This window comes from Amblyomma mixtum, chromosome 8 (genome assembly GCF_055824585.1).
Source record: "Amblyomma mixtum isolate Tamu chromosome 8, ASM5582458v1, whole genome shotgun sequence".
Taxonomy (NCBI): Eukaryota; Metazoa; Arthropoda; class Arachnida; order Ixodida; family Ixodidae; genus Amblyomma; species Amblyomma mixtum.
Genome location: NC_143019.1, coordinates 71,409,123 through 71,480,649, shown reverse-complemented (window position 1 = coordinate 71,480,649; position 71,527 = coordinate 71,409,123). Strand labels below are relative to the sequence as shown.

At 49.7% G+C, this 71,527-nt stretch overlaps 3 protein-coding genes across 10 annotated transcripts in view; all 3 read right to left on the bottom strand.

The window, feature by feature from the left end:
- Positions 1-1,339: 1,339 nt before the first annotated feature.
- LOC149332922 (uncharacterized) lies at positions 1,340-2,528 on the bottom strand. The gene has a single exon (XM_089558473.1). The coding sequence runs from the start codon at positions 2,279-2,281 to the stop codon at positions 1,832-1,834; it is 450 nt and encodes a 149-aa protein (XP_089414599.1). The 5' UTR covers positions 2,282-2,528; the 3' UTR covers positions 1,340-1,831.
- Positions 2,529-17,518: 14,990 nt separating this feature from the next.
- On the bottom strand, positions 17,519-25,847 carry LOC149332921 (uncharacterized). The gene is made up of 4 exons (XM_089555924.1): positions 25,680-25,847; positions 23,944-24,290; positions 21,203-21,480; positions 17,519-17,787 (listed from the first exon to the last, which is right to left on the bottom strand). Exons 1-4 carry the CDS (start codon positions 25,845-25,847, stop codon positions 17,519-17,521), a joined length of 1,062 nt encoding a protein of 353 aa, XP_089412050.1.
- Positions 25,848-69,833: 43,986 nt separating this feature from the next.
- The window catches only part of LOC149332913 (uncharacterized), a 333,095-nt gene continuing 331,401 nt past the window's right edge, over positions 69,834-71,527 (bottom strand). For all 8 annotated transcript variants that reach the window (XM_089558485.1, XM_089558487.1, XM_089558489.1 and 5 more), the window contains 2 exons: positions 71,397-71,527; positions 69,834-70,827 (listed from right to left, as the gene is read on the bottom strand). The exon at positions 71,397-71,527 is cut by the window's right edge and continues 201 nt beyond it. In XM_089558485.1, coding sequence (XP_089414611.1) covers positions 70,641-70,827; positions 71,397-71,527 — 318 coding nt within the window. In that variant the 3' untranslated portion in view covers positions 69,834-70,640. The remainder of the gene's footprint in view (positions 70,828-71,396) is intronic.

Genomic DNA, 71,527 nt, shown 5'->3' with positions numbered 1-71,527 from the left:
CTAATCCTTGCGAAAGCGCGTGACTTATACGGCACACTTTTTGGCGTGCAGCTCGGATAGCGAAGGCCTCTCCCACAAAGGAAGGAAAGAACCCGGTGCCTTTCCTGAGCTTTCCTTCCGTCTCGTCTGCAACCAACGGATGGGCGCCGCCATCTTGCCGTCCTCCACTTCAGATAGTGCAAGCCAGCCAAGACTCATGCGGTCACTTTTGCGAGACAGATGCGGAAATGCACTGGCAAAACGAATGCGAAGGTGCTGCACTCCTTGACCTGATGCAGCAATTTGGACGGTGCCACTGTTTGAAACTGATACCCGTGCCGCACGCTCACAAGAAATGGCAGTAAATGCGTAAGGCCTTAAGTTTGTTAATGCCATTATTTTCGGAGTTGGTGCTACACGTCCACATTTAATGCCTAGTATCGAAAGTGACGATGACGATAACGCTTGCAAGGTAGTCAAAAGTTTCATCTGAATATAAACATTGCTGATGAGCACAATATATAGGGAACGTTGTTCAAATGTAATATAAAAGCGATTTTTCAGAAAATACGGCTGTTCCTGCTTTACAAGTCTTAAAAGTAGCCATAAACTCGCATGTCAGCACCCAAGTCGAGAGTACCTGTCAATAAGGCTGGTTAAAATGGCGCTCTTCGCATCGAAAATGCGGTATAGATGCCTCATCTGACTGAAAGTTAGGAATTAATCATTTCCTACTGGTTAGGAAGTTGTTACTAACAAAGCTGCATGCTTTTCTGCGTGTGGAATGGGAACGAGAGTACGCATTGCACGGGCGAATGAATTGTGGCGAACTCGGTAGGTCGCGAATGGCAGTAAGGCTAATGCCATTAAATTTATGCGTGTGACACCACACGAATGCCATTAAAACTTAAGGCAGTAAGCACTTAATGGCATTAAATCTGTCCGTGTGGCAATTTTCCCATGCGACAGGGGTGTATCTTACCCCCTTGTTAACCATTCAAGGGAGTTTACTTATTTAATGGAGTAATTACCCGCATAAGGGGCACATCCAAATGAGTGCAAAAGGAAAAACCTTTCTCTGTACATACACCTTTGAAGAATAACCCACTCCAGTCCGGGGTTTGGGGGGCAGTCGCTACAGTCGTTCTAGACCTTTGGTAGTATATACAGTAACTCTAAGTCGTTCTAACTTATTGCACCCCTTCCCGTTTATGTACCATAGCAGGACACAACTAAAAGAAAAAACAGCAGTTAGTAACACTGGGCCATGGACCGCGGCGTCCCGTATTACACCGCTGGCCAATCCCAACGGTGAAAGAAATCATCTTTCTAATGTTCGACTGCATAAAACAAGTAGTCATCAAAATTCTAAAGCTTGTATATTTTTTCCTTGTGATTAGCTTCTTGTTTTGGAAACATGAAAAACTTTACCAGCTCGTCGTAGACGTGTTCTGTATGAATATATACGAACGAATACAAATATATGAATGAATACAAAATACATAAATATAATGAAAAAATAGGATAACAAAAGCAACAGATGGTGATGTATTATATACGTGCCAATAATAGAGGATCACATCCACTCCGGATTATACAATGCTAGAAAATGATTGGTCACTAGACAGAGAAGGAGAAACAAACAAATGAAATACAGTACTTCAATACAACAAAAAGAACTGTCCTGGCCCTAAATCGCGTCCATCGGCTGCCCAGCGTCAGCGGCGCTCGCGCCGGTCACCTCCCTCACCGCCAAGGGCCGCCCCTCGACCAGCGCCGCAAACGCCGGGTCCACCTCCATCCGACCGCGCACCATCGCCGCCAGCTCCTAGTGCGACATCGTCAATGCCTGCTAGCAGGGCAGTGCAGGGTCGTCGGTGGTCTCCCTGGCCTCGGGATGCAGGCGCCCGGTGTAGTGCGACTCGTGGACGACGAGCCCACCGCACAACTCGCACGTGACCGCGTCCGGAGGAAGGGGCATGTTGTGAGCGCCGCCCGGTTCCCCCTCCCGGTCGGTGATCGTGAAGCCCCGAAACGGGAAGGGCACCTGGACCTGACCCCGCTCCACTCTTCGCTGGGCAGTCCATGGGCTGGCCGATACGTAACACAACGGCGGCGACTCGCCCTCCTGACAGGCCCAGGTGGCCACGCACCGCTTCTTCAGGCCGTCGTCTGCTTGCCTCCGTAGAGAAGCCGAGGCCGTCAACATCGCTCCGGGCGACCCAGGCATCCGTCTTCCCTGCCGGCCACTCCGGCGGCGACGACGATTGGGAAGGCGGCTGGGTCCGGTGGGCGACGACATCACGGCGATTTCACTCCTAGCACGCCTGGCGTGTCCGTCGAGCTCGTGCACAGAGGGACCACTGGCGAAGCGAGGCGGTCTCCGCGTCCGTCCCCTTCCCGCGCTCTGTCCGCGCTCGTCGCTTTCCCCAAATGGGGGAGGTCGTTCTCTCTCCACGTCGACCCCCTCTTCGCTCGGCCGAACTGGCGGAACAACTTTTCTACGGAACGTAGAAAAGTTACAGCGTACGGAACGTAGTGAGCGTTGCGTACGCAACGCTCACTACGTTCCGTACGCTGTAAAGGACACCCCCGTCACACTTATAGTTGGCCGTACCGCCGCAGAGCAGTGCGTAGATAGATAGATAGATAGATACTTGAGGCCGTACCCTTTGTAACGGGCGGGCACCACTAAAGAGAGCACCCAGACCAAAAAAAAACAAAAAAAAAACACAAAAAACGAGATGAAAGCGCACAAGAAAGGAGAGAAAAAAACAAAAAAAGCAAAGTTCAAAGCAAGGAGTTCGCTCATCGACCGCGTTCACATCCGACTTTGCGGTTTCGCGCGGTTAGACACAGTGCGCCACCAAAGAGTCAGTCGACGCTTGGTTCGCAGCACACCCTCGCTCTTGTGCCTGGAGTTGTCTCCCTCGTCGTCCACCGCAGGATCGTGAAAGCCGAGCGCCTGAGGGAATGTGGTGCCCTCTGTCGGCATCGGATGGAGTCTCTGGCACGACATCACCAGGTGTTCGATGGTCTCCTCCGCATCGCCACACGCTCGGCATAGTGCTGCCTGTGCTTCTGATGTTGCATCGAAGCGACGGCGGTACACCAGTGTCCGCAGCGCTCCGGCCCGGGCCTCAAACAGCAGTGTGCTACCAAGGCCGTTGTCAAAGATCTTTTCGGGTCCGATGCTGTTCTTGCACTCGCGGTACACAGCCAGTGCCGGTTTTTCAGCGAGCGCCTGCAGCCACTGCTTATTCTCCAGTTCTTGGACCCGTCTCCTTGCCTCCTGTTTCCACGCCGTTGCTGATTCGGCATTTATGGGTGTCTGGAAAAGGCCATACTTGCCTTCTATCCGGTGGAGGCGCTTCACCCATGTAGTGCGTAGGCATGTCGCAGCGAGATATTCAAAGACCCGCCTAGCCCATCGGTCGCGGCTCATGAACTGGAGTCGACCGCGGTACTCTAGCTTGCTGCATGCCTCCCTTGCCTCAAAACTAGACCATCCAAGGTCGCCTTGGATGGCTGCATTGGCCACCCGTCCATGACAACCGACTGCAGTGCGGCCGACCTCTGTCTGTCTGCGCTCTAGCCAATTCCTGGTGGCTGATGGGAGGCAGACCACCGCGTTGGCGAACGTGAGTCCTGGTACGTGCGCGAGCTTCCAGAGGTCGCGCACCATAGTGTACTGATGGCACCCCCACAGGCACCGACGTCTGAGGATGCATTGCGCTCGGAGTGCAGACTGACGGACCTTGGCCTCGTGCAGCCTGAACATGTCAGTCTCAGCGCACAAATTTATGCCCAGGTATTTGTACGATGTGTCGACTGTCAGGGGCTCTTCGTTCAGCATCAGCAACAGCTGATCAGTCGCCTCGCCCGCCAGCTGAACAACCATGCATTTTCGTTGGTTGAACTTGAGTCCAAGGCTTCGCAGCTCCACGGCACAAACGTCCAGCATTTTCTGTACATCCTGTGGTGTTTCTCCCATAATTACTATGTCATCAGCAAAGGCAAGACCCGGCAGTCGGCTGGAGTTGTCAATTCCTCTGGTGCTGTACTTAAGGCCGAATCCCAGGTTGGCCTGTAGAAGTGCCTTTTCCAGTCCGCACACATACAGCAGGTAGAGGAGGGGAGACAATGGGCATCCCTGCCGAAGCCCTTTGTGCACGCAGACCCGCTCCGATTGCACATTGCCAAATACGGCTGTGACTGCATTTTCCCGGTACAACCTCTTTATCGTATCGAGGAGTGGAGGTGCCACCCCCAGAGTACCAAGGCGGTGGAAGAGAGCTTCGTGCGGAACGTTGTCATATGCCTTTTCGACATCCAGAAAGCAGCAGATGAGACTCCTGCCCTCCTTCCTGGCGATGTCTATGCAGCTGGTGAGTACGAAGAGGTTGTCTTCTAGCCTCCTGCCCGGACGAAACCCATTCTGCAGCTCCGTTAAGACGTGGGCTGATTCAGCCCATCCACTGATCCAGGCTTTCAACACTTGCATAAAAACTCGGTACACCACGCTGGTGACCGTGAGGGCCCGGTAGTCGCCGATATGAGCAGCATTGCCGCCGTGCTTCAGCAGGAGCACCACCCTGCCATTGTGCCAGTCCTCGGGTATGTCTCCGCCGTTGATAATGGTGGTAAACAAATCGGCAAGCTGTTCCCTCGAGTTTGGACCGAGTAATTTTAGTAGGCGAGCTGGTATTCCATCGGGTCCCGTGGCCGTGCAAGCGCTGATGCGGCCCAGTGCCCGATTCATGCCTGGCAGTGCGACCTCCCAAGTGATGTCCGGTTGGTCCTGGGGTGGAGCTGAGGACAATGTCTTCTCAAGCTTGTGCTCAGGCGTGTGGGCTGGTGGCCCATAGAGGGCTGACAAGTAGTCAGTGACGTGCTGTTGCAGGTCGGTGATGGGCAGTCCTGTAGCACTATCCACCATTTCTATTGGCCCCTCCCTTTTCCTGTCCAGTGAGTTGACATACCGCCAGAACCTCTGAGCTGCCGACTTGCCCTCTGCCCGTAGTTCTTGCATTTGTTTGATATTTGCGGCCGCCAGCTTTGCCTGCACCAATGACTGCATCTGATGTTCGCGCTGCAGGTACCTGTCCCATGTCGCTGCTGCTGCCTCAAGGTCCTTATCTTTCACCGCCCTGCGGTGGGCGCGGTTCGCGTCCCTGCGCGCTTGCCATGCCTCTGCCACCTGCCTGTCCCACCATGGCTTCTTGTAGGTTTGCCCATGTCCCTTGTGGACCATGTGTGAGCGCATTATCGAACGCAGGGCTTCCATGTATTCGTCGTATGTAGCGGCTCCGATCCGCCTCTGGCTCTCTTCAAATTCCTTGGCGACGACCTCCATCTGTCTTACCGGAAGGTAGAGAGCTTTCGACCGTCGCGGTCGAGTCTTCCGACGTTGTTTACGGCTGAAGTCCAGACGCAGGCGATTATGGTCGCTGCCCATGCTAACCAGGCCCTCTTCATCAATATCGAGGTGCTGCAGAAGGCTCAGTAAACGAGGGGATAGCAGCGCATAGTCAATACATGTTGCACTGTTTCTGGCGCACCACGTATACTGGCCGTCGCATCTCGGGTCCAGATTGGCGATGTTGAGCTGGAGCTGTTCCGCCAGCTGGATGAGGAGGTCACCGTTCGCGTCAGTGTAACCGTCAAGCTCGGAGAGGTGGCCGTTGAAGTCCCCAAGAATGATCACCTCCCTGTCAATTGCAACCAGACGGGCGTCTCTGCACACGCACTCCACTAAACCATGGTTATTGTCGGGACGACTGCTGCGGACGGAAAAATATACCACGCATAGCGCTGTGGGGACCCCGAGAAGATCACCTACCACCCATAAGTGGTCACTGCACCCATCGTCATGCCCCACACGATCACTGCACTCTTGCGCCTGCCACTCCAACTCACGGCGCCACATCACTCCCACACCTCCACCTTTCCGGCTTTCACCCAATCTGTTCTTGCCCGCCCAACACCAGCTCGGGTCGATGGGAGGCTCCTCGAGGTCGCGGAGGTGGGTTTCGGCCCCCGCGTATACGGATATTTCCTCTGTGCGAAGCGCGTTGTACAGTTCCGCCCACTTTTGTTCTCGTCGAGCGCCGTGAAGGTTCAGAAAACCGACTCTGAAGCTTCTTTGCTTCTTGCACCGAGGTGCTGGGCGGCGACGCTGCTGCTCGCACCTTACTGCGCTTGCCGCGGCAACTGTTGCAGGATGTGGTGTCGGACGAGGTCGCCAACCATACGGAAAAGGTCTCCGGGCGCTCCCCCCGGGTGAGCCAATCGCGGGACGTGCAGCGTCGCCTGGAGAGGGGCTGGGCCACCGTGCGATGTCATCACGTTGCTCCGCATCGTGCCCAGGTGCCATGGGGCCGCCGCCGGCGGCAGCTGCGGCCCGGGGTGCAACTGCTCCCAGTACATCGGTTGGGCCCATGGTGAAGGCGCCTGTGTCAGGCCTGTCCTTATTTCGGAGCTCGCCCACGCTTCTGGCTCTGCTGGGGCTGGTTCCGCTGTCCCTACCGCGTCGGCTGGTTTCCTTCCGGCCAGTTCCGCTTGTCCACGGGGGGTCTCTTTTCCTGGGGACGGTGTTTTCGGATGCAGTCGGTTGGGTCGTCCGCTCCGAGGCTCCCGCCAGTGACAAACACTGAAAGCGCTGTAGCGCTCGGCTCAACATTTTTCAGTTTCTGACAATATGAATAGTATATTACTGTTTTTAATGGAGGAAAAAATGTATAATGTTTAATGAAGTGCAAAAGTAGGCACATGGCTGAAAAAAATTATTCGACAGGTGCGGTTGCTATGACGATAAACGTACACAACGTTAGTTAGGCTTAAAAGGTCAAAAATCGGCTCATTATCTGAAAAACAAGTGGCATTTGTCCCTAATATTTTGGCGTGTGGGTGAGAGTAGACAAAATAAAAGCTAACAGCACAGTTTAGAGCGAGCCATCGCATTGGAGAAAGCAGCGGCGAAGTGAAATCGGTCCGAAGCGGGCGAGATGGTCGCCGCCATGTTCTCTACGCAGCACGTAGCGTCCCGCGTTGCGTACGCTACGTTATGCTTTACAGCGGGCGGGCGTACGCAACGCGCGGCTAGATACGTTGCGTTCTGCGCATGCGCATTCGTTACCCGCGGTGTCGTTGCGTACGCAAGCTCACTGCGTACGTCCAACTATAGTGTACTAGTCCAACTAAAAGTGTCTAATGGCGGTGGCAGGCAGAGGGGCGCGCGCGAAAGCGCGTCTGTTGACAGTGTACTAGTTATGCAGAACTATCGATAGTACTATCGATACTATCGATAGTTGAGCCACTATCGAACTATCGACGGCAAGAAAGACTATCGATAATTATTACTATCGATAGTTATTACTTTCGATAGTTCAATTGATAGTAATATCGATAGCCGTATCGATACTACTTGTTATATATAGCACTATCGATTCCATAAAATCAACCACGCGTGCCCACTGCATCCCAAACTTGGTCTCCCGAGTGTGTGGTATGGAGGTGATGGTACGAGTAACTGACAGGACACGCCTGTTTTCGCGGCCTATGCGTCACCGAGCTCTGCAGACGTTCCCTACGTAAAGTTGTTAGATAAAATGTTAGTGTGCGAATGTCTTAGTTGCGAAGCATGTGTGCGAAAAGCATTTCTGCAGCGGTTACGTCAGCAAGACGACGTCTGCAGTGCATGCTAGTGCCGTGTAAGCGAGCAGAATTTGTGCTGTTTGTTCTTTCATCGGATGCAGTTCCAGGTATTTTTCTGAACTGTCCCAGTGCACATTAATGAACCACAGCTGGGTGGAATTTACTTACCGTGAGACCTCCACTACGGCATCCCTTATAGCTTGAGTCTCTTTGGGACGTTAAGCCCATGAGACTGTAAAACCAATCAGGTATCGCAAATGTTTTGGTTATATCGCTGGCCAGCAAATGCATAATATCAATGTTGTTACTATCAATAGTCTTACGATCGATGGTTTCAGTCTTGCTATCGATAGCGGTACTATAGATAGTAGACTATCGATAATACTATCGATAGTCTATCGATAGTAGCACTATCGATAGTTTTTTTTTACACTATCTATAGTTTCAAAAAAACTATCGATACTATCGATAGTCAATTTTTCGATAGTTTTGCATCAATACAGCGTACCCCTTCCCCTGTCCTTTCTGCTACCCCCTCACCACTTTCCTTTCACTTCTACACACTACCTGCTATCCTTTATTTTCGCTGCCCCAGCTCAGGTGCTCCCAGCCGCGATAGCAGATGCCGGGTAGCAAAAATTCTTTTATCTTCCTTATTGCCACGTATCATTTTAGTGTCCGTTCGTTCGCGCTCAAGGCCGTAGGAAAGGGGTGTTAACATTTTTGTTTGTGACGCGAGAAGCGACCGGGATAATCTCGATTGATCACCGCCATGAAGAGCTGCAGATGAACTGCAGGGGATCTTGACCTGTTATTTCGAAGTTTCCTTGCTGGCTTTAAATTGAGCGATGCCGCGAGCGGCGGGCATTCGTAGTTCGACGACTGACGAGCACGTTTGTTGCTTGCGCCGCCGACGAGTGATTCAGTTCTTTTGCGGGCGCAAGTCAGCCCAAATAAAGAGCTTCGTCTGCAAGGCTTGTTGCTGTTTTCCTGACTGCTGGATTGCTGTCACTACAACGTGACAATATTAAATGCACAAATAAAGCCACTACTACTACTACTACGTTTGTGCACCCCTTTCTGTACTGCACCGAAAAGTCGTATTGCTGTACGAGGACCAACCAGCTCGCCAGTCGGCCCGCGGGTTCTCGAAGCCTCGTGAGCCAGCTTAGCGCGCTGTGGTCGGTCTGCACAATGAACTTCGCGCCGTCCAAATAGATGTCGAACTTTCGCAACGCTCCGCGGGGAGCATAGGTTAATGGGTGCAGAACACCATCATATTCCTGGTAGAGGACAGCTCCCAGTCCCAGATCACTCGCGTCCGTCTGAACAACGAAGTCTCTGGTCAGGTCCGGCAACCTGAGCTGCGCCGTCTCGGCATTGGCACGGTACAAGCCGCGGAACACTTGTTCTTACTCAGGGCCCCAGTGCTACTCGACAGCCTTGCCTAACAGCTTTGTTAGCTTAGCCTGGAGTCTGGCACAGGACGGAATGAATGACCGATAAAAATTGGCCATTCCCAGGAAGCGACGAAGGTCGCGCACGTCCTTGGGCACGGAAAAATCCAGGATCGCCTTTAGCTTCTCCGAGTTCGGTTCAGTGGAACCTCCGCCCAGTCTGAACCCAAGTAACTGCACTCGAGTTTGCGCCAGCTGCGCTTTCGCCGGGTTGAGAGTCACACCCGCTGCATTGAGTCTCTGAAAAATGTCTCCAGCGTGCTTAATGTGCTCGTCAAGCGTGCGCGAGTATATTACAATATTGTCGAGATAGCACATCGCGTGCGACCATTTTGAGTCGCCAAGTACCTTGTCCATTAAAACGTGGCTGTCGCATTGCACAGACCGAAAGGCATCCTTTCGAATTGAAACAGGCCTCGATGGCAGGTAAAGGCAGTCTTGGCTTGGTCCTCGGGCTCCATTTTTACCTGAAGGTAACCCTTGGGGGCGTTAAGCGTAGTAAAATACTTTGCCGCCCCCAAGTTACCGACTATGGACTCAATGGTGGGCAGCGAATATGCATCTTTGCGGGTCAGCGCGTTCAGTCGACGGCAATAGACGTTATTAAGATCGACGTCAACAAGTCTCGCCGGGTGGCCGCCAGCACACCTGTTTCTACTGTGCATAGATGCGAGCAACTTCAGCGTGATTACCTTCGGGCCTGCCGCCTTGGACCGCACGCACGGAGAGGACCCAGGTGCCAGCTGACTTCAATTACGGAGTTTGCCCGGTTGGAGTGCAGGACCAAAACCAGACCCCCTTCACAAAGTGCCTGCACGTGTAGAACGCCGCCGCCGCCTCGGGGAGACGAACGTTATCTTCCCCATTTGCCGTGGCCATGCCGGGGAACAAAGGGCCTCGTTTCGTGTTGCTCTTTGGTGTGCCAAGCACCGCGACAAGCTGGCGGGCATCATCTCCGACCCAAGCACGAGGAACCACTTACGGCGTTTTCGTGACCTCGCGTCCGGCCTCGAGCGGCGGGTGGCATTTGATGATCAACAGATGTCGGTGACCCACAGAAACCTTCGGCTGGCCGGAGGCCATCACCTACCGCAGTCAACGTTACCTCGACGACAACCTTCTTTCCCTCAGACTCCACATGTGACGGGGGCGTGGCCCTAAGTGCAGTGGTGTGTTTGTGCGCACAAGTTTGTGTTGTTTGTGATCTGGGCCCCTCCCACCCCGGCGTGGGCGTCCTCAACCTAGGGAATTTAGGGAAGGCGAACAGTATAAATGTCGAGAACGAATGCGGCAGAGCAGCTCTCTTCAAGCCTCTCACTTGAGCTCTCTTGAGCCTCCCTTCAGTTTCTAACCATGTTGTAAAAAGATGTAAATAAACCCTCTTGTAATCTTCCTCCCTTCACCTTAACTCTTTCGCTCAACGGCACTCCTGTCCTGGTGGTGGTGGGAACGGGTTCGAAGCTTGACCACGGTTCCGTCAAGCGAGCAGCAGCAGCAGCAGCGAGCTAGCAACGACGCCGAACCGACCCATCATCGCCAACAACTGGTGGCAGCGTTAACAACTGGTGGCAGCGGTGGGATAGAAGCCCCAACTCCCCCCATAGTCAACAACGTACAGTGGTGAGCAGCCTTGTCTAGAGCGCTCGGGCGGTGCACTTCCTTGCAAACAAATCCAGATTTTGTGGCAGCCTCTAGGGTCCAGCTGCAACGCTTGCACGGAAGTAGCGCCAGATAGCCTCGTAAACAAAGCAGGCACGAAAACTTTGCCCTGTAATGAGGGGCTGCTCTCTAATTTCGGTTTTTGTTACCAAGTGCGCACGGCTCAAGCGCTCTAGACAAGGCTGCTCACGACCGTACAAGCGAAAACTGCCATCTTTCTTTGGGACAAGGACGACTGGAGATGCCCAGGGGCTATCTGAGCGTTTGACGACACCGGTCGCCAGCCCGCCTTTTGGACAGACTAACTGGCCTGGGGAACGTTGCTTTTCAAGGGGAGCGCGTCTCCGGTCTCGATCTTGTGGCGCACCGGGTCGGTACAACCTGGCTCGTCGGTGAACAGCTCTTCATACCGGAAGAGCAAGTCCGACATGCGAGCCTTCTGTTCCCGATCCAGCGCAACTGCACTACCCACTGTTACGTTTCGCCTTCGTCGTGGGGAAGAAAACGGCATGGCTGCAGCGGTACGCCGACTGGCCCCGAGACGCGCGTTGGGTGAGCGCCTGGATTGCCCACGGCAGCCGCGTCCGTCTGCCCGGAAGAAGATTTGAGCGAGCGTCTCCCCTACACCGCGTGCGAACGCACGTTCGAACGCATGAAATGCGCGGGAACGCCGCTCGTGGACATTCCGGCGTCTGCGCTACGTGGATGGCATCGTTCTCCCTCTCCCAGCGCGTGACGGCGGTGTGATCCCCCAGGAGTGTGTGTTTGTGATTTGTGCCACAGAGAACTTCCTTCCTCGGCAGGCCCGGCCCCCATCTGGGGAACGTAGGGAAAGGGAACACTCTAAAACCTCGGCAGCGGTACGGCCGAGAGGCTTTTCATCAGAAGGTCTCATCATGTGCTCTCCTCATGCAGCGTTCCAGCAGTGAGCGTCTCGTTACCGACCTCCCTCATTCCCTCTCCGGCCCGACCATGCTACCTCATCTTTAACACCACCAAAGGGTGGACGACCTCATCTTGCACAGGCGCGAGCCCCCGCAGAACTACGGACGCGATTGTCGGGGCCGGCGAGGGGTCGGCCAACACCACCTAGACTTTTGGTCGGCCCAGCTGCGCACAGCACGGCGAGGAGGAGGGGCCCGCCCCGAGGGGGCAAGAACACGAGCCGAAGGTTGGCTGGCGAAGGGTTTCAAGGGGGACACGGGGCCGATACGGTAGCCACCGTTCGCAGTGCCTACCACGATCCGGGACTTACGAAGAAAGTCGCGCCCAAGAATCACGGGAACAGTCAGTCCGGGAAGGTGAATAAAGCGAAAGCGCCCCACTTGCCCGCCCCACCTGACCACCAGCTTCCCCGCGCCAGCCGCACGGACGGCACCGCTGGAAAGGCTCGGCACTCTCTCATACGAACGGAACGCTGCTGTAAGAAGGAGGCAACTTCGTCCCCAAACAAGGGGGCACTGGGCCCCGTGTCTAGAAGCACCGCGACTTCACGACCCGTGATTGTGACATTGATCAACGGAGCTGGCGTGTCGGAGGGCAGGACAGCACGGCATACGGAGGGAAGGAACAGCAATTATCTCGGTCGAGGCGTGTCTCCGCGTCTTGGAAATGCCTCCTCCCGCCTGGTGCACCCTGCTGAGCGGCCATCCGGCCGTTTCGGGATTGTGTCCCTTTGTCCCCTGCATTGGCCAGGGGCTCGACTTTTGTTCGGCGGCCTTGCTTGCACGCCGGTGAAAAGTGGGTCTAGAGCGCGTTCGCTTGATTTCCACTCTTGGCGGGTGTCCGCGCCGACTGCGCGCACATCTTGGGCATAGGAATCATAGCGTGCATAGGAGGAAGCCCCTGTCCACGCGCAGCGCGGCTCCACTGCTTCGCTGGCAGGCGGTGGAGGGCGATAGGCGCGCAAGGCGAGGATGTCGCCTTGTATGCGCTTGGCATCCGGAGCCAGATAGCCCAGGTCGCGAAACTGACCGCCACGCAGGTAGGCCGCAAAAGTGGGATGCGCCTGCCTAACAACTCTTTCGACACGCTCGTCGTTTGAGGCAGTCGGCCCGGCGATCTGGAATAGCTCCTCCATTGTCCGCAAATACTCGAGCAATGACTCGTCAGGCGCCTGCGTACGCAGCTCAAGCTCTCGCCGCGTCCTACGGTGGTAGTCTACAGGCAGGAATTCCCGACGGAGAGCCGCCTTGCACTCATCGAGCGTGGTTGCTCGGCGACCGGAAAGCCGGTACCACTGCGCTGCTCGCTCCACAAGGGCAACACTGCAAGCAGAAGTGTATGATTTGGCTCAGGTGTTCATGACAACACAATGCATGGAATGATCCAGCGAGTTGATGTGCTGTCCTCGTAAGGTGTTTCAGAGCCCCTTTAAGTTGTTTCCGATCGTAGCCGTCCTGCTGGTTAGCTTCGTTAGAGAACCCGCTGCACTGGCTCATCAGCTTTGGAGCTGCTAAGCCCATGGTAACGGGTTAGAATCCCAACCCAGACGACAACGTTTCGATAGAGGTGAAACAAAAAGAAAGCCCGGCTGTGCGGTGCGTGTTTTCTTCTTTGTAATGAGGCGTAAGACATTCCTAAGCATGGATCGCCACGTATTGCTCACTTACTGTCGCTAAATAATTTATATATAAACGAATTCCTTCTTTCCATGGTTTTGGTTTCAACAGCCCAGCGATGGCTATGGCGTCAAAGATCACACCGTAAAACAGCGCGCTTACACGGGACGAAGAAAGAAGACACGCACACACACAGCGCTGAACTTACAACTGCATGGTTTATTGCATTGCTCGCAATAAATACCGGAAAGGAAAACAAAAAACAACCAAAGGAAGGCGAGGAGATATCCTCCTGTCGCATCATGTCGTCAAACGTTATTCAAGATATTTAATTCAATAAGAGATTAAATATCTTGAATAACGTTTGACGACATGATGCGACAGGAGGATATCTCCTCGCCTTCCTTTGGTTGTTTTTTGTTTTACTTTCCAGTATTTATTGCGAGCAATGCAATAAACCATGCAGTTGTAAGTTCAGCGCTGTGTGTGTGCGTGTCTTCTTTCTTCGTCCCGTGTAAGCGCGCTGTTTTACGGTGTGATCATGTACCAACTGGCCCGGCAACTATCCTTAATGGCGTCAAAGGTTAGTACAGATCATTTCAGTCATGAAGAAAACTGCAATATGATCGCTGCATATTCACTCGTTGTGATTCCGGCTCTTGAGGCCGGCTGGCTTTACTGTTGTAGTGAATTAAAACTGCGAAGCAGCGATTAATCGCAGTTTTTCATGCCTCACGTGACCTATAATAACCTTCGACGTCCTAGGCAGCGCTCGGCTGTTGAAACCGAAACAGACGACAGAATAAATTCGATTACAAATTAATTTACGGTCGTAGACGAATATCATGGGGCGATTCATGTAGTGATGTCTTACGCATCATTACAAAGAAAGTATTCAACCGAAATTTGGTGTCTGTACTCCTTTAAAGGGACCATGAAACCGTGTTTACTTAGGGTAATAAAAGAGCGCGAGTGATCGGAATTTAATCATTCCTCGCCGCATCGTAAAAAAAATGCTCAAGTTCGGTTCATTAACACCGAATATATCGCGATTAAAAACGATGCTCACCTTCCCCTTCAAGTGATGCACGCCAACGCGTCCCATCCCGCCCACGTGACTTGGCACACCCAATGAGAAGGTACGCCTAGGTTCCCCACTGATGTCATCATTGTAGGGGCGGCTAGAAACGCGTGGTTGGGAACAGCAGTTTTTTTAAAATTACTTGTAAATTATAGAGTCCACACAGAGGTTTTAAATTTGACTTTAACACTCACAAAGACCGTTTGTACAAATTTTCCGCATTAGAAAGCGACCATCAAAATCATTAAAGGGACCATGAAAAGAATTTAAAGCCGCTTGTAAATGTTAGAAGTGATGCTCAGAAGCATTGGCACCAAGTATGAGTCTTCGGAACAGAGCCGGCAATTTATTATGAATTTTTGAAAATCGTGTTTTTTAAAATTCGCGGGCCGCTTAGACGTCACTAGTCCCATGACGTCGGCAGGCCACCACACGCTGTCATTCGCTAGAGTCGCGGCAGCTTCGACGTCACGGGCACACTTCCGGTAGCGGTGAAAATCGTCTGCTCGAGCTGTCGCGCGACCCCCTCGGGCAAGCGCGAGCGAGGGCATTGCCTTCGCGCATATGGTTTTAATTTACCTCTGCCGCCTCTTTCTGTCGCGAGTTCGGGAGCCACTCGCAGTGCCTTTTTCGACCGCCCAAGATGAATACGCCTTGCTGTGTCGTCGGCTGCACGTGGTCGGCTGCAAACCCAGTGACTGGCGAGGTGTTGAACTCAGGCATGTTATTCCTAGAGACGTGCGTGAGCGAGCAGCCTGGATGGAGCGCATCGGACTGCCAGCGTCGCAATCCAAGAAAGCGCCGAGACAGGAGAGACGCTGCCGACGCACGCTGCTCCTCGGGAGTGCGACAACCGGAAGTTGTAAACCGAACGTCAACGAATGACGTATTCATGGGCGGAGCCCAGTCCCGGAGCTGTTTTCTTTATTTTTTTATGGCGCCCCGCGCGTACGAGTTGAGGGGGGAGAGGAGGAGGGTGATTTTTAATCGCCTATAACTTCGTTGTTATTGATGCTAGCTCAAAAATTCTTGCGCTGGAGTGACGAGTGATGGATTGCCTATCTTTACATAATCTCAGTTAATTTGTTTCATGGTCCCTTTAAGTCCCTTTATGGAACCCCAGGTGGTCGAAATTAGTCCACAGAGCTCCAATGCAGTGTCCCTCATAATAGAGGCTCTTAGTGGCATGGGCAGCGGTCAGATGGGGGACACTGCGCGTGCGCAGCAGGCGGCCGGTAAACGTCTACGCTAATACGTCTCTGGTACGTTATAAACGCCTAATATCTCCTAATACCACCACGAGATTTCGGGAAAGCTGCGTAGCTTTCCTATGTAGCCGTATATGGCTGTGCTCAGGTGGATGCTGTTCCTGCATTGAGACCTACTCCAAATTTCCAAATTGGGGAATTTCCCGACATGCATGGGACTAGCTATTTCTCCCTAACCGCATAGATACCCAGGCATTTGCTTCAACTGTCCACCATCACCCCCTGCAAGTGACCAAGGCAAGTCATTCCGCGAGGAGCATGTGAGGGAGCGGGGGTGGGACAGTAGATCAGGCTGGGTCGTAACCTCAGCGAGGGAACGCATACGACGGTCAGATTTTGTGTGCCTGTGTGTGCGCTCGCATGAGCGACTGCAATGTGTAAAAATGGAGTCATTTGAATTAAACCTTCACTTTTGTTTCCTCCTTGTACTTAATCTCTTTCCTCAAGCAGGATGCGATGACAAAGGACTGCAAGCCAAGACGTCGTCCCTTCCAACTGATGACGTCGGCGGGTCACGTGATGATTATATCGTGAATCTAGATGGACACTGGTGCGTTGCCGCATATTAATTTTGCTTTTTAGCGGCGGGTAGGAGAGGCACACGGGCTGTGAAAGTGAAATGGACATCTTTATTGACCAATGGAGCGGTACAAGGACTGTGAAAGTGACAATTGTACAATCGTCTTCTCACAACATGAAATGAAGGTAATGAAATGAAGGGAAATGAAAGGAAATGTCTCACTTTCCATGTCTCACTTTCCGTTAGTCAGAAGGCAGGTTGCATGTGTATGCATTTCCAGAATAAATAAAGGTATTCGCGGTTGTGCTCAGCACGAGCGCCTAAGGGAACTCTCCAACAGACCGTTACCCCATCTGCCGAAAGCTACCTGCGCCCGCGTAGATAGCGTTTGGTGGGGAAGGTACTCTTCAACTGCAGGCTGAATCTTGGACTATTTAGAATACCGTTACCACTTCGGCCAAGCGTTGGCTTATCACATGTTCCGCAGACAGGTGAAGCTTGCGGAACGTTAAAATAGTGGAACATTTTGGCAGAATGCTACTGCACTATACCGCTACTGACTGCACGAACTACAAGGAACTTTTTGTTCGTCTGCTTCCAACGAACTGCGCATGCTCATTACGCCCGATCGCCCAGGACATAGAGTTTCTTACTATTGCCTAGAGGGAAAGCTGGCAGCCCGTCTATGGGAGTTTGCATGGAGGCCCCTCGAGACCACTTCAGCCACCATGGGCGCTCAAAGCATCATGGGCCGGTAAGCTACCGACTGCAGAACCACAACTTTTGGCCAAAAAATAATGCAAAAATAAAGCTGTTCGATAAATACGAATGTCCTAACATTCAATATCCTGCCTGTAAATTGCAACAAACGAGCAGAAAGCATTTAAGTGCAAAGTTTGCCCAAAATAAGAGATGGCTAGCTTTCCTATTGGCCTAGTAATGAACACCACAAAAACCAATATTTTGTAATTAACAGGCGCACTTTTAAAAGTAAATATGTTTTCAGAAAAATGTTGTTTAGATATTTTAAGAGGTTTTTTAATGGCATTTCGGAAGAGTAAAACCTTTTATTGGCGTCGTGTGTCGTCGCGTTTTCACTACTATGGCTTTTGCTCACTGTGTTCGCGCGAAAGTCGTCTGCGCACACACGAACAGCATTTTCGAAATGAAACGTCTCAGTAGTGCTACTCTATGTTCCCGAAAAATTACGACTGTCCCGCAACAAGTAGCTCACCGCCCCATGATGCTTTGAGCGTCCATGGTGGCTGAAGCGCCGCCAACTTTCCCTCCAGGTAATAGTAAGAAACTCTATGGCTAAAAGATCCTAACAAAGAGCTCTAAATATTCTCAGCGCCACCGGTGTGCCCTCCGAGGCCGGCCGCTTCCAACTCCAGCACGAGTGACGTCAGATTTCCGATTCCGGGAATGTCTTCGTCAGCAGACGACGCCGTAGCGGCGCAGTTCGTCGTCTGCCAGGACTCGCTGGGCAAGACTTTGGATCCGTCTGTGGCGCCGAGCGCCATCTCTTGGCGCTGTTGGAACTCGCCGACATGTAGTTGTGGGGAGGACTGCGTCTGCTGCCACGGCGGGCGTGCCTGCCATTGACCTGCGCAGACGACCCGCAAAAGAGAGGAAACGTTAAAAAAAGTTCAAAAATATTATCAGGAACGGTAATGCCGTTGTGCTATGTTCGCAGAAGTGATCGTGAAGTAAGCGGTATTTGCTGTTGGGAACAGCGGATCGTTCAAAATATTAATGAAAAGGAACAAAAGGTGGAAAGGAGACAGAATAGGGGAGGGGGCTGGCGAGAGGAAAAAAGGACAGGAAAAAAGAAAGGAGTGGGGAGAAGTAGAGGTGAAAAAAATGGCTGCGGTTCAACGTGGCTTGAACCTAGTTATACGAGCGAACGCTCTGTTAAGCATGGTCTCAAGAGTCTCAAATGAAATGTCAAGGTCAAAGGTGAAGTACCCAATGGTCATAGTCATATGATCACGTGGTCGTACTACCACAGCTCGGGCCACACCACCACACAGTAAAGTTCGGTTTGACCTTGTGAGGCATTGAAGGTCATTGTCGATGTGGCGCCCGCTTCTCAAATCAAATGTGAACGTCAAGGTGAAGTACGCAATGGTCATAGTTATATGATCACGCGGTCATATTACCATAGCTTGGGCCATACCACTATGCAGTTAAGTTCGGTATGACCTTGTGAGGTGTTGAAAGTCATTGTCGATGTGGTGCTCATTGTCTCAAATCAGATCTCAAGGTCAAAGTCAGGAACAAAATGGTCATAGTCATATGATCACGTGGTCATACTACCATAGCTTGGGCCATACCAGCACGCAGTTAAGTTCGGTTTGACCTTGTGAGGCATTGAAGGTCATTGTCGATGTGGTGCCCATTGTCTCAAATCAAATGTCAAGGTCAAAGTCAATGCCAAGGTCAGGTACCCAATGGTCAGTCTTATGATCACTTGGTCATACTAGCATAGCTTGGGCCATACCACCGCGCAGTTAAGTTCGGTTTGACCTCGTGGGGCATTGAAAGTCATTGTCGATGCGGTGCTCATTGTCTCAAATCAGATCTCAAGGTCAAAGTCAGGAACAAAATGGTCATAGTCATATGATCACGTGGTCATACTACCATAGCTTGGGCCATACCAGCACGCAGTTAAGTTCGGTTTGACCTTGTGAGGCATTGAAGGTCATTGTCGATGTGGTGCTCATTGTCTCAAATCAGATCTCAAGGTCAAAGTCAGGAACAAAATGGTCATAGTCATATGATCACGTGGTCATACTACCATAGCTTGGGCCATACCAGCACGCAGTTAAGTTCGGTTTGACCTCGTGGGGCATTGAAAGTCATTGTCGATGCGGTGCTCATTGTCTCAAATCAGATCTCAAGGTCAAAGTCAGGAACAAAATGGTCATAGTCATATGATCACGTGGTCATACTACCATAGCTTGGGCCATACCAGCACGCAGTTAAGTTCGGTTTGACCTTGTGAGGCATTGAAGGTCATTGTCGATGTGGTGCTCATTGTCTCAAATCAGATCTCAAGGTCAAAGTCAGGAACAAAATGGTCATAGTCATATGATCACGTGGTCATACTACCATAGCTTGGGCCATACCAGCACGCAGTTAAGTTCGGTTTGACCTTGTGAGGCATTGAAGGTCATTGTCGATGCGGTGCTCATTGTCTCAAATCAGATCTCAAGGTCAAAGTCAGGAACAAAATGGTCATAGTCATATGATCACGTGGTCATACTACCATAGCTTGGGCCATACCAGCACGCAGTTAAGTTCGGTTTGACCTCGTGGGGCATTGAAAGTCATTGTCGATGTGGTGCTCATTGTCTCAAATCAGATCTCAAGGTCAAAGTCAGGAACAAAATGGTCATAGTCATATGATCACGTGGTCATACTACCATAGCTTGGGCCATACCAGCACGCAGTTAAGTTCGGTTTGACCTTGTGAGGCATTGAAGGTCATTGTCGATGTGGTGCCCATTGTCTCAAATCAAATGTCAAGGTCAAAGTCAATGCCAAGGTCAGGTACCCAATGGTCAGTCTTATGATCACTTGGTCATACTAGCATAGCTTGGGCCATACCACCGCGCAGTTAAGTTCGGTTTGACCTCGTGGGGCATTGAAAGTCATTGTCGATGCGGTGCTCATTGTCTCAAATCAGATCTCAAGGTCAAAGTCAGGAACAAAATGGTCATAGTCATATGATCACGTGGTCATACTACCATAGCTTGGGCCATACCAGCACGCAGTTAAGTTCGGTTTGACCTTGTGAGGCATTGAAGGTCATTGTCGATGTGGTGCTCATTGTCTCAAATCAGATCTCAAGGTCAAAGTCAGGAACAAAATGGTCATAGTCATATGATCACGTGGTCATACTACCATAGCTTGGGCCATACCAGCACGCAGTTAAGTTCGGTTTGACCTCGTGGGGCATTGAAAGTCATTGTCGATGCGGTGCTCATTGTCTCAAATCAGATCTCAAGGTCAAAGTCAGGAACAAAATGGTCATAGTCATATGATCACGTGGTCATACTACCATAGCTTGGGCCATACCAGCACGCAGTTAAGTTCGGTTTGACCTTGTGAGGCATTGAAGGTCATTGTCGATGTGGTGCCCATTGTCTCAAATCAAATGTCAAGGTCAAAGTCAATGCCAAGGTCAGGTACCCAATGGTCAGTCTTATGATCACTTGGTCATACTAGCATAGCTTGGGCCATACCACCGCGCATTAAGTTCGGTTTGACCTTGTGAGGCATTGAAGGTCATTGTCGATGCGGTGCTCATTGTCTCAAATCAGATCTCAAGGTCAAAGTCAGGAACAAAATGGTCATAGTCATATGATCACGTGGTCATACTACCATAGCTTGGGCCATACCAGCACGCAGTTAAGTTCGGTTTGACCTTGTGAGGCATTGAAAGTCATTGTCGATGCGGTGCTCATTGTCTCAAATCAGATCTCAAGGTCAAAGTCAGGAACAAAATGGTCATAGTCATATGATCACGTGGTCATACTACCATAGCTTGGGCCATACCAGCACGCAGTTAAGTTCGGTTTGACCTTGTAAGGCATTGAAGGTCATTGTCGATGTGGTGCCCATTGTCTCAAATCAAATGTCAAGGTCAAAGTCAATGCCAAGGTCAGGTACCCAATGGTCAGTCTTATGATCACTTGGTCATACTAGCATAGCTTGGGCCATACCACCGCGCATTAAGTTCGGTTTGACCTTGTGAGGCATTGAAGGTCACTGTCTCATTCACATCGAAATCGGAAGCGGTACCTCAAGAAGTAAAGCTCTCGCTCTAAAACTATTCACATATACATAGTGTATTAACAAAAACACGCACATGCACGAATTAAAAATAGCACAAGTAGAAGTGTCCTATCGCAGTTTTACTAGTGCTCATGGCCTTCAGGACGTTGAAGTGTACTACTGAGAAAAAAATATAAAAATGACATATGGAAAAAATTAGTTCTGCTGAGTGAACTCACCAGTAGCAGCGCCATAAGGCGTCTGCCGGTGCTGGAGGAGTTGTTCTGTGCGTCCTGCTCCATCGCTGTGGTCGGCCAGCCAGACGGACGGTGCAGAGTGTCTGAACGTGGTGCTCAAAGAGGGCGGCGCACCAGGCAAGCTTGGCCAGAGGGAGTCGTAGCTGCCGAACTGTCGGGTCGGGATGGCCGCCTTCACGCCGTCCAGCTCGAGCGACGAAGAAAACAGGTCGTCCTCGCTGCTGCTTGGTGCTGGCGAAGGTGTCGACGCCGAGGGGGACCTGCAAAGGGAGCGGGAACTGCGGTGACGGGTACATGTGACAGGCCCCCTCAGTGAAACCTGTTTCAGTATCGGGGGGCTATCACTCTATAAATAGAAGGAAACGCGTTTCGCAGACTTTTCATGGATGGATGGATAGCAGCGCCCCCTTTGAAACGGGGTGGTCGCAATTGCCGCCATGCTCAGCTTTTCTTTATCTTTTTAAACTGTGTTGTCAATTCTCATTAAGATCCGCCATCATCTTTACCTATGGTTTCCCACACTTCTAACTTTATGTCACATCTCTGCTTTTCAGCCACCAATCCTCCAATCGCTTTTTGCTAACTTCCACTGCAGATTTATTTGCATGAACATTGTTATCTTTAAACCCTAGAGCCTCCGGAAGAGTGACTGCGCCTGCATCGACATCCGGATGGATACCATCACATACCATCACAGCGGCGTGGAGGCACCGCCCTCTAATGACATTTGTTTTGTGTAACGGTGCACGCCTTGGACAGTTCCCTCCTTCGCCCTTGCCCTGAAACCATGGCTGAAATCTCCACTGTAGTCTTTTTCATCATCATCATCATCATCCAAACTATGCGACTGCTGCAGGACAAGTGCATCCACCAGTGACCTGCAATTAACACTGTCATGGTGTATCCGTGCGGCAAGTGGCGGCCAAGTACTGCACCAGGGTGGCCAAGTCCTGTCATGCTGAGGGGCCGCGTTTTTGTTTGTACCCTCAGTGAGCCTTTCTAGTTGGGTTGAACTTTGACTAGCACAGCCTAGCCCTCGACTCTCTTTGTTGGGAGCAGGCAGAACTCTAAACCTGGTAGACAGCTCCATACACACTTGTTTTTTGTTAGTTTTTTTTTATCGGTGGAGAATTGCGGCGGAACAGTGAAGGGCGGTCAAATGTTTAGGGAATCTCCCAATTTGTAATTACGCATCGGCATCTATCCAAGAGCAGCCACACGGCTACAAAGGAAAGCTTTACATACAGCTTGCACAGATCCTTCGAAGTTGAAACAACCTACCCATCGGATTGTGACAAAACTAACCACCCTGGCAGCCGGCAGTTAAATTAATAGTTGATCGCGAGAGGTTGTTCGGGAAGAGTAACTTGGATCGCATAAGCCCCACCGGTGGCAGCACCTGCCATCGCAGGGCAGTGGCGCATCCTTTAACCGCTGCACCATTGCCCAAGGAGTGGTATGAGGACTCCCAGGGGATCTATGAATCCAATGTAGAGAATGACCAATTCCGCATATATGGGCATTATAAGGCCGCCGCTCATTTCCAGCTGCAACCACTTTGCAGGGCGCTGCCCCCGCGAAAGTGGCTTTCCATTATAAACGACATTGTCGGCCATTGTCGGAAAGACACCCAAGGTCGCAAAGCTGCCTGCGCTGCCGCGGGGCCTAGCCGAGGCGTCTTTGAGGGACGGTGATTCCAACTACGGTGTCTCTATCACATCATGACCCAGTGTGTGGGGAAAACAGGAACCCTTCCTTAGCTGGTTCGCCGAGCCGACAAAGAGCGCCCAGGAAAGGACGATTAGAGCGCTTTTTTGGCGATGTGGGGAACAACATCCGTTCCTCACTCTTATCCGCCCGCTCATCTGATCACTCTTGTCCGAGCGTCCCACCGTCTGTGCCGTACCGTCTTCTCTCTCAACTTTTGTTTTCAGATGAGACGCACTGATGACAGGTGCTACGCATCTGTGCCAAGAACTTGACTTGCAGTGCGAGTGGAGAGGGTGGCGGCGGTGTGCTTGAGACAGGTCGGAAGGAGAGCCCCGACGGGAGAGGATGTGCATGCTCTTACTGAAGAGAGAGTGGTGTTGTATTTGTTTTTGATTTCGTTTTCTTAGCGAAACCCTGGGTTTGAGGCTGAGCCCAGCCCACGGGGTAGGTCTCTATTTGATTGGAGAATTGATGCTTGGGGCGGGCCACTGAAAATGACCGCCCCTATTTCTTTGTTTGTTACGGTTATAAAAACCGCTGGGGCTCCATGCTTAGCATGTAATACAGTGCTACTTAGGCTCTAACCTGCTAGGTCGATGAGTAAAGTAGCGCAAAGTTTGTTTTTCTTTTTGTAAATTCATTTCTGCTGTTTCCAGTTTTACTCTCTGTACATGTATGCTGTAAATATATGCTCTTCTATCTGTCATCATCTACAAGAAACGCCTCCTGGTCTTCCTGCAAGCCGAATTCTCTAGAGGAAGGGTTTGGAAACCTTCCTTGAAGCAACGAACAGAAGATCTTAAATTCAACAAAACAAGATCCTAGAAACTTTACTGGCATTAACCCACTAACTCGCGAGTGTTCCCTACAATTTTTTTTTATACATAAGGTGCATAGCGGCCAACTAGGCCGCCTTTTTAAGAATTAATTTTGAGGCAGAGCCAAGGGGAATTCCCTCCCCCCCCCCCCCCCACACACACACACTTAGACAAATACTTCGGAGCCATACTCACAGCCTGCCGTCTCGCCACATCTGCTGAGGAGGAGAGAGGAAGTCCGTTCCTGAGGACGAGGGACCGGAGGCCAGATGACCCAGCTGATGCATTGGTGCTTGTCCTTCAGCGCCGCCCGTGGACGGAAAATGCGCTGGAATGGGGCCGGCGTGGCCGTCGACCGCGCCCGTGGGGAGGGCGATCGGAGCAGCAGGTGGGCCTTGGGCGCTCCCCTCGGCACTCGATGAGGCGGGCGCCGGGAGCGTCCTGAGGTAGGCCGCTGGGGGCTGCAGCTGGGGGACGTAGCTGCTGCCGGCCGCCTTGATGGCCCGCCGACGGATCATGGCACGCTTGTTCTGGAACCACGTCTGGAGGGGGGGGGGGGGGGGGGTAAGCAAGAGACAGAGGCTATGATGACCAAATGTTTAGGGGAATCCCCCAAGGTGGATTAGATTTGTAGTAAGGGAGTAATTACTCATTGACGTCCACCCGAGCGCAGCCATACGGTCAACACTGTTCCCACTTCGAGTTATTGATCAATTCGCTCTCGCCCTACCATGAGCTTGCAGTCTCGGTTAGCTCAGCTGGTAGAGCGACTGCTCCGGTGAAGTGGTGGTCTCGGGTTCGAACCACGGACCAGGACGAATTTTTCTTTAACTACGAAGTTTCTGAGAAAGCTGTATAGATTTCCTTTGTAGCCGTATGGCTGCGCTTGGGTGGATGTCAATGAGTAATTACTCCCTTATTACAGAGGCTACGGTAAATCACGTAAGGGAATTCCTCATCGAACAAGGAATCGGGATTGGGAAATGCTAGTCTAGAGACCAGCTGATGCCAAGGTTAGGATAACTGCAGCAAAAGGTTGGTAAACACGTGAATCGACCGTTCAGGTGCATTTACATGACTGTAAATGAAATTATGAGGTGAAGTGGCATGATCTCTGGATGAGGACTTAAACGGACACTAAGGATAAGTTGAAGCTGACCTGTATCGATACGTGTTAACGACAAAGATGCTACTTTACTGAAAACGAAACACGTATAAGCTAGAAAAAGGCCAGAAAATGAGACACAGGTGTCGCCCCCAGTGGCTGTTTTCGTAAGCAGACTGCGGTACGTCATGGACGATTTTCCTCGCGGATCCCTGAGGCTAGGCTACACTGCCGTCTGCTTCCACGTAGGGATCACTGAGTCCAATTCGGTCTTGACGTCACCAGTTTCAATTAAGTGGCGGGAATTTTCTTTCCCCATTTTAAACTCGCAATTTTCTGATCAATAAACCGACCAAATATCGGCATTAGCCAGAAGAAGCCATTGAATCGATGTTTGTATCGAGAAAAATATCGATTGAGTTGTCCTCTGTGACTATAGTGGGATACAACTTAAGGCAGAGGCTTTTCCCCGTCAAAGAACCCCCCCCCCCAGCCGATGGCGTCGGCCGATTCTCATGACCCTGCTAGGGTGACAATGCAGGGAGCGGTGCCACAATGGAAAGAGGTCTGACCCCGACTATGGACAGAGGGGAGTATCCCCTTTCGTCTGCCACTCCCTGCATTGTCACGCTAGCATGTTCATGAGAATCGGCCGACGGCATTGGCTTGAAGGGGGGTTCTTTGACGGGGGAAAGCCGCTTGTTTCTTGACCTGCAGTTCAGGCTACTCGACTTCCGAATTCCGAAAGGTCACTCGGGTACTTGTAATGGACACATGCGAAGGGTACAACGCCGACTGCTAAAGCGGCAAGTCGAAGGTGCCTCACCCTGGTCTGTCTGAGGGAGATGCCCAGCTCGTAGGACAGCTCCTGCGTCTGCATGGCGTCGACGAAGGGGTACCTGGCGAATACCTCTTCCAGCCTCGCCAGTTGGGCGGGGCTGTACTTGACGCGGCCGTTGCTCCTCTCTTCCCCGTCGTCTCGCGGCGACGCCATGTCGGCACCTGTGAATTTCCCGAAAACAAAAGATGGAAAGCTCAGCGTTTTATTGCGAAAGCAATACTACTCCCAAGAACGGCCTTTCGCGTAGCGGCGGCCACTTGCCACGTTTGACCTTTAGAATGACCCCTCACGTCATACCATGCCAAGTGACGTCACAGCGTGACGTCATACCAGTAGCGAGAGACAGGCTATCAACTCGGCTCGTCGGGTAACGGCGGCCGCTTGCTACGGCGCGCCACGCTCCTCCCGCTAGAGGCGCTAGTGGCGTTATGGCGTGACGTCATACCAGGAGCGAGAGACGGGCTACCAACTCGGCTCGTCGGGTAACGGCGGCCGCTTGGCACGGCGCGCCACGCTTCTCCCGCTAGAGACGCTAGTGGCGTTATGGCGTGACGTCATACCAGGAGCGAGAGACGGGCTACCAACTCGGCTCGTCGGGTAACGGCGGCCGCTTGGCACGGCGCGCCACGCTCCTCCCGCTAGAGGCGCTAGTGGCGTTATGGCGTGACGTCATACCAGGAGCAAGAGACTTCGCCAGTCTTTAGTCGCGGAGGTCCCGTCCCCCATCCCCTAGGCCTGCGTGCCAGGGACGGGGAGTAGGGGGCCTCCTACATCGGTGGAAATAAAAGTTATCAATCAATCAATCAAGAGACGGGCTACCAACTCGGCTCGTCGGGTAACGGCGGCCGCTTGGCACGGCGCGCCACGCTCCTCCCGCTAGAGGCGCTAGTGGCGTTATGGCGTGACGTCATACCAGGAGCGAGAGACGGGCTACCAACTCGGCTCGTCGGGTAACGGCGGCCGCTTGCTACGGCGCGCCGCGCTCCTCCCGCTAGAGGCGCTAGTGGCGTTATGGCGTGACGTCATACCAGGAGCGAGAGACGGGCTACCAACTCGGCTCGTCGGGTAACGGCGGCCGCTTGCTACGGCGCGCCGCGCTCCTCCCGCTAGAGGCGCTAGTGGCGTTATGGCGTGACGTCATACCAGGAGCGAGAGACGGGCTACCAACTCGGCTCGTCGGGTAACGGCGGCCGCTTGCTACGGCGCGCCACGCTCCTCCCGCTAGAGGCGCTAGTGGCGTTATGGCGTGACGTCATACCAGGAGCGAGAGACGGGCTACCAACTCGGCTCGTCGGGTAACGGCGGCCGCTTGCTACGGCGCGCCGCGCTCCTCCCGCTAGAGGCGCTAGTGGCGTTATGGCGTGACGTCATACCAGGAGCGAGAGACGGGCTACCAACTCGGCTCGTCGGGTAACGGCGGCCGCTTGCTACGGCGCGCCACGCTCCTCCCGCTAGAGGCGCTAGTGGCGTTATGGCGTGACGTCATACCAGGAGCGAGAGACGGGCTACCAACTCGGCTCGTCGGGTAACGGCGGCCGCTTGCTACGGCGCGCCGCGCTCCTCCCGCTAGAGGCGCTAGTGGCGTTATGGCGTGACGTCATACCAGGAGCGAGAGACGGGCTACCAACTCGGCTCGTCGGGTAACGGCGGCCGCTTGGCACAGCGCGCCACGCTCCTCCCGCTAGAGGCGCTAGTGGCGTTATGGCGTGACGTCATACCAGGAGCGAGAGACGGGCTACCAACTCGGCTCGTCAGGTAACGGCGGCCGCTTGGCACGGCCACGGCCCGCCGCACTCTTCACACTAGAGGCGCTGCATATGCAGTATAAAACACTTGCTTTGGCAACCTACCAGGCTTAACCAAAGCTAAGCCCCCGCCAATTATTTCGTTGTCTTTTTGTCCCCCAGACCAGTCGTGTCTGCTTTGATTTTATGGAGTTTAACGTTCAGTGGTTAAGGCGCTCGTATACTGAGCCGGTGTACCCGGGTTCTAACCCGGCCGCGGCGGCCGCGTTTCGATGGAAGCGAAACGAAATAGGCGGACGAATTTCGATGGAGGAGAGAAGGTCGTTTCCCAGTGCACAAATCTGGAAACACTTCAAAAAAATACGTTGTATATAGGGCTTAAAAAACAACTGATACTGTATCCCGGGTTTAGCGCTTGTTCTTCATGACGCGGTTTAATTTGAGGACGAGGTCGAAAAGCGTTAAGAAACGAGATTCCAAGACACGGGTACTGAGCAGGTGTCGTTATTTGCTACTCCTGAAGTGTTGCTCATGTTAAGGACGTTTCGCTCCAAGGCACTTGAGGGTTTTAAATATTCGCCGATGTGTTGAACGAATGTTTTCGCCGTGTACGAAGACAGGCAGTTCTTGCAAAAAGAAATGTTGCGCAGGAGATGTTAGTGTACAGAAATGAACATTTATAACAAATGAGAAAAATATCAAATGGTAAACAGTTTTTAGAGCAATTTCAATTTCCTAATTTACGATGAAAATTGCGAGCGAAAAGAGATACCATTTTATGTCCCGCGCGAAACCGAGCGCTAACAGTAAATTGTATTTTGATACAAACAAAAAAACTGACCCCTAAACCCGAAGTGAGCAACTTTTCGCTGAAACAGAATTGTACCCGAATTGGAACTAAAAAAACATATCGCCCTATTTTTAACCCCCGATTTCGAGAAAAAAAATGTTGGCAGTGGCTTAGCTCTGCTATGCCAGGATACACGTAACGGGGGCAGTGACATCACGTGTCTCTGCGTCGGCGGCAGCACCGGCGCTGGCATCGAGGCACCCTAGCGGCAACGGCGAACGCGCGCCATCTGTGCGCAGTGACGGCACTCGCTCCTCGCGCATGCGCAGTATGGTCGACGGAGGGAGCACGCGAAACGGCGAGACTGTGGCCAATGTAGCTCACGCTACAAAAAATTCAAACCCGAAAACGATAGGGGGCACCTTCTCGCACACGCGCACATGCGTGTGCCGGTGTAGAGAGAGAGACAGAGCACATCTATAGCCAACGAACATCATCTCTACTCTTACAGATGCGCCAAGTGGAATGCTGTCATTGTAGTACGTACCCTCACACTGCCCTTCGTGTCTGTCTGGGCAGTTGTTTCAAGCATGCGTGAGCTATGACAACTACTGGGGCAAAACTCGAGTCACTTAAGCGAGAGATGCCCCAGGCGTTTGGCGGCAAGATGGAGACCTGGCCCGTCGAGCATTCCCTCACTTTATGTCCTGCTTGCAGTGTTCTAGATGGTATGGTATGGTATGGTATGGTATGGTATGGTATGGTATGGTATGGTATGGTATGGTATGGTATGGTGTTGTATACCAGCCCTCGATAGCTTTGAGAAGTTAAAGCCCGCGGTTTAGCGTCCTAAAGCTGCCCATTGGTTATGAAAGACGCCGTAGTTGAGTGCTCCGGACAAGTTTCCACCGCCACTGCGCTCTTCTAGCGTGCACTGACATTGCAGTCGTGTTTAAGCTACATTCATCCTTCTCTCAGTCGCAACAACAACATCTTCAACGTGCACTCACATCGCACAGCACACGGGCGCCTTTCGCGCTTCTCTTCTATCGAAACGCGGCCGCCGCGGTCGAGTTCGCGTTTGGATGGAGGCGAAACGCAAACTATCGCGCCCGTGTACTGTGCTATGTCAGTACACGTTGAAGATCCCGAGGTGGTCGAAGTTTCTGGAGTCCTCCACTACGGCACTTCTTCGAGACTCGACTGAGAACACGCACATGCACGTAAGGAAGTCGTTAGCCCCAGGAAGGTGCTCATTTACGACTCTCTAAATGGCATCATCCGTCTGAGGCCTCTTATCGCCTTCCGGATTGCAGGGCGGCAGCACTCTTCGGGCTGCGACTCCCTGCTCCGGCTAGGCTGCTACAAAAATGACTCGCAGCATAACTCTTCTTGCAATTTTCAAAATATTGCTACTATGTCTCTAAACATAGCTGCTATTTTTTAATGTTGTTGCTGTTGGAGGGGGAAAGAATCAGAGCAATGGTCAAGGAAGTTTTATGGTTTATGGGGATTTAACGTCCCAAAGCGACTCAGGCTGTGAGGGTGGCCGCATGTGAAGGGCTCCAGAATAACTTAGACCACGCGAGAGAAGCCAACAGCCACAGAAACCAAGGGGCACAGGGGATTTTTTTATTTATTTATTTATTTTGTGGTGTTGATCACTTTAAAATATTACTAAATATGTTATCGCTTAAAGCTAATTGATTCGAAAAGCAGAAGAAAAACAACCACATGCCGCCGGTGGGATCCGAACCCACGACCTCCGAATTACGCGTCCGGTGCTCTACCGCTGAGCTACGGCCACGGCTGTCAAACCTTCTGCTTTTGGGGGTATTTATGTTTACAAATAACCTAACCTTGGGAGTGTTCACCAGCGCCACCCACGTTCTTAAGCGGCGGACGTAGCACGTCCTCAGTTACCGTTGATGTGACGTAGAACATCATCGAACGGCGAGGGTGGAAGCTTTTTGAGAACCCTCTTATGCTTCCTAAGGCATCAAGGCTGCCAGAGCCGAGGCCCTCGTTAAGCAATTAAGCAGACAAGGAAAGGGGAATGAGGGGCTCGTTATAAATATGAGAGAAGCCAACAGCCACAGAAACCTGAGTTATTTAACGTGCACCGACATCGCACAGTATACACGGGCCCCGAGAATTTCGCCTCCACCGAAATTCGACCGCCACGGCCGGGGTCGAACCCGCGTATTTCGGGTCGTCAGCCGAGGGCCAGAACCACTGAGCCTCCGCGGTGGCTGATCAGGAAAGTCTTAGCCGAGAAACAATTAGACGAGGTATAGAGATGAAAAGACAACACCCCGCCAGCAGTTTTCAATGGTGTTGGCGTCTTGCGTACGTATACCCTAAAGTCCGAACCACGTACAAGACAGCGTTTCTTCCGCGTCGCGTAAGCGTCTCGGCGTCGTCGAAGGCAAAATTCCGGCGCTTAGAGCGAGGTGACGCAGGGAGACGCAGACATCTGGCGAGGCCAGATCTCAGCCACCACAGCGTCGGCGCCAGAAAAAATTGGCAGGGGCTTAAGCCTGGTAGGTTGCGAAAGCAAAAGCGCAGCGCCTCCAACTGAAGGAACGCAGTGCGCCGCGTCTACAGGTCACGCGTGGCTACCGGCCGCCGCTGCGCCACGACTCAAAGCGTCTTCGGTAAATTTTTTTAATACTTTGTTTTTGATGTTGTTGCGGAGAAAGAAAAAATAATCTACAGCTGGTATGACGCCCCAGCGGCAGTAGCGCCGCAGGTGCGCGGCGCGGCGTAACTGCAGCAGGTGTCCGCCGAGATATGCGAGACAGATACTGCGCCATTTCCTTTCCTCAGAAACCAATTTACCCTCGTCAGTGCCCCCAGAACATTCCGAACGCAACGCACGCAGCGTCAGCGGCAGACGTGGCCTGGGCGGTGTTTGCGTCGCCGCTTCGGAAGCATCCTCTTCCCCCTCTCCTCGAGTTCGGGAGAAAAGGCTTGGGAACCGGAGGCCATCAACCCCCTGTTCGAGCAGTGTCAGTGTGTGTAAGAGAATCCCGAGCCCGTGCTCCCGCGAGAGAAGACCTCGTCCTTATTTTTTGGCACCGATGTAAATGACGTGTATAAAGTCCTTTCCTGATTCAATCTCGTCAGTTGTGCTTCGGGCCACCTGTTACCTACTCCGACCCTGACGACCACGCTACCTGCGAGTCCCCAACACCGCGCACTTTCGAGTCAGAGTTTCTTGCGCGCCGAAGAGAGTCGCGTTTTTCGAAACATAAAAAAAAATGATGTAGCTGTCAGTATAACATACGTTCGAGACAAATTGGTTCTGCGTTGTCAGAAAACCTTAGTGCAACTGGGACAGCACCAAAAAGGGGGTAAGGTACGACGTTGTGAACGTCATCCGTTGCCCCTTTTTGGCATCGAGGGAACAAACGCTGGTTAATGACAATCGAAACTAGCCAGAAGAAATGGGCTTGGGCAGGGCATGTAATGCGAAGGCAAGATAACCGCTGGTCCTCAAGGGTAACGGAGTGGATTCCTAGAGAAGGTAAGCGTAGCATGGGCAGCAGAAAGTTAGGTGGGCTGATGATATTAAGAGGTTTGCGGGAATACGGTGGCCACAGCTGGCGAAGGACAGGGTTAATTCGAGAGACATGGGAGAGGCCTTTGCACTGCAGTGGGCGTAGTAAGACTGCTGCTGTTGATGATGATGACGATTGGGAAGGGGGACTGAACGCTTCGAAGCGAGATGTGGGATGTGAGGGACGTTGTAGTGGAGGGCTCCGGGTTAATCTAGGCCTCTTGTGTCCTTTGACGTGGGCTGACATCGCGCAACATATGGGAGTTTTTGCATTAATACCTCCATCGAAATGGGGCCGATGAGGCGAAGATTCGATTTCGCGACTTCAGGACTTCCATACTGACTGACAGTCAGCGCTGTTGTGTCCCCTTCTTGTTCTGTGCCGTCTTTGCGCTGTAATAATGAACTCAGGACTTCGTCTCTCATTGTCATGTTCCTGCTATACAGCTAAAATTTTCTATGCTGTGGTTATTACTCACTGCCTTACAAACTTCCCAGTTATAATGAGGCGCCAAATATAATAGTTAAAAGATTAACTACTACTCCGAGAAGTAAGCTTACTAACAGAGTCAACATCCGGTTCCATCCTTTTTCTGACGTACACTGTTAACACTACGATACCGAAGAATAAATCGTCTTTACTTCGTGAAGCCTATTTTTCAGTACACTAAATATCTTCTCTGAAGGGTCCCCTCATGTAATGGGAAGGGGTATTGAGGAATAAATAAATAAAATAAATCAATAAATTCAAAGACCATGCAGATGATAGCGCCCCCTTTCACTGGAGGGAAAGTTTAAGTCATGAATGAACACGTGCATTACTCAGTGAATAAGCGCGGTCACACCAGCCTCTAAACCAGGAAGTACCGCACGCTTATCTGAGCAGCGCCAAGTACACTGCGCAAAAACGAAGAAGGGTGGAGGATGTTAAGAGCCGTTAAATGCGCGGATGCTTCGTGTATCGACCCTCTGAAGAGCCCGAAAATATTACAGCCGCAAGCCATAAACGACTCGGTTTATGGACCTCCCGGAGATGCGCCCAGTTATCGAAACCGGAGCTTTTTGAAAGTGCTAGTTTAATGGACTGCTTGAAAGTCGGGTATAACGTCTCAGGGAATGGATCTGCTCTCCTGGCTTCAATAAATAAAACAAGAAAGGCGGGCGGCTTTATGTAGAAGGTATCGGAGCTGCGTCGAATATAAGACGTAAACAGCTTATTAAGCACCTGATTTTTGAAAAAAAGAACAAGCAAGAAGTCGGTTCAATAGCATACTCTGGACGAGCACTGACTTCATTGCGCGCCTTTAAAATGAGGGCGTCAGTCTTTCGTGTAGGCGTAGCCGCTTTTGTAGGAAAAGAACCGTCTAGGATGAACCGCTCGCCACGCGTTTCGTTCTTGTCTCAGTTTCTCAGTGATTTCACGTTGCACATTCCAAAGAGGGATATATATATATATATATGTTGCGAAAGCATGGAGTACTTGACTGCTTACAAGAGTATATAGCGAAGTATACGTAGGGTTGACAGAAGCCAACAGCTACAGAAACCAAGGGGCACAGGGGATTTTTTTTTAATATATTTATTTTGTGGTGTTGATCAATTTAGAATATTTTATCGCTTAAAGCTAATTGATAGAAAAGCAGAAGAAGAAACAACCACATGCCGCCGGTGGGATCCGAACCCACGACCTCGGGTAAAACCCGATTTTACCCGATTTTTGCACCCCGAACGTGTTCCTAAAATATCGCGTAAAACCCGACTTTTCCCGATTTTCTGAAACAATTGTGCCCACGGAATTGCTGTGCCTCCAGTTGGCGCGCAGGCGAGAGGCGGCCAAGGCGGCCGACAGACAGACAAGACAGCGCCAAAATCTCCACAAAATGGGACTACACATTGAAACGGAACGTCTCAGACAATGAACAAAACCAGTTGACATTGTGGAAACTGGGAGCCGTACTCGATCCGTTCCAGAAGCGGCTGCTGAGTCAGTCGTTTGATGACTACCGAACTCTCTTTATTTGGTTTGGTTTGGTTTATGGGGTTTAACGTCCCAAAGCGACTCAGGCTATGAGAGACGCCGTAGTGGAGGGCTCCGGAAATTTCGACCACCTGGGGTTCTTTAACGTGCACTGACATCGCACAGTACACGGGCCTCTAGAATTTCTCCTCCAAAGAAATTCCAGCCGCCGCGGCCGGGATCCAACCGGCGTCTTTCGGGTCAGCAGCCGAGCATCATAACCACTGAGCCACCGCGGCGGCTCTCTTTATTTCCGTGATGGACGATGTAGGCTCGCTTCGCGAAGAGTTTAACCAGTACTTGCTGGAAGCAAGCCCCACAAATGAAGGTGTTGAAGTGATGGACTATTGGAACGACGCAACTGTGCGTTACCCAAGGCTAGCAAATGCAGAGCGTTGTCATTGTTGTCCCTAGCTAATGGCAGCTGTGACGTTGACAGCGTTCTCTCAGCTAAGGTACCTGCAGAGACCAGACAGGTCTCGGATGGAAACCGAGATGTTGCGCATGCAGATGACTATGTATGTTAATAAGGACGTGTAGAACTTCGATGACCAGCCCTCGTGAATAATTTTTTTTTTCTCAAAACTGACCGTTGCCTCTCACTGCGAGTAATAATTACCAAAGAAACGCCAAATTTTGCAATACTTTCTTGAAAGCATCCCAAAATATAGTCATAATTGTTACCCACCGGATAAAGCAAATCGAATAAATTATTAGTTATCGAATTATTATTAGTATACGCTTCCTTAAAGGAAACATATTTATTCGATTCGACGTTTCGATCGGAAGACCGATCTTCTTCAGGAGTGATTTTACATTGTTAATGCATCCCCTTTTATAGGGGTGGGTACAGAACAGGTAAGTGGGAAACACAAAGCACATAGCAGGAAAATACACATAAAAAATTATTAGAGGCAGCGCGACCCGCACGAAAAAAAAATGGGGGGGGGGGGGGGGGGGGGGCGAGTGTTAGGAACAGGGAGAAAATACAACGTCCAGATGCGGCCTCTGCTTTAAGCACCACGGGCTTGCTTATTGACAGGCGTGTCCAGCTCGGAGGTGCTCGACAGGTGCGTGGCCGTGCAACAACTTTGGCAAAAAAAATGTGGGAACTTTTTTCTTCTCCTGGCCGCGAGGGCAGGAAAAAAATAAAAAGTAAAAATCTGACCCTTAACAGAGAGAAACTTCGGAAGAAAAAAAAAGTAAAACAGGGAAAAGAAAACCTTTGAAGCAGTGCTTTTTCTTCCCACCCAGGAATAATGCACCCATGCCCGGATGTATCGGAAGGAATGTAAAAAATGTAAGCTTACATTGTGAAAGAAAAAAAAGAAAAAAAATAGAATGTGGCGTTCGCGGGACCATAAAGTGAGCAGACCCAGGGGAGGGGGGGGGGGGGAGAAGACAAGGCATAAATGTGGCATGCAGAAAGGGGTATGACCTCAGACGACAGGGTCAGTGTTGCTTTGTTTAATTTCGTAGGCCTCTGACCTCGGAAGAGAGGTGAGGGGGCCGTAAGTTTCATTAATGCCATTTTGCACTGTGTTAAATTTAAAAATAAAATATGATTCTCGTTGCTCGCGCTCACGAGTGTTTTTGAAGCCACTCTGTAGTATTGTGGCCTTTCTCGCGGAGGTGTTTCGAAAGAGGGAGGTTGGGGAGGGATTGGGTATGTGAGCGGTGGTTATTAAATCTGAATCGGAAGGAATTGTCTGTTTGGCCTATGTATTGCATTCAACAGTCGCCACACTCGAGCATGTAAACCACGTTGCTGGAATCGCAGTTTAGAACTTCCCGGATAGAATGCTTGAAATTTTAATGGGTGCTTTTTGCCAGTGCCGTGGTTTCCATGTGTTTGCAGACTTGTCATCGGCTTTTTTCGCATGGTGTGAACCCACAGCTCTCGTTTTATTGACTGTCGAATGGACAACATGGTTTTGCAGATTTTTTGGTCTTCTATATGTTACTTGGGGGACCGTTGTGAAAACTTTTGAAAGCCGGTCACTCAGTTCTATGATATTAAAGTGTTTTTTCAGGATGTTGTTAATGTTTGGGAGATTATTTGTGAAGGTTAGTATGAGATTACAGCGCTGTGATGTTGGCTGAGATTCCTTAATGACATGATTAATATAAGTTGCTTCTGCCTTTTTAATGGCATCGTTGATTATAGAAGACGGGTAATGTTGCTTGTTTAGGGTGTCTCGCATGCGATTAGCATTTTCGTGAAAATCTTCCGATCGTGACCAAATTCGTTTGAATCTGGTGGCCTGTGAGTATGGGATTGAAGTTTTGCAGTGACGTGGGTGGCAGCTGTTGAAATGAAGATACTGTTGTCTGTCTGTGGGTTTTTTATATACACTAGTGATTAATGTACTTCCTTCTATTCGAACCAGAACATCCAGGAAGGTAATTTCATTGGTTGAGTAGGTGTGTGTGAAAGAGGTATTGGGATGGATTTTGTTGAATGAGGCGATGAAATGGATGAGTTAGTCCTCGGTTTCTGTCCAAACTATGAATATGTCATCCAGAAAGCGTTTGTAAAAAGCTGGTTTTGTTGGATATGAGGAGAGAAAGTCTGATTCAATTTTGTTCATAAATATGTTGGCGTAATTTGGAGCCATTTTTGTGCCCATAGCTGTAACGCTAGTTTGAAGATAATATGAGTTGTTGAACTCAAAGGTGTTAAGTTTAAGGACCAAATTTGCAAGTGTCTCAGCGGCACTTGGACTAGGGGTGTCTAGAATTTTGTATTCTTTATATGATCCCACCATTGCCTGAATTCCGTCGTCATGTGGGATGTTAGTGTAAAGTGATACCACGTCCAGGGTAACTAGGAAAGCGCCTTGAGGGAAAGTGACAGTGGATAATTCTTTCAGGAAGCGATTAGTGTCGCGTATGTAAGATGGATGTTTCGGAGGTATATGTTTGATGAGCGAATCGATGTACTCCGAGATCGGTTCTGTTATTGTGCCAATACCAGAAACAATCGGTCTCCCTGGATTATTCTGTTTGTGTATTTTCGGGAGCATGTAGAAGCGCCCAGCGGCGGAGTTTCTTGGTGTGAGCGCCTTACCTACTCGCGGTGGTAATTCACCTTCATCTGTTAGTTTTTTGATAGTTTTCTCTACGATGTTCTTTTGCTCAGCGGTCGGGTCTAATGGGAGTTTAGTATAGAATTTTGGGTTGTTGAGCTGGCGGTTGCCCTCCTGAATGTAGTTATCTGTGTCTAAAATAACTATGCCTCCACCTTTGTCGGCGGGCTTAATGACAATGTCGGTTCGTTTGCTAAGTGAGCCTAGGGCGTCACGCTCTTTTTTTGTGAGGTTAGGTGGCCCAGATTTTCGTGTCCCAAAAGCTTGAAGAATCTCCTTTTGTACCGCTTTTATATATAGGTCTAGATGTCTGTCCCTACCAGTTTTGGGTGTCCACTGTTCCTGAGGTTGGGGGTACCGAACATTATTTGTGTTCGGTTTGTCGAAGAAATATTCCCGTAATCTGAGAGTTCGCGAAAAGTTATCTAGATCCTGGAGTAACTTGTACTCGTTATACTTGCCATGGCTTCGGCAGAATTTTAGACCACGCGACAGAAGTGACTTTTCCTCGGGGGTGAGCTGTGAGCTTGACAGGTTAATTATATTTTCCGGAAGGTGTGGCCCTTCGGGTGTTCGGTCTGATGTGGTTATGTTGGTTTACGGTTTCGTTGTAATTGTTGGGTGTGGGTACGTGGCTTGCTAGTTGTAATGGAATTCTGAGCTCTATACAATACTCGACAAGGATGCCATCACGGGAGAATTTAGTAAGTTTTTTCGTCCCAATTTGGTGAGTTTTGTTAAACTTGAAGACCTCAAGTTCATTTACCTCGAATGTTGAGAGTATCATGCTTTGACGCGCCCGCCTCTCCTCGAGTGTTAGTGATGCCAACGTCTGTTCGAAGTGCTCAATTGTTATTTTTAACAGGTTTATGGATGCCTTGAGTAGTTCTGTGCTCCATGCTAGGCGATGGAATTCCGAAAGGTTGCTAATGGATGGGGTATATACATATGTACATGTATATATATATATATATATTAGGGGTGTGCGAATATCAAATTTTTCGAATACGAATCGAATACGAATACTTTATTCCGAATATCGAATCGAATAATCAAGGACAGACGCATTTAACCACTTATTTGAGCACCCAAGAACATCACAGTTCAACTATCGATGATTAAATGAACACAAAAAGTGTGTCTGGCTGCACAAAAAGTATCAAAGTCTCGAACATTATTCTTAGAAGACTGGAAATATCAGACAGGATGGCTAGTACACAGCATTGATTAAGGCTAGCTTGCCATCAGCACAAAAGCGCGTTGCTGGGATGGCGTAAAAGGTTTTCGTGAAGGAAAACCAGCTGCTCCACATGGTCAGGCAGAAGTGGTTCCCTTCTAGCTGAAACGATTCCTCCAGCCACAAAAATGCCCTCTCACTTGGCACTGACCTGGCACGTATTGCGAGGTACTTCGTGCACAGCTCTGACTATGCCAGCTTCGCAGGTATAGCCACCGAAAAGCTCACCACCGCAGTCAGCTACGGCACGGCCCTTGGAGGAATGATTTCCTCGAAGGAAAAATTGGAAAGAAAATTTTTCCTTCATCATGCGCATTGCTCTGGGCGCCGCCATGCTGTTGTGTCTCTGTCGATAGGGCTTGCGGACCGAAATGAACGCCGGTGCTCACAATGAATATTCGGCTAGATACGAATATTCGCATCGAGTCGAATATTCGAAAGGACACGAATACTAGGATTTCGAATCGAATACGAATACTAAAAATACAATATTCGAAATATATTCGAAAATTCGCACACCCCTTTATATATATATATATATATATATATATATATATATATATATATATATATAGGTTGCGAAAGCATGGAGTACTTGACTGCTTACAAGAGTATATAGCGAAGTATACGCTTCGTTAAGGGAAACATATTTATTCGACTCGACGTTTTGATCGGAAGATCTGAAGAAGATCGGTCTTCCGATCGAAACGTCGAGTCGCAATAAATGTTTACCTAAATGAAGCTAAATGAACTAAGCGTTCTTCAGAACTGAAATTGCGTGGATGTTGTTTGGGTTTATCTGAAGTTACAGTAGCATTTTTTTCGCTCCTCCTATTTGAATAATTAGTCGAGATAAATAAATTAACTTTTTAAATATAGCTTGAAACGTTCAGGCATCAATAGGAAAGTTGTGGAGCTCCACAAATATTGTCCAAACCAGGAACTTCCAACGAGATTGATTTAGCGTGGCTGTTTTTATTCGGGAAAAACGAAAGCCCGCGGAGTTTAAAAAATGCCACGTGACAGCGCGCTTCGTTCGTCCGAATGCGCCGCATTTACGGCGCTCTCATCCGTGCTTTGTGAAAAGCATCACTCGCTTCGCGTCTTTCGTGCTGCCCCAGACATGGCTTCGCGTTGTGCTTGGTTCCGAGATAAGCGCCAGTGGGTTCGGGCGGCAGTTGAAAGAAAGGGAGGCTTCCATTTTTCACCGTGATTCACACGACGTTATCAAGCTTGCCATATGTGTCTTTGCTTGTTCGGATCTTGCTCCCAAATTCGAACTCATGAGATTGTCATCGTCCCTGCGCATGCATTCTGCTAACGTGAGAGCGCAATTATCGCCGCAGAAACGGGTGCCGCGCTTTCTTTCAACTGCCGCCCGTGCCCACTGGCGCATATCTTGGAACCAAACTCAACGCGACATGTTGACCGAGGCAGCACTGCAAATTCTGTTCTAAACGTTAGACCACCAATAACAACATCCGAAGTACACACACCAAGTGGAACCAAAGGTTCACCACCGACACCACGGTATAACGCTGCACGGTCACCACTAAACATCACTTTCCTACCTAAACGGTTCTTAAACCTCAAACTCATAACAGATACGGTAGCTCCAGTGTCTGCAAGAGCCATTGTTTTTACACCATCAATAAACACTTCCAGTTTGTTCTTCAACATAAACACGGGCAGAGGTATAATGGACGTCATCGCCAGCGGCCTCACCTTCATCGGCCGCGCCTCCTAGTTTCCCGGAGGCGGAGAGGAAGCACGAAGTCGAGAAGTGACCGCCATTGACGCTGAGGTGTCGGCGTCACACTGCGATCTGATGCAGGTTGTAACGTTTCGCCTTCGTCGTGAGCAAAAACCTGCGCGGTTGCAGCGGAATGCCGACGGGTCACTCAAGGCACGCGGGGTCAACGCCTGGATTAGCCACGGAATCAATCCACCCGAAACTAGCCAGCGTAGCTCTGCAGCTCACCCTCCTCTAAAGAAAGAAGTTCGCTGCCAAGGCCGGCAGTACTTGACGTTTCTGAGGGAGCAGGGGGTCAGCTGGGTCGAGACATCAAGTTTGACAGCAGCACCCGTCTTCCAGGAAGAAGTTGACAGCGAGCGTTTCCCTACCCTACCCGTTTCCCTACCCCGCCTGGACCCTGCACGTGCGACCACATGAAAAGAGTTTGAACGCCGCTCTCCGACATTCCAGCGTCTGCGTGACGTAGACGGCATCCTTCTCTCAATCCCACACGTGACGGGGGCGTGTTCCCAAATGAGAGAGTGTGTGATGGGTGCTACCAAGTCTGGGGGGGTGTTGGTGCTACAGTGAACTTTTCAGGACACTCCTTCCTCGGCAGGCCCGGCCCCCCATGTAAACGCTATAAAACTCGGCGCCGAGTACGGCCGAGTAGCTCCTCACCATCGAGCTCCTTGTCATCGTAACTCTTTTTGCTGAGACGTTCTCTCAGTTGCTGTTTGTACATAATGTAATTTACTTGCATAAAATTCTTTTTGTCTTTCCCGTAACCTCGTCTCCGACCTCCCTCATCCCCTCTCCGGCCCGACCATGCTACGTGATCCGCAACAAGGTGATGAACTCCGGAAATTTAACGAATGGTGCGTGTCCCAAGCGGTCACAGTCGGGGATCGCTACCGGGGCTCGGTAGCCTTGAGCAGTCGGGAAAAGGCGGCGGCAATATCTAGCGATATGTTCTGCAATGCCACACCGGTAACACAAAGGTTGAGAGCGCCAGCGATCGCCATAAGAGTCCTGGCGAACAAAGTCGCGACGTTGGTTGTAGCCAGGCTCTCGCTGCTGACGAACCACGTCTTTAGGGTAGGTGGGCCTCCTTTCCGTCGGCTGGTGGCCATAACGTTGGGAAATATTGTTTCGATCGTCCACAGGCTAAGCGCCGCTAGGTTGAGCACACGGAGTCGACAGGACGGCAACATCTGCCTGCGGTGCAGAACTGTGCCGCGGATATTCTATACGGCCGACGGTGTCCCGGGATCTGGACAATTCCTCGCGCACAATCTCTCGTATCATATCAGCCATAGAATGTGGAGGACAGGCTTCAACACTGGCTATAGAGGTGACATCCGAATTTAGGAGCGATTCGAGGCAGCTTAAAGGGCAACTGAAGAGGTTTTAGAATTCGATGAGTTTAATGCTGCCTAATATACGAAATGTGCTCGAAAAGCCTGCGAAAAGCCTACGAAAAGCCTGCGAAATCGTTTTGCTCTAGCATTTGAAATGGTGACGTAATCTCCGAATAAAGTCGTCGTCGGCGTTCAGCTTCTCTGAAGTGCGCAGCGACGGGTAGAGGGTCCGATAATGACGTCACGTATGACGGCACTACGTTTCCAGCGAAGAAACGGTTATTCCATGGAAGAAAAGCGATGCCATCGAAGGTGAAGCTCACGATGCATTGTTTGGCACCACCTGACGACGGACAGCAGCATGCAGGCGAATGCGGCGGACATCTGAAATTTCGGCAACAATGACGTCACTGCCGAGTTTCCTCTCACTCCCCCCAACGTAGTGAGGATAAGCCTAAACATCGTCGTGGTTTTAATCGACGGTTATGTCGTCATTTTAAATGCTAGTGCAAAAATACTTAGCACGCTTTATCTAGAAGCTTGATAGATTCCAATTCTTGAATAACCTCGAATTCCCAAAAAACCGTTTCAGCTTCCCTTTAAGAGCTTCAAAAGGTCTACAATGTTTTATAACGTCAGCGGTGGTGCTCAGGCTCTCTATGCTAATCAGGAGATTATAAACGTCTTCCGCAATTCATTTAAGAAAATGGCCGACTTTGGCCGACTCTTCAAGCATACTGGAATTCAGCATACTGGAGACAATTCGGTACAAAACCATATCCGAACGGTAAAACTTCATGAGCGCAATTTTTATCATGTATGGTAAGCTTTCACTATAATAATCAATATAGCCACAGATCTCACGTCGGCAGGCTTGCATTTTTTTTTGCTATTAACGTTTTTTTCTATTGTCAAAGGCGTTTCCCATTGGTTTTCTATGGCAGACTTAACAGCTTGGTGCGAGCGATGGAAAGAGAAATTGCGGAAGAGGTGGACATCAGTAGTTTTTCTGCACATTCCATTATCACCGAAGATTTGGCCATGAAGAGAGTTGCGGCGAAATTCGCGCCGAAGCTGCTCACGGTGGAGCAAAAGGAGCTTCGTGTTGAAGTCTCACAGGACACGCTGGATTCCCCAAACAGTGACCCCGACTTCATCAACACCATAATCACTGGTGACGAGTCTTGGGCGTACGGGTACGACCCGGAAACCAAATCCCAGTCGTCACAGTGGGAGCATTCCACGTCCCCAAGACCAAAGAAGGCCTGCCAAATGCTCAGCAACGTCAAAGTGATGCTCACTGCTTCCTTGCACTCTCGCTGTGTGGCACACCACGAGTACGCACGCCCCAGGGTCAAACAATGACCAAAGAGTACAACAGGGATGTCCTCCGTCGCCTACGCGCTGTGCGGCGCAAGAGACGGGAGTTGTGGTCAACAGGAAATTGGCGCATCCATCACGACAATGCTCCTGAACATTTTTCGCACTTAAGACTTTTTTGGCGAAAAACCAGACCCCTGTAGTTCAACATGCTTCTTACTCTCTGGATATGGCCCCCTGCGACTTCTGGTTGTTTCCCAAAGTCAAGAGGTCATTGAAAAGAGCGCGATTTTAGACAAGAGAGGACATTATGGCTGCAACGACAGCTGAGCTAAACTGCATTCCGAAAAAGGCCTTCTCGGAATACTTACAACAGTGGCAGCACATCTGGGAGAAGTGTGTTGAGTCCAAAGGAGTCTACTTTGAAGGTAATTAGGTTTCCAACGCTCCAGTTATGCCATTTTTTTTTCTTCGGCCAAAGGTCGGATACTTTTCTAACAGACCTCGTATGCACGCCGTTTGGCTAACCGCTGCTTCCGTTCTTCATCCGTTTCTTCAGCGCGCCGCCGTTTCTTAGCTGCAGCACATCGCTGCAACTTCGCCTTGTACACATCGTCCGACATGGCGTGGTGGATCCGCTAGGACGACTGTACAGTGAACTAGAATATTCTAGGTCACTCTAACGACTGTGACGAGCCGAGCTGGGGCCCTGTTTTATTCTCTCAGTCTGACGTCATCACAGCGAGCGCCTCCTCGCGGCAGCGGCGCGCAGCTGCTGCGCGCGGCGCGGCGTGGTGAATCCGCTAGGACGATCGCGACGAGACGAGTTGGGGCCCTGTCTCTATCGGTCTGGCGTGACGTCATAACAGAGGTCATGCTAAAGGTCAATGGCGGATCCGCCAGGACGACGCTGAAGGCTCGAACTGTGAGCAGTGTTGCTTTCGCAATAAAAGCTGATTTGGGTCCATCGCATGCATTAAAGGGTTATAGGCACCTAATTTTGGTTAAATGTACATGAATCACCGCGACCCCTAAATAATTTATAATTAATTTTATTTTGCCATGCTGTTTCGGCGCAGGTTATAAAAGCCGAACGATGGCTGTGACATGTAGCTGGCCTTTAGGTCACGTGACGCACGAAAAACCTGCAATATAAACGCTGGTACGTCGAACATACCTCGCAGTCGTATACCGCAGGTTAGAGAATGCTTTGATTCACTTGGATTCAGTCTTTCGTCATTTACCCTGCTAGACATGAACAGATAGCCCGGGTCTAGTCAATTACCGCGCTCCATGACAAAAATCGGTGTGTGCATCGACAGCAGAAGAACCAAACAAACAAACAATAATAGCCGTACATTGTTCTCCAATACGCCGACCTGAGCCTATACAATGAGTGGCCACAGCGTGTCGCCGCGTCTTCAGTACCTCAAAGCCTCTACGCCCCCCACCGCTCCAACACAATGCGGATAAGTACTTACATAATTAGGCGACTAAAAGAGCCGTTTTATCGCTATTATCTCTCGGTTACTTGCGTTCGTGATGTGCTCTTCGAGCCGGCGGCTCGAACGCAGATGAAGGGGGCAACGAGTTGCGAGTTCTTCGGAACAGGGCAAATCGCACAGATCAGGATAATGGGAATGGATGGAGGGAGGCAGCCGAGAAGAAGAATAACCGCGAAGAAAAAGAAAGAAAGACTGCGAGGAAATGGCCTACCTTATGGAGAAACGGCGCCTCGGCAAACGACTTGCGTAGCAGCAGACACGACGCAAGCTGCAGACGACGTGGTTGCCTATGCAGACGACATATTGTGCGCGAGCAGACGATTTCGCGAGCGCTGGCTTGGCGGTGGCGGCGATGAAAGCAGACGAAAACGAGCTACGACGCGTTGGTCTCTCCAGACGATGTAGGCGAAACTCTGGAACAACGTATTCCTTTCTTCCATATACTTTTTTTTTCTTATTCCTTTTTGCACCGACATTCAAGGGAGGTGGTATCCGTAGGGACGGAGCAGGCTCGCGTCTTGCGAGCAAGTAGAAACGCCGCGCGTGGGGAAAGAAAGGCGATAAAATGGCTCGAAGCGCTCATGTGTCTCCCTTAGTTAGTTTCCGAGCTTGTCTCAGGGCCGGGAGAACGTTTGCGCGGAATGAGAAATGATAAGAACCGTAAGAATATAAAAAAATAAACTAAGTAAACGAAATACGCTGGCGTCAGGACCTCCGTCACTTCCTTCTGAGATCGACGTATCAGGAAGTGCGGAAACTGCTCGGGCGGAAATTGGGTTATACCGGTCCTTTTCGAAAGCATTAGCGTCGGTCATCGACAGCTCACATAAAAAAAAAAGAAACGAAGAGCATGTTCTTTTACGTTCTACTATGCCATATTATACTGCCGAATGCTGTTGGATGAGCAGAAGACGAGGACAAAGTGTGGAGTGTGCCGCCGTGCCATTAAGCCTGAGGACGTCATCATCATCATCATTTTAAAGAAGCACAGCATCTTCTCTGGCGCGTTTTTCCCGGTATTTGTTGCGATATTCGATGCTTGTATTTGAACAGCGATGCGAGTGTACATGAACTGCCGAAGGAACTCGACGAAAATGAAAAACACCCCTACAGTGGGGTGTTCTACAGTGGGGTGGATTTTAGTGCATTAAAGCTCAGGCGGTGGTTACGCATGGGAAAGCCATGGGGGTCGGGTCAGGATTATTCGATCGGCCAGGGTTGCTTAGCACAGACACCGATATCTCATAATACTGAAATTTCTCCTCTCACTTTACCTTCACAACGCGTTCACAGTGTCCATAAAGGGTGCATGTCGGAATCACGGGTTACTCTTGGAGAGGGTTTTGGGGAGGGGCGGGGGAAGCTCCATCTGAGCCAACGTTACTGAACTGAACTTCTGGTAACGTTGATCTGAGTCATGTAGTTCTTCGACTTTCTTTTTCATTGAGTTCAGCATGGTTTTTCAAAGCAAAATATCTTTTTTTTTTCTTGGGGGGAAGGGGGGGAGAGGGAGGGGAGGCGACCGCCCCGAAATCCGCGCCTGCTTATGAACGTGAATTGTGTGCGTATGCGCTTTTAGTTCTCTGCACACAATCTAAACAGCTGACCTGTGTTTTATATTCTGTGCCCTTATTCCTATTGTTTTCATTTTCTACTGCGCTAGCAATAAATTACTCGGTAGAGAAGAAGCAGTCCTGTCTGCTGGTGAAGCCTCGGAGCAACTCGGGTAAGCTCGGGCAAACTCGACGGGGCATCGCGCCAGCTGTAGCCAATGAGAAGAAGCTCGGGTAAGTTCGGAAAAGCACCGCGCCAGGTGTAGCCAATGGGAGGGCGGCGTCGCGTCAGCTACAGCCGAGTTGATATAGGGTGCAAGATGAAGCACGAGAGACGCGTTTGTTGCGTGCACATGCCAGAAACAAAAGGCGAAGGATGAAGTCTCCGGATGAACATGCACTGCAGCAAAAGGTAAATCTAGCATGAAGCCGGTCGATCTTTCGACAGGTTCCCAAACCGAACGACTTGCTCGGCGAGCTGAATAGCAACGCAAAAGAAGACAGCGACAACATGGGTCAACCAATCAGTAAATTGAGAGATGGTTCGTTCCCTATCTTCGGAGGGGTTCAGACCTTTACAAACGTGGTGATTCGGCGGTGATGAAGGAGGAGACGATCGATTACGCAGATGATGAAACGAAGAAATATATTTGCAGAATTTACAAGAGTGAAAACTGCAAGTTAGAGAAACGAAGTCACACAGACAAATTCAGTAACATTGACTTCAATGAAAAGCAATCTCACACAGAGAAACAACTCCACGCTATCTTACTCATCGACTAAACACATTAGTTGAAGCCTAGGTGCTGTGAAAGTTACGTGCTGAGCATAACTAATAAATGTAGTCAGTAATTAAGGTATTTAAGAGTTGTTTCTCTGTGTGAGATTGTTTTTCATTGAAGTTACAATTTAAGTTGCCCTGCAGTGGGTGTAGTGAGGCTGATAATGGTGATTATGATGACTTCGTTTCTTTAACTTGCAGCTTTCGCTCTTGTAAATTCTGTAAATATATTTATTCGTTTCATCATCTGCATAATCGATCGTCGCCTCCTCCACCACCACCGGATCAACACGTTTGTACCGCTCCGAAGAAAGGAAGCGAACCTTCTTGAAATTTACTCAATTAAGTGGACATATAGCGAGGCGGCAAGCGGAAACAGAGCCGCGAAGACAGTGTAAACTTTGCTAAGCCGGATGCGGAATCAGATTAAGAGCGAGAAAGAAGAGGCGAATGAACAACATGCAGTCGAGAGGCGTACACGTTGTTCATTCGTTGTTCACTCTCTCCAATCCAAACTCCTATATATATATATATATATATATATATATATATATATATATATATATATATATATATATATATATATATATATATATATATAATAGGCGCTGATGAACTCTCTCAAGGTTAGGTTACTTGTAAACATAAATACCCCCGAAAGCAGAAGGTTTGACAGCCGTCGCCGTAGCTCAGAGGTAGAGCACCGGACGCGTAATTCGGAAGTCGTGGGTTCGGATCCCACCGGCGGCATGTGGTTGCTTTATTTTTCTGCTTTTCTAATCAATTATCTTTAAGCGATAACATATTCAGTAATGTTCTAAATTGATCAACACCACAAAATAAATAAATAAATAAAAAAATCCCCTGTGCCCCTTGGTTTCTGTGGCTGTTGGCTTCTTTCATATATATATATATATATATATATATATATATATATATATATATATATATATATATATATATATATATATATATATATATATATCGGTGTTCAATCTCTCCAATCCAAACTCCTATATATATATATATATATATATATCATTATTTTTTTTTTCATCCTCTCCCTGCCCTTCTTGTGGTAGACTCTCCCGGTGTTGCTGTCTCGTGTGCTTTTCTTTTGCCTTTACTATGAACAGGTGAATAGCAACCTTTACCTCCCGATTCTTGGCCGATCCCCCAGTGTGGGTATGTGCCATTCTGTCAAAGGCTACAACAACAACAACAAGTGGCTTCAGAGGCAACCGAACAGAGGGAACGGGAACTCGAATCGCAATGAGAAGCTCAGGTGGTTTATCGCAAGAGGCAGACCGAGGAACGACTGCAAGAACATTCGGGTGCGACTTGAATTTTCCAGCATACAAAAAGGTAGACAAGTATACATAAAGCTCAACAAGGGCAAACGTGCTCGCGCACCTAAGTCCCATTTAGTTTAACCAGGTAAATCGGGACCATTTCTTTTTCTCTTCTCTATGCAACCTTGAAAAAGGCAGTCGGAAACAATGGGCCGTGATCCGAGGCGTCCTGTATTACTTCTAGCCCTGACCAATCACGACAATGAACAAAATCAGCTTTTTAATTTTTGGCTGTATTAAACGAGCTACGGGCATAAAAAAACCTCTCCTCGCGATTAGCTTCTTTTTAGGAAGCAAGAAGAGCTTTCGCAACGGACTACCTGCCGGCACTCTCTTCTCGATTGATATTCAATAAACTGTTAGCACTACCACGCCTTTCATTCCCTAAGGTTATCACCCCCCCCCCCCCCCTCACTTTCCCATTCTCTTGATCGCAAGGCGGTCTCCGCGGTCTTGCGCTCAGCAACAGAAAGAAACGAATGCACATTTAGGCGACATAAATTACAACGCTTTGTTTTATATCTGTCTGGTCCATTATTTCGATCACTTTCGGCCACTCGCTCTTTAGACACCGTGGTGGCGTTGGTGATAAACGGCAGCATTTCGTGCAGCTTGAGCGAGGTTTCGGCCATCGTGTTTCCTCGTTAATTTTTTAAATATATAGATATGGAAGAGTGGGGCAAAATTCGACACTAACCACGGTTTAATTTTTACTATTTGCAGGTATATAAAAAGTATTGTCTAAACATTTCCTATCATCTGTGTCTCACGCCCATCAGATGTGAAAAAGTCAGCTGAAGGGAAACACGTACAGTAAATGACATAATTTCAAAAATTTCATGGACACGGGGCAAAGTGAGGAGGCCTTCCAAAATAAAAGCAGTACTCATCCTCGCCATGAATGCGCACAAATTAGTCTCGTCATACATCAAGACCATTTTTTTTCGGCTAAAATTTTATACTTGGGCCATATTTTAATCCTCACAGGGCAGCGTGAAAAACGGCTAGGAACATAAAAGCAACACTGAATACAGGACGGGCGCTGTCTTGTCTTTTTCGGGCCTATTCGAATGAGAAACACTGTACCTGCAGACCGAAGAAGACACTGTTTTGTCACACGACCTATTAAAGATATGCAGTTCTACAGCCACGGGCTCCGCGTGTAGCCTGGCAACGCGGTGTTTTCGAATTTCCTGCCTTCAGCGCAACTTTCTTTTTTATATTTCAATGTCAGAGCTATTGTTCTATCGTTTAGCCCCGTTGAAAGGGCGTGCGATTTTTTTTTTTTTTCGATTCGTAGCGCGTGACCACCAGGCTTTGAATGTGAATGTAAGCCAGACCCGAAAAAGTTTGCTTCATTGTCATTGCGTTTGCAGGACAAAGTGCGACACTGAGGTTCACGAGACCTTACAACACAGCTCATGCCTTTCATATTCTCTCTGTTTTATATACTGTTTTGTGGCGGGCGCTTTCGGGAACACTGAAACGCTTCATGGCACCGGCGCTACTTGCATCTCTCCAGAGCTTAAATTTATTCATGTATTCTGCGCGGTGGTCAGCATTCACTGTTTTACTTCTGTACGTTCGGGTGATTCTGACAGCGGCAAAACAAGGATAGAGTGCAAGCCGTAAAACCGTTATCCCTCCAGAACATCACAATGTCCCGATTTGCGGTTTCTCAGGCTATGAGGGACGCCGTAGTGAAGGGCTCCGGAAATTTCGACCACCTGGGGTTCTTTAACATGCACTGACATCGCACAGTAGGCGGGCCTCTGGCATTTCGCCTCCATCGAAATACAACCGCCGCGGCCGGGATGCATTTAGCCTGTTGCTAAACGTCCTTAAACTTTGCATATGATAAGGCCAATAACCAGTTGTAATAGCTAAATATTTACGTCAGTATAAGACGCCAGCTTGCTGGGGCTGCACAGTTAAGGAAAAAAATGTGGTTGCAGAATTTCGCTTTTTCCACCACTTTCTCGTTCACCGTGTTATTTTGCAATTTTTTTTTAGTGCGTTAGCTCTACAGATAGTAGATGAGTCCTTTAGAGAGGACTCCCCGCTCCACATAAGTACACAGTAGGATACAACTCAAGAACGGAGCGGCAGATGCTCCTCAAAGGAGGCCTTCCAACCAATGGCGTTTACCGGCTTTCATGATGCCGCGGTTATTCTGATGAAACCGCGGTTATTGCCCATTCATCTGCCGTATCCTGCGATTTCACGGTACAGTCGGATTGTCAATAAAAGAGTGCCTTTTCCCCGTCAAGGACACCCTTCCAGCCAATGGCGTCGGCCAATTCTCATGAACCTGCTAGTCTGACAGCGCAGAGAGCGGCAGATCAAAGAGACTGGTCCCCTCTCTGCATTGTCGCGCTACTCACGCTACCAGGTTCATGAGAACCGGCAGACACCATTGGCTGAAAGAGGGTCCTTCGACGGGGGAGAAGCCGCTGTTTTCTTTGGAATAGCGCATTGGCGGGCTAGTCGGTTCTTTTGCACGGTTAGGGAAAAGCGCAGGGACGAGACACGGGGAACCGTTCAAAGACACCCACGGGAGATCAAAAGGAACCGGTCAAGGGGGAGAGGAGGACAGTCAGTCAAGAGGGCGAATCTGCCGAAGCCATTGGCTGGAGGGGCTCCTTTGAGGAGCATTCACCGCTTTCTCTGTGTGCCCACCTGGTTGTGGGCAACCTACGCAAGGTGGCAGGTGGGCATGAAGGGAAAAAAAAAGAAAAACTCAGGAGGGAGCATCCGGCAACAACCTTCAAGCCTAGCCTTAACAAGTAAAGATATAGTAGAAAAAGAGCTTGTCCCTCCGTGATCACGCCACGTGATAGCGTGCGGTAAAATCTAGCCCCGCTGCGCGCGCGCATGCGCGGATTAGCGCGGCAGACGACTGTAGATCAGCCTCCCTGCTGTAGACGCTCCGCGCCACAAGCCGCGCATAGGCACGCACTAAAACATACCAGAACCAAAACATAAAGGACTGACCGGGAGAGCGAAAAACTGAAGGAGAAGACTGCTTCATAAACACTCGGATTGCGAACGCTGGCCGCGTGATTCATGCTCCCTCCTTAGTTTTCTTTTCCTCCATGCTGTAGACCAACCTCCTAGCAGCAGGCGCCCGCGCCATGGGCAGCGCGGAAGCGCGCACTAAAACATACCGACACCGAAACATCATGGTCTGACTCGGAGAACGAAAAACCGGGGTAGGGAACGGCTTCACGAGCACTTGGCTTGTGAAGGCTAGCCACTTGACGTCACGCTCTCTCCAGAGTTTTTTGTTTCTCGGCTCAAAAGCAACCAACCTTGTCAACTTTTAGTACAAATGTATTGCACATGTGGCACGTTGTACGAGCTAAATACCAAGGATATACGTTCGCGAATTTACAAGTTAGGGGGCGCTAAATAACAAAATGCCGCGTCTTGCACCATGTCACATTTTGCGCCACTCTCTCCTATATAATAATGTTTAAAAAAATGGCATTTGAAGCGAATAGTATATGAAGGTAACATTGGACGCACAACTTAACGCACACACGCGCGCACCTGTAAGATTTCCGTGTATCTCCAATCACTTCGTTCGTTTTTGGAGAGCGCTCAAGATAGCTATTCCGGTTATTTTGGTGGTGAGCCAAAGTCACTATGAAACGCTGACCCAGCAACCAAGTTTAACACAACAACACATCAAACCAACAAAGTACGCGTGATCGTCCTATTACAGTGGGAGCATTTATTTACACCCGCTGTGTAAAGTTTGTGGAACAAAATATTATAGAGAGTTATTAATTTCAGGGATCACCGTATTTCCACCCGTCCTCTGATATACCGGCCTAGCCTGAATATGAATGTGAAAATTATTCACTATGCCATTACATTTCAAGCAGTCCGCCGTAGATGGAAACAGATTCTCGATTGTGCCTTTCATATGTTTTATCATTCATCTTTAGGAGAATCAGTCATATCACCTGCTTATCGCCTCTCAAGCCGTATTAACCACCATAAGGCCGTCTACGCCCCCACCGCAAAAACTACCGCTCATTACCGATCTTTTTTCGTCACGTCATCCCGGGACTGGAATGATCTACCACAGGACGCCGTGCATCACATCAACGCCATCCATTTTAAGAGCGCTATCAAGACCATAGTTGTTTAACTGTCATGCCCATCCCTCATGCAATGCCCCATACCAGGGGCCTTTGAGGTATCAAAAAAAAAAAAAAGAAAAGAATAAGTTTCCACGACAAAATCACCTACGTCCAGGAAACTAAATGACTGAAGTTGTACATTATAACTGTCCTACCGATCTGTCCTGCCCACGTGGTTCAGAATGCCACGTGAATGCCTACGCGGATCCAAACAAAGCATTTGCATATATCTTACACCTTAGCAGTGTTAGAAGAAAAAGAGTTTTTTTTTCATGCTTGAAGAGCCCTGAAATGGCATAATGATATAAACACTTGAAAAATAATTTAAAAAAAAACGCGTGCAATTAACTTGTCCCCGCCTGGAGAAGAGAATCGCGAAGCTCGATGCAGATCCGACGCTTCCCCGACACACCTTGCACGAAAGATAATCGGACGTCTCAAGTTGCACAACTTGTCACAAGCAGAAGAACCATATCGCTGCGTATGTACTCACCTGGAGACGAGATATCACACGTAATGAAAGAAACACAATCTCCAAACCACTTCGATGCGAGCTCCGTGATAACCACCGACGGACGTCGATATTCCTTGTTTCGATGTCGTGCAGACGACAAACCACGCACTTTTGCCAGCAGACGAACACCTCTTCGGAAACGCACCACAGGAATGGTTGCGCAGACTACACCAACTTTGTCGCAGGCACCAGTCTATGTCTGCCGCTGACACTGAGGCGGCAAGTTGATTTTTTTCTTTGATCGTCATTCTCCTATACTGTCCAGCAAGCAGACCAGAAGGCAAGCTGCGGCCGATCAAAAGAACGCCGACAGAAAGCAAAACACTGGTGACCTCCACCCAGCATACGGAATAAAGAAGCCGAAAAGTGAGGAAGGCAGTCACCGCCACCTCTTCCCTAATTTGTCCATTCGCGGGAGCCGCTCTGAGTCACGATGCCGCGGCGGCGGCTTTTGAAGTCTGCGCCGCCAAAGACAGTCCCTCAAAGCGTTCCGAAAACGGTAGCCGCGGTCAGGTGTTAATCCTTCCCCTGCTCGACAGCCCTGGTCAACACTTTCCCCGTGTCGGCAAGCAGCAGAAAGGTTTCGGCGGCCAACATCTGACGCTTCTTTTCCGGAATTTGACGAAGGGGAGGTTAGAAGATTGACGGAGGAAGTCAAGGGAGGGGTGAATTTAGGAGGAAAAGATCGTCAAAGTAGACATTTTAAAAGCGAAAGGGCGAAAAAATTAACAATGAGGAAATTCATCCGCCACGGGGGCTCAGTAGTTAAGGCACTCGTCTACACAGCCGGAGTACCCGGGTTCGAATCCTACCGCGGCGGCCGCGTTTCGATGGAGGCGGAAAAGCGATGTCAGTGCACGTTAAAGATCCCCAGGTGGTCGAAATTACTCCGGAGACCTCCACTACGGCACCTATTTCTCTATTCTTTCACTCCCACCTTCCTCCCTTCCCTGACGGCGCGGTTGAAGTGTCCATCGAGATGTGAGACAGATACGAAGCCATTTTCTTTCCTCAAAAACCAATTTAATTTAATTTAAATTATAGGTTAGATGGCGCAAGCTGCCGCCCGATACAAAGGGTAATGGCACTATCATCCATCCATCGAAACGCAAATAAACGGACGCTACACTCGGTTCATATGGCACTCCATTGTTCAGACTCCGAGACTCTTTGCGCGGCGCTGCGAGGGGAAGTGACAACGACATCTAGGCATCCTGTACGCCTTCTCCTCCTCCTCTCCTGAATGGCGTGCCCTTTGGCAAGCACTGACAATACTATATTGACTACAGCAGAACCACACCATGATGGTAATATTTTTAATTATGATGCAATACTTATCGGCTTTGTAATTTATTACTGCACCAGCAGTTGTTATATAGTCAGAGCCCTCAACCCCTCATCATACCAATAAAACTAATCCCTTAATTACACAGTCATGGTGGGCGCAAAAAAAAAAAAGATCACTGCCTGTGCCGCGGAGGGCAGCGCCCCATGAAATGCGTTTGTGGTTAGCATGAAATGACGCTATCGCATAGCAAGGTCACATGACCAATTCATTGGTCATTCACTGTCGCGCCATTCATTGTCGCCTCTCTTGTGAGCCCTTGAACTCATGGAGGAAAAAAAAACTGAGGAGGGAGCGTCCGGCGGTAACCTTGAAGCCTAATTTTAACAAGTAAAGATATAGCAAAAAAAAGAGAGTCCCCCCCCCCCCCCCCCCCGTGATCACGCCACGTGATAGCATGCGGCAAAATCTAGCCCCGCTGCGCGCGCGCATGCGCGGATCAGCGCGGCAGACTGGCTGTAGATCAACCTAGCTGGTATTGCGCAACGACGCAACCGCAATGAAGACCAGCAGTTGTGGGGTCTCAAGGCCTCACGCCTCACTAATAGGTCGGCTGTGCATGTATGTTAACTCCGCCAACATGAAGTTGAAAAGTTTATTTTGGCCAATCACTGACGCCCCCCAGGAGAGGCAAAAGGAGGCAGGCAAGGCATGCCTCCTGGCGAGGCCGACTCCCCGGCTACACATCAGGACGTTGGTGACAATTAGCTGCAAATCATATGTACAATAAAAAAAAACTTTACAAGACAACAACAGCAGCCTTAGGGTAGGAAACCTAATCACATTGACAAATGACATTCCTAAAATCTAAACTAAAACAGATAGAGGACACCGTTATGTCTGAAATGTCTAACCGGAAAAATACACACCCAGCTAATAACCAGCAAAACGAGAATCATTTGCAAAACTTAAAACAGGCACTGCAGTAGAAATGTACAGGCAGCGGAAAAGTCCAAAGCATCCATAAAAAATAAGCAGTGCCAAGAGAACTCATATAGCCGCCGCGGTGGCTCAGTGGCTATGGTGCTCGGCTGCTGACCCAAAAGACGCGGGTTCGATCCCGGCCGCGGCGGCTAGAATTTCTTTGGAGGGGAAATTCTAGAGGCCCGTGTACTGTGCGATGTCAGTGCACGTTAAAGAACCCCAGGTGGTCGAAATTTCCGGAGCCCTTCACTACGGCGTCTCTCATAGCCTGAGTCGCTTTGGGACGTTAAACCCCATAAACCAACCAACCATCATATAATCGCAAAATTACAAAACTGGGGAAGGGCAAATTCAATTTCTTCTTAAAGGTAATAGAGCAGGTAGCTTCTTGAGCTACCTGTATTTCCAGGTGGGCATTGCACAAGGCTGCAATTTGATTTGTACTGGATCTCGCAGAAGATAGAGAAAACACGCGCGATTCGTATTATAGGTTTCTAGCAAGATACGTACTCTCGAAAGAAGTGAAACCCTCTTTAATTTTATGAAACATGTGAATCGCTAACATAAAGTTATAACAGCCAAGGAAACTGCGGGCATGAAAAGTTTTGAAGAGATTTGTTTCATCAGTCCGACTTGTACTAAAGAACGTAGGGCTCTTTTCTTCAGAGAAAATAGTTTATGCGAATCAGTTTTATTGCAAGTACCCCACGCTAGATTGCAATACACTACATGGCAGTGAACCAGAGCAAAACATAATTGCTTTGTTGCGAAAGTAACACTACTCCAGCCAGCTCGGCTCGTCGCGTGGTCGCGCTTCAGCCGTATGCCGTGGCCCACGAACGACCTTGAGCCACCGTTGCCTAGCAACGCCGCAGCCGCGCTCCAACAGATGGCGCCGCCGTCGCCGCTCGCTCTACCAGATGTGCTCTGCTGGGGTAGATGGAGAGGAGGTGTACCCTCGCGGGGGCATATATATATATGCGCGCTTCGCTTCAGTGAGTTCTAGTCGTTATGCAGAGCGCGAAAGAGAGGCAACAACGAAAGAACGAAGCGAGGAAGAGACGCGTTCGCAATTCAACTAGGGTTAACCAGAGCTAAACCACAGCCATTTTTTTTAACCTCCTGTGGCAGAGAGTGTCTTATTCGATAAATCACACATAAATCTGGCCATTTTCAATCTTCTGTCGTTCAAGTGATCGGTCCGCCCTATAGATCACTGCAGAAATACACATTCCTATGGTCATTTTTTCAGAACGTCGACACACCTACAAAAAGCATGACAAAACTTTAATGCATTCTCCTTTAGTGCGAAACAAGAATCTTGTGTGAAGCCTCGGAGTAGCTCGGATTAGCTCGGAGGAGCGTCGAGCAAGCTGCAGCCGATGGGAGGATGTTCGGGTAAGTTCCGAAGAGCGTGGCGCCAGATGTAGCCAATAGAAGAGTGGCCTTCGCTTAGCAACAGCCCAGGCAGAACTAAAATAAGCATTGCCGCGACTGAGTTAGGTTTTGAACCTGTGGCGGCACAAACAGATCAGCTTCACTGCAGCCACTGCCCGAGAGCTCTATGCTATCGCCGCCGCCGATCACGCCTCGTGACTTTCACGTCGCGTACAGTCGCGAGCAAAAAATATTAGCACAGATCATTGGCGATTAGAATTCGTATATCTCACCACGCGGCGCTGCGGTACGCAGACCTGCCAACGGGCCGTCTCCATGTTTGCAGCGTAGAGGGGGGGGGGGGGGGGGACGGCATGAAGTAAGCTTTATCAAGCGTGCACCGCCCGATCGTTGAAGTACCTACGTGACTGTGCTTGCGGCATTTATTTTGGCTCGGTTATCATGAGCAAAGATGGCCTCTTTTTATTACTGTTTTTTTTTTATGTCCGCGATGGTTTGTAAAAAGGAACTCGCGGTAACAATTGATGATAGCGCTGCTTTTAGCCAGTAATCTTGCTGTCCGTGGCAGTCCGCTGAACCCCCCTAATACTGTAGAATGGGAACGGCCCGGCACTCTCGTTATCAGCCTCTTCGCCATCCGCAGCGCCACGCGTTGTCATTCCGGCGCTCTGGTGTTCCGTCATGTGTGCTAATCTTTTTTACCCGCGACTATACATATTTCACATCGTCGTCTGCATCAACTTCCATCTGCGGCGCGAACAGGTCTGGTCAGCTTAACCGGAGTCTAATAGACCCTTTAGAAAATTCAGCGCCATCTGGTGTGTGGTGCGCAAACCATGGTACCTCCGCAAGTTGCCAAACTCTCCGCCTTCTCCATGTGGCTGAAGCGGCCCGCAAATTTTAGCGCCAGGGGGCGCTGCTGTCGAAACAGGCTCCCGCTGGCCGCCGCTAGCAGACGCCGCAGGCCCGGCCGCCCAGCGTCGTAGCGTGCAGCCTTCGGGAATGTTGAGCAACTGGCGTCCCAAATATCGCACTTACCTATGTTTATCGTAAAGACCCTGTGCACCCTGTGCGGCGAGTATGCCACAAATATTTGCTGCAGCAACTGGAGTGATAGATCATCGCCGCGTAGCCAATGCCACTGTTGGCCGAAATTGCGGGCGGTCGTGATTTTTGAAAGGAGCGTGTTTATTAGAGTTTCTTCACCAAAGTAGCATATTAGACATCTACTTTAAAGGTGGAGATCAGATCATCGCAAGGCTCATCGTAAGTTCACTTACCAGCTTATCTAAACGCGAATGTCTGCCTGCTACTGTGCGCGCATGTCGTAGAGTGCTTTCGCGACGCGATTGCTGTTGTGATCGTTGTCTCTGTGCTACGTGCGCTTGCATGCAGAGTTTCAGGTGCTGTATCTGCCATGCCGACGTGCTGTGCGCCAGGCTGCACGAGCGGCTACAGAAAAAACAAGACTGCGAGGAATTTTTTCGCGGCTCCTCGTGACGCGGATCTCCGTGCGGCATGGGATCGAGCCATTGCCCCGTGTTGACAGAAAACTCTCCGACAAATCACGTGTGTGCGATCTTGATTTTCACGAAGAAGACATACTGAAGATGTACACCCATGTTATTAATGGGGAAGCAGCAAAAATCGAGAGAATGGAGCCTCGTCGAGGGATGCGTGCGCAAATGTAAAAGTATCTCTGTATTTGTGTCCACCTGTAGTGCACTGCGTGAAGGATCGAAAAATATTGTTGGAACGGTAGCGCACGCTAGGAACAATACACGGAGAGCGGCAAACTCAAAATACTGAAATTTCTTTTCTGGAGTTGGCGTCAGGCATCCTCGCTGTTGCAGGGAAAGAGAAACTGACGACTCAGGAACCCGAGGAAGTTCACTGCCTTCGCAGCTCGGGTTGTGAGCAGCGCGCAGAGTCATTCACGAAGTGAACGCTGTGCGTAAAATCTGCTTATTTCGGAAAACTGCACCACAGAAATCGTAGGTACTTGTGGTCTGCTTTCGAGTGCCATAAATGCGGGGCTTTGCGCTCTAAAGCTATCGTTAATTTAAGTTTAAAACACACTGCACCAATGTCTGCCAGACATTCGCGTTTAGATAAGCTGGTAAGTGAACTAACGATGAGCCTTGCGATGATCTGATCTCCACCTTTAAAGAATTGTCTAATATGCTACTTTGGTGAAGAAACTCTTATAACCACGCTCCTTTCAAAATGGAAATGAAGATCGCACATACGTGATTTGTCGGAGAGTTTTCTGTCAACACGGGCGGGGAATGGCTCGATCCCATGCCGCACGGAGATCCGCGCGTCACGAGGAGCCGCGAAAAAATGCCTCGCAGTCTTGTTGTTTCTGTAACCGCTCGTGCAGCCCGGCGCACAGCACGTCGGCATGACAGATACAGCACCTGAAACTCTGCGTGCAAGCTCACGAAACACAAAGACAACGATCACAGCAGCAATCGCGTCGCGAAAGCACTCTACGACATGCGCGCAGTACAGCAACTGATCGGACCGGCTGAAGCCTGGTACGACTGCAGCGCCACTCAAAGCAGCCAGTGGTGGCGGCGCCGCGAAACCGCTCTCGGTTTACTGAGTTTTGTTCCATGAACGTTGCCTCCGCCATTACTTGGGCATACGCCTGCCTGTTAGGAGAAGGTAAGTGACGCCAACCAAGTAAAATACAGGAAAAACACGACGTTTCGGGACCGGCTCGGCCCCTTCTTCACGGTGTGACTACGGGCGAGCGCAGCTTGGCTTTTTAAGCCCCTGTGTGGAGGACCTGCGGGTCAATGGCCGCAGCCCATGGACGTAGGATGAGGGGAGAGTCCCCAGGGAACGATTAACATTCTCTCGTGTTTGCTGTATGTGCCACGACTCGAGTAGAAGCCTCCTGCGTGGGTTAGCTTCCGTTTCCAATACAATGGTGCTGTCGAAGTCAATTGGGTGGTCACACCCTTCACAGTGTTCGGCCACGGCGCTGCGTTGACGATTCATGTGACGGACGTCCGCTTTGTGTTGGTTCATCCTTTCCGCGAAGTTCTTCGTTTCCCCTATGTACGACGCCGGGCAGACGGAACACGGAATTTTGTACACGACGCCCTGGGCCTTTTCTCTGGGCTGCCGGTTTTTTGGGCGGGGGAGAAGGCGACCGATAGTGCTGGTCGGTTTGTGCGTTGTCAGCACCCCTTCTTTTCCGAGAATGCGACCGAGCGTCTCGCTCACGCCTCTCACGTAGGGAATGCAAACACGTTTCCGCTTCTGGCATGCGTCTGAGGAAATAATAGACCGGATTTTGTTTTGCCTTTCTTGCTTCCTGATAATGCGCCGGATGAATGAGCTTGGGTAGCCGTTCTTTTGGAGGTCAGAAATGACTCGGTTCTTCTCCTTCCTTTTATCTTCACTTGAGGAACATATGGAGTCGGCTCTCTTCAGTAATGACGTCACGACAGATGCTTTGTGCGGGATGGGATGGTTCGAATTGAAATGTAGGTACCGTCCTGTGTGGGTTGGCTTCCTGTGCACCGAGGACTGCAGGCCTTTGTCGTGCCTTGTAAGTAGAACATCCAGAAAAGGCAGGCTGCCCTGCTGTTCATGTTCAACAGTAAATTGTATGGCCGGTTCAACTGAATTTAGATGACTCTGGAGGTTTTCTATCTCTGAGGTTTTCACCACACAAAAGCAGTCGTCTACATAACGGAGGAATAACTTTGGCTTGGGATTAAAGGAGGAGAGGGCCCGGCTTTCGACGTCTTCCATGGTTAGGTTAGCCACTGTGACTGAAATTGATGCCCCCATAGCAGTTCCGGTTGTTTGCTTGAAAAATTCTCCGTTGTAGGTGAAAAAGGTACTGCGCAGACAGAGGTCGAGAAGGCGACATACCTCATCGACGTTGAGTGGAGTTCTCTCGTGCAGCGTTTGGTCGTTTTCGAGTGCGCGGCGAGCGACGGACACAGCAAGGGGAACCGGTACGCAGGTAAATAGCGACACCACGTCAAATGAGACTAGGCTTTCGTCTTCCTCCACGGTAAGGTTCGAGACAAGTTGGACGAAATGCCGCGAATTATGTACATGCGTGGGTGTTCTGCCGGCGAGCGGCGCCAGTACCTTGTGCAGGTACTCTCTGACTACCTGCACAAGGTACTGGCGCCGCTCGCCGGCAGAACACCCACGCATGTACATAATTCGCGGCATTTCGTCCAACTTGTCTCGAACCTTACCGTGGAGGAAGACGAAAGCCTAGTCTCATTTGACGTGGTGTCGCTATTTACCTGCGTACCGGTTCCCCTTGCTGTGTCCGTCGCTCGCCGCGCACTCGAAAACGACCAAACGCTGCACGAGAGAACTCCACTCAACGTCGATGAGGTATGTCGCCTTCTCGACCTCTGTCTGCGCAGTACCTTTTTCACCTACAACGGAGAATTTTTCAAGCAAACAACCGGAACTGCTATGGGGGCATCAATTTCAGTCACAGTGGCTAACCTAACCATGGAAGACGTCGAAAGCCGGGCCCTCTCCTCCTTTAATCCCAAGCCAAAGTTATTCCTCCGTTATGTAGACGACTGCTTTTGTGTGGTGAAAACCTCAGAGATAGAAAACCTCCAGAGTCATCTAAATTCAGTTGAACCGGCCATACAATTTACTGTTGAACATGAACAGCAGGGCAGCCTGCCTTTTCTGGATGTTCTACTTACAAGGCACGACAAAGGCCTGCAGTCCTCGGTGCACAGGAAGCCAACCCACACAGGACGGTACCTACATTTCAATTCGAACCATCCCATCCCGCACAAAGCATCTGTCGTGACGTCATTACTGAAGAGAGCCGACTCCATATGTTCCTCAAGTGAAGATAAAAGGAAGGAGAAGAACCGAGTCATTTCTGACCTCCAAAAGAACGGCTACCCAAGCTCATTCATCCGGCGCATTATCAGGAAGCAAGAAAGGCAAAACAAAATCCGGTCTATTATTTCCTCAGACGCATGCCAGAAGCGGAAACGTGTTTGCATTCCCTACGTGAGAGGCGTGAGCGAGACGCTCGGTCGCATTCTCGGAAAAGAAGGGGTGCTGACAACGCACAAACCGACCAGCACTATCGGTCGCCTTCTCCCCCGCCCAAAAAACCGGCAGCCCAGAGAAAAGGCCCAGGGCGTCGTGTACAAAATTCCGTGTTCCGTCTGCCCGGCGTCGTACATAGGGGAAACGAAGAACTTCGCGGAAAGGATGAACCAACACAAAGCGGACGTCCGTCACATGAATCGTCAACGCAGCGCCGTGGCCGAACACTGTGAAGGGTGTGACCACCCAATTGACTTCGACAGCACCATTGTATTGGAAACGGAAGCTAACCCACGCAGGAGGCTTCTACTCGAGTCGTGGCACATACAGCAAACACGAGAGAATGTTAATCGTTCCCTGGGGACTCTCCCCTCATCCTACGTCCATGGGCTGCGGCCATTGACCCGCAGGTCCTCCACACAGGGGCTTAAAAAGCCAAGCTGCGCTCGCCCGTAGTCACACCGTGAAGAAGGGGCCGAGCCGGTCCCGAAACGTCGTGTTTTTCCTGTATTTTACTTGGTTGGCGTCACTTACCTTCTCCTAACATTAAATTTCCCAACCAGGCAGACTTCTGTCGAATGTTTTCTTTTGAGTCTATACGCCTGCCTGTATGCGCTCGGGCCAGATTGAAAAGCACGGCGATCGGCGAAGCCACAACAAGCTCAATTTTCTTGTTTCTGTGTCCTAGCCATGTTCCTTGACATTGGCTCTCTGCACCAAGCTATAGTCGCGATGCCGGCATGCTGCTGTGTGCCTTTCTGCAGCCAGCGCGGCGAAGAGACGCGCACGGAAACAAGCTGTGTTTCCAGAGCACGGAGCGCACGGAGTAGCTGCATGCTTCTTTCTTCTCGTCCGTGACCTGTTAGTTTTCACATTAAAATAAATGATATAAGTATTGAAAGAGCAGCGAAAAGTTCCTTCTACCGTGTAGCCGCTCCGCTGTATAGTGAGCACAAAAATAAAGGTGCCACCTTCGGCACACCCGAGGACATGCATTCCGATGCTGGCGACTGTTTCGGCGCGTCACAAAATCAAAACGTAGCTCAAACGCGCTTGTTTTGGATTTTCAAGCATCCACGTCCATTCATAGAGAGTTCCGTGTGCGCGAAAAAGAGCACGACGATGCGGCGCGGCGAGGAGCGCCGTCCTCTCCGTTGCGAGCATGCAGCAAACGACGGCGACATAGGTGGAGTGCAGCAGCAGCAGCTTTGTGTTTTCGTTCGGTCAGGGCCTACGCACTCTGGCTAAGGCAGAAGACACATGTCCGGCAACACGCTCCGGTCGCCGCTTCCGAACTGCCACACCACAGCAAGCAGGGACACACGCAGCGGCAAGCACTGCTGCGCCGCTCTGCCCAAGCTCCGCCCACAACCGGTGTCGCACTTCGCCGCAGCGCAGCAGTGCCTGAGCGCTGCTTGGCTTGGTGTACAAATATTGCAAGAAAAAACGGCATCGCCTTGTTATCAGAAAGACTGCCAGCTATATTCGAGCGGCGACAAAGCATGCCAGCTGATGTTGCGAGCTTTCGGCAACTGCACCGCTCGCGGGCGCTCCGGGCGAAGAGCTCTGCGGCTGCCTGTCTGCCGTGCCGGCGCTTCGGAAGTCGCCTGCGCTATGATTGAAGGCCTATTCTTCACTCCGCTTTGCTGTCAACAGCATCATCTCACAATAAAATAATAGTATGGTCAATTTCTACGGCGCCTTCAGCAGCGGAGCTAGCGGGAGCCAGTCGAGCCGGACCCCGGCGTCGGGCCAGCGGCAGCTTCGAGGCGGTTCTCGCAACAAATTCGCTCGTACCACAGTTGTCACTTTTACCAGCAACTCGGTATTGACCAATGACCCAGAAAAATGATATATTTTCTCATTTCCCTATCCTAGGGTTTATTATTTACGTCGAGAACACTCATTAGCTCGTTTTTATGACGCCGGCAGACGGGATCCAGGCTGGCCGGCCGGCAGGCTCGGTTTATTTCACGTTCGCACAAGAAAATACAAAACAGCCATGCTACCAGAAAGGATGCTTGCTAGATTCTAGCAACGACAGCATGCCTGTGCTAGAGTGGAGGTTTCGGCAACGACACCGCCTGCGGCAACGCCGGGCGACGAACTGCGCGCTGGTCCTCGACTGCCCTAGTCGTCGCTAGGCCTAGATGGTGAACAACTACAACGCGACTGATTTCGCACCGACGGCTAGCGCACCGGCACTGCTGGCATTACCTTGCGAAATTTCAGAAGCTTTACTTGTTAGAAAGCAGAATGACATCGGACTGATCGGACGCTATAGATTTCAGTGTGAATGCAAACTTTTCCTCTGTACTCTCTGTAAACAACACCATCTTTTTTTTTACAAAGCAGGACGCTGCTCAATAGAACTCTTAATAACGACACATATCAGACTTCCAATGCCACCAAAAAGGATGCCCGAAGTGCCGGCTTTCAATTTTCCCCAAGTCTGCATTCGACCCCAGGCAACAGGAAAACTTATTCGCACCGGTGGTAAGTCTTCGAAACTGTGGCCTTGTTTTTAACAAAACAAACATCCTGTGAAGTCGTAAGAATAAACAAACTTGCACTGCATTGTTTTCAATGTTTTTATTACTCTCATTATCAAATGCACTTTCAGTTTCTGTGAAGAGGGAGAAAACAGGAGGATCAACATCACAGTTTACAAATAAACTGATCGGCGAAAAACGTGAAAATGAGGAAACAGAGGAAGGATGGAGAAAGATGCTTCCGGCACGAGGGTTAGTAACTTCGAAAAGTACACCGCGCGGTAACAGACCACCAGTACTGCTTCTAAGCCATTCGTAGAGGCACACTGACCGATACAGAGATTATAGATACTTGAAATGCGTCGCACATAGATATATTATATAGGCAATATGCTCCCTGGGGAGCGCTTCGCGACCTCTCTCAAGTGACGCCAGCATCGGCTGCGCATCGCGAAAAGCGTCGTCTGCTTTGACGCTGCGCAGACGTCAAGAGAATGGAAGTCGTCTGCTGTGCGTGACGACCGCAGCAGGACGCCGTTGTCAGTCGTGCAAATATGGCGTCCGTTGTCCGAAAAAAGCAGTTTCGAGCAAAAAAAAAAAGGCCGGCTGACGTCAAATATGGCGGCACTGACGTCGCCAGCTTATATAAACTACTACCTATCACAGATGGGCATTTTTCGGTCACTTCAACACGACACAAGTGCAAGGGGGTAGTCTAGCAGCTCGAGAGCGCAGGCGTCCGGCCTGTTTAGGCTTCAACAGAAAATGCATCATATAAACAGTACGATTTGGACTGACAGTGCCCAGCCATGTCTTTCTTATGCTCCATCATGCCCTGTGGAGTCTCGGTGCATTTCATAAAATAGTCATTTGACGAAGACCCTCGCCGAACGCCATCTCTTGGAGATGAACAGTCAGTGAAATGAGGCGAACAAACTTCATACAATAGCTTGTCAGTAAGATGCAGAGAGAGAAATTTCTTCAAATTTGTTGATGGTAATGACTTAGTGGATACTTCTACTAAGCCACTCAACAGAAAATGAATCATATAAACAGTACTATTTGGACTCTGACAGTGCCCAGTCATGTCTTTCTTATGCTCCATCATGCTTTGTGGAGTCGCAGGACATTTCATAAAATGGTGATTTGACAAAGACCCTCGTCAAAGATCATCTCTAGGAGACAAGGAATCAGAGAAATAAGGTGAATAAACTTTATACACCATCACGTAAATTCGACGCTCGATAGCTTGTCATTAAGATGCAGAGAGAGAACTTTCTTCGAATTTGTTGAAGGAAATGGCTTAGTGGATACTTCCACCAAGCCATTTGTTCCTAGAGTTGTCAGCACAACGACATCTCTTGTGGAAAGCAAATCCGAGGCATAGCAACAGTTGAGTTGAAAGCTATCATCAGCCACGTAGAACCCACAAACTGAAACTAGCAAAGTGATGTGATCAACGACATCAAGGTTGTACCAGAGCTGATAACGGCAACACATAAAAGAACGCTCTAGCAATTTTACTGCCCAAAAGAAGGTGAAACGTGCTTTCAACGGTACTGCTTCTCTAAATTCTCCAGAAACTTGTTGAACCTGCTTCCATGCATGAACAGCACAACTTGTGCGTTTTCCGCAACCTCAAAGCTCTTATGACAATCAGACAGCTCCAGCCACGTCATCTAGCACTTATCCGAGGAACTGACCGACTCATTCCCTGCACCTGCTAACTGCACCTGCTTACATGGCAGCCCGCTGATGCATCTGGAACAGCAACATGAAGAAGGCAGCAACTCACAACACTAATGCTTCCATCCACGAGGAGCGTGTACTGAATGCCAATATGAAATTATGCCACTGAGGCCACGTTTCGAAGGTGAGGAACATGATTCGCAAGTCTGGATTGGCACCTGAAACTTTGCCCTGCTTCCCTGCCACTGTTTCAAGCACGACTAAGCTTCACTGCACTACGCAAGCATCAGAATTTTCCTACAAACACCCCACCCACCATGGCTTCCAATAGCCCACTTGGGGCATGATCACGCGGTGGTTTGACAACAATGCGTCTCGCCATGCACAGACATAACTAAGAGCTGCTCTTCTCGACAGTGTAGGAGATATGCAGGAAGCGCCATCCTGAGACAAGCCTTCAGGCTAACTTACGGTAGAGAAACTGCCGGCAGAAATCGCAAGGCTAACCCCACCTGTAGCTTACATCTCAACTGAAATCAACTCAGGCTAACACCACCTCTCTGGATTTGTGCGTCGCATCCAGAAGCAGTTTTGTGCACATACCGTACAAGAAGCAGAACAAGCAACGCAAGTAGGGGGGGAGTAAAATAAAAGCAGATGTTGTGCACAAAAAGCCTAGCATAGCACGCAGGCACTCCGGAAGAGCGGAGAGCTTTAAAACGTGTGATGTGCATGTTCCAGCTTTCCTGCCTTACGACTGATGCCGTACTATATGTGCGTGAAGGTGCACGAGACCCTGCCGCTAGTCCACCCGATTGACAAGCTACTTTCCCAATGCCCCCAATTTCACTGACCAGTGGAAGTTCTTTTTTACTACTGCCAAACATAATGTACGCTAGCAGCAAGTAAAGTTAGCAAAGATGCACAACATGGACACAAAAAAGGAGGACCGCTCTGTTGGTCCGCACGACATTCAGCACTCTTCTCTTCTCTCATCGTTACAGTGGCAGAGCACGCAAAGATGTACCCTGTTCCACAGGCACAAGTTAAAGCTGGGCCCACCGTGTTTACGCTGCAAGGAAAAAAAAATTCAGCCGTAAAGCTAACAAACCGCAAGTGCACGACACTGCAGATACCACAACAGCGTACCAGACACCACACAAATGTCAACCACTGCCACCCTGAAGCATGCAAGTCCTCAAAAAAGGGCCGCCCCTAGTCGAAGGTTCCTGCCACCCACTTTCACGTACATTCTAATGCTCTCACAGAAACTAGGGCCGGAGTGCTCGAACAGTGGATGCTTCGTGGGAGACTTGAAGCGAGAACCCACTGCGAATTTAGCACTGCATGACAACGCAAGCCAGAGAACGAGCATACAAAGGTTGACTCACGAACATCACTTGCTTGTCTGCCGACGCATCGAACTCCCCAATGAATAGCAATGCAGTTCGGCACTCCTTCAAGAGTGTGGGGCTTGGCTGACAGCGAAGTTGTCACATAAGCATTCGACAAAACTGAGTTCCTGACGCTCCTCAACGAAGTTCTAGGCACCGAAACGCATGCCACACAAGGATAACCTTTTCGATATCTGCACTCAAGCATAGCACTGAACCGTGTATCCCACAGTTTAGGTTTCAAGCGCTACGCCTACTACAGCTTAACGCCAGCAACACACGAGAAGAGAGGAGAAAAAAAACAACCTTTGCGAAAGGCATCCTGTGCAGCTAAATTAGGTGCAAATGAATTCGTGCCTGCGGGCAGCAAATGAATTCGTGCCTGCGGGCAGCAAAACTCGCTAACTTTAAACCATGCTAACCGCTCCTGCTCGTCCGTACCACAGAATCAAGCCTTCAAGCGCATAGAAAAGAAACTGGGAGGCACACTGTTCAAAAATAAATATGCGAATCTCGACTTTGACACAATTTAACAAGAACAGGAACGGAGAACACAGCGGAAAAAGCTAAATCCACAAGCTGTGAACAAAAAAATGTTCAGAAAAATTGCGGTAAATACAGATGTCAGTACAAAAAGAAAAGTGCAGATATATATTAGTCATTGTGCAAAAAAAAAAAAGGAAATATTCAACATAATGGGAACACATGAAAAGGAATCTAAGGCTCACAAAACTAAAAGCACAGCTCACTGACTAACTCTAATAGGTTCATTTTTATATATTTTTATATATTTATGTACTTACATATAGAAACGCTTTGTCTCATTTGCATAAATGCAGAGAGAAGAGGTTGAAATTAGAGGTACTGTGAGTGAAACCCATAATCCCAAGCAGATCAAGCTAACTACTACTGGCAAAGTAAAACAATGAAAAGAAAATAATGGCTGCTTCTTTGTACACCACCGAAAAAAAAAAAATATGAAAGAATGGCATAATTACATGCTGAGATAGACGCCCTGTTACACGGAACAGCAGACTGAAACCAAGCAACTTTGCTGAACCCCGTGTGTGCTGTTGTGAATGGCAACCAATAGTCTCAAAACATTCACAACTTGCCGACTTGCTTAGCAAGCAAAACTGAGATGAAGACAAAGGGCACCTAAGATTCAAAGACCTGACAAGCTTAACTCTACTTGGATAAAAAAAGGGGGGGGTCACAACAAAGTACATCGCGCATATCCCAAAATGTGCGCCCAAGGATTGCAGGCAAACTAGTGCAAGTGTCACTGAATTTCGCAGTTTTTCACTCCATTCAAGGGAGCCTTCTTGTCAAAGCAAGAACATGGTAGTTGCCGATGATTCCATAGGCCGCTTGCAGGTTAGACGTAGTCCAGTATGTATAATCATACCAACTAACCAGCGTGCGCGCACTTCTCCGACCACACGTTAACGTCCAAACACTGGTAGCCCACCCGTGGCGCCAGTACTTTGTGCTTTCAGATTAAAAACGTCTTTGGAGAACACACAGCCTTGCAACGCAGCAGTTGAGGCAGCTGATGGCGGGAGAGATGACTGCAGGTTCTCTGGAAGATGACGATAGATGCCGCTTGTCCATGTTTTGATCATGATTGGTCCGCGTTGATGCGCTCAGACTTTCACCACGTTCGCACTCTCGTTCAGAGTAGTTATTTTGATCCACAGCTTGCTACATCAGGACCACAAAGGAGAGGATATGCGCGGAAGGGTCACTTCGGGGCTGCTATGATGCAAACGGTCTGCACTGGCCGAATGTCTGGACCATCGCAGCACATCTGGCATACAAAATCGGATCGATGTGATTTCCATGCCAGACACTACCCTCTCACGTGACAATCTCAGCTTGCTGCCAAGGATGCACGGTCACGGCATGCTGAGAAGGGCAGTAGGAATGTTTCCACACATTCAAAGATGAAAAGAAGATGAAGCACTAGAGAGAGAAACAGAGCAGCTCTACAAGTGACAATGCAGCTGAGTCAACGAAAGCCTCGGCATATCGAAACTGAGTTGCGAAATCCTGTGCTTTGGAAGAGCGAAACTAACAAATCCAACATATGCAAAGCTGAAAAACATAACTGACTGCCTGCATTCTTTCATTGCATGATGAGAACCGACCATAATAGACGTGCACTGTACAAACCTCTTGCAACAATGACATGATAAAAAAATTCATAAGATGCAACTTCGTTCTAAAGAAGTACAGTGAAACCTCGTTATAACGAACAAGTAAAAAGTCGTAAAATAGTTCGCTATATGCGAAATTCGCAATATAAAACTTCGCCAAAAACGCGCGTAACAGTGGCACAATTTAGTCATTGAAGGGACAGCAACTCTGGTGATCCTTACCAGAGAAACGGAGAGGCGTTTTCCTAGATTTTGGCAGGTTTTCAAAGGCGCTCACGGCTATTCCAAAGGCCGCAAAAATCAGAGCGCCAGTTGGGTTGGCTTCCCGCATAGCACCGCAAACGCAAGTAAAGCGCCGCCTATGGTGGCTTCCCCGCATAACAGCTGTGTCGCGCGGAAAGCGGTACGTCAGAGCGAAAGCTATCACCGCCTACACCACCTCTGTGACAGCCGACATGAGCGCAGGATTGTTACTGCAAGCTTACAGCCACCTGTGCTGCTGCTTTGCCACTTCTCCACCAGTCCCTTGTGCAGCGCGGCGAAGCCTGCCATCGAACGGCACAGTTTGGCGCTAGGGGGTTCAATACATCCGTTTCATGGATACATTGCATGCACTTCTCAAAAATATTTATGAAGAGTTTGATATAGCCAATAATTCGCAATATCTCTGTTCGTTATATCGAGGTTTGACTGTATCCAACCTGAAAACTTTCATGTGAGAGCCATAAACACACACACACACACAAAAAATCAGCATGGAAGTGACAGCTCTGCTTTAACCTATTGCTTTTTACAGTGATAGCAGTCCCAATCAAACTTTTATCTTTAATTTAATATTGGTTCTTACGGATCTAAAGAAAGGCTGAGATCTGGGCGAGTTGGTATGCATTCATACTGGTGAACAGCTCAAAAAAGGCGGGACAACAACAAGACAAGCGCTGTCTTGTTGTTGTCCCGCCTTTTTTGCGCTGTTCACCAGGATGGATCTAAAGAACCTCCTTTCAGTAACGAAACAGAAGCCTCAGCAAAACTGGGAGCAGAATAGCATTTGCAATTTGTTCGTCCGCTGCTTTCTGCAAAGAGATCATACACAAAGCATATGTGAGGTATGCGAGTTCTGCAGAGACATGATGGTTTATTTTTAGAATTGTCGCTGATGACAGGCTTTTGGCGACTCATGTCAATAACTTCAGAACGGAACCTGATGATAATGTGTGTGTGCGTCATGCTCTACACTGTGAATGAGACTATGAAGACTTCAAACTTTATATTATTCATTGCACTGCATTAAGATGTCTTCCAAACATCTGCCTTAAGATGTCGTTCAAACATCTACATTAAGACGTCTTCGAAACGTCTGCATTAAGACGTCTTTCAAACGTCTGCATTAAGATGTCTTTCAAACACCAAAGCAGATCAGAGACGGCAGCAATAAAAGCAGCACAGGAAACTTAAAAGATGGCAAACTGCAGCACATGCTACAGTCTTGCTGCATGGGATGATGTGTCCTGTCCAAAAAGTTCCAGATACTTGTTTCACTGATGACGGCTAGACACGATGAGTGACATCAAGTGCCCCACCCTCCTGACCAGGCAACACAACAGTGCTCTTCGAGACGGATTGAAACGAGCCGACAGAAGAGTAGAAAAGATGAGAAGGAAAAGGACGGGGGCCGTCAGGATGGGAGCCGCTCTGGCGGAATGCGTCGTCGACCGTCGGCTGTGCCGTCCCCTTGGGGAGAAGGGGGGCCCCAGTGAGCGCCACCTTCAGGAAGGGTTCTTCAAGATTCGCTTCTGGCGGAAGTCGTACACGCGGCGGCAGAAGAACACCATCTGTGGATCCATCCGCCCTGGAGGCAGCCTGTCCCGCCGGCTGTAGCCATCTTCTTGATCTGGCACCACCGCCATTGGCGGCCGCAGTCCTTCTTCAAGCATCTTCGTGCGTGCCCGATACCTGCAAAGAAGTGTCCAGTGCAAATACCTTTCAAGCAAAGGCTCTGTGCGCTGGTCCGATTTTGAAATACTTCCTCTCGGTCAAAAAGAAAGAAAGGGAGGTGGAGTAAGAGAGACTACGCTTCATTGCCTTACAGCTGCCTCCACAGAGATCCAATATACGCGTGAAGTGACACTTCAAGAGTTTGATTTCCTTGTGGAGTGCATCAAATAACAAATCCTTGGCAGCGAGCCACACACTTCTCCCAACATGCAGTTGGTACATTAAGGCTTGAAATGAATCCCAAATCTCAGAAACAAGTTATCTTTAGTACCAACAGAGCTGAGCCATTTTATAAAGGCATACCCTCAGTGAGATTTCTGCAAAGTGTTTTCAACTGCTGAAATGTGGCCTATCTACGCGATTAAAGCACCAAAACTCTTGGTACTGCCCAGCTTCCACCTAGTTATTGAGTGCTCCATGAATTTACCACATCGTGCGGTCATTGCTGCCAGCATGGGACGCCTCAACAGGGGCCACACACGTGGCCAAGTTGCACCACAAAACCTCGTGCACAACTTGCCGCTCACCTGCAGTACTCGGCAAATGTGAGGACATAGCACTTGTCCTCAATGCAGGCGACGCTGTTGGCGTCGCGGTGCTTGGAAGCGAAGATCTCGTCCTCCATGTGGTGGGACTTGCGGCCCTGGTCCGTGTGCTC

Coding starts and splice junctions, on each gene's coding strand:
- LOC149332922 (XM_089558473.1), bottom strand. CDS start 2,281: ATGTCGTCGCCCACCGGACCCAGCCGCCTTCCCAATCGTCGTCGCCGC.
- LOC149332921 (XM_089555924.1), bottom strand. CDS start 25,847: ATGGCGTCGCCGCGAGACGACGGGGAAGAGAGGAGCAACGGCCGCGTC. Junction 24,291..25,679: donor TCTCCCTCAGACAGACCAGG/GTGAGGCACCTT, acceptor CCCCCCCTCCAG/ACGTGGTTCCAGAACAAGCG. Junction 21,481..23,943: donor ATGTGGCGAGACGGCAGGCT/GTGAGTATGGCT, acceptor CTCCCTTTGCAG/GTCCCCCTCGGCGTCGACAC.